This window comes from Ambystoma mexicanum, chromosome 4p (genome assembly GCF_040938575.1).
Source record: "Ambystoma mexicanum isolate Mex_15411 chromosome 4p, UKY_AmexF1_1, whole genome shotgun sequence".
Classification (NCBI taxonomy): domain Eukaryota; kingdom Metazoa; phylum Chordata; class Amphibia; order Caudata; family Ambystomatidae; genus Ambystoma; species Ambystoma mexicanum.
Genome location: NC_090927.1, coordinates 1,243,499,912 through 1,243,560,859, shown reverse-complemented (window position 1 = coordinate 1,243,560,859; position 60,948 = coordinate 1,243,499,912). Strand labels below are relative to the sequence as shown.

At 48.1% G+C, this 60,948-nt stretch overlaps 1 protein-coding gene across 1 annotated transcript; it reads left to right on the top strand.

Annotated features, from left to right (window-relative positions):
• The first annotated feature begins 9,986 nt into the window (after positions 1-9,986).
• Positions 9,987-22,393, top strand: DLL1 (delta like canonical Notch ligand 1). The gene is made up of 11 exons (XM_069606904.1): positions 9,987-10,784; positions 11,919-12,230; positions 14,116-14,176; positions 14,767-15,024; positions 16,564-16,624; positions 17,330-17,460; positions 17,804-17,973; positions 18,761-18,977; positions 19,710-20,511; positions 20,648-20,765; positions 21,657-22,393. The coding sequence occupies exons 1-11, from the start codon at positions 10,731-10,733 to the stop codon at positions 21,660-21,662; spliced, it is 2,190 nt and encodes a 729-aa protein (XP_069463005.1). The 5' UTR covers positions 9,987-10,730; the 3' UTR covers positions 21,663-22,393.
• Positions 22,394-60,948: the final 38,555 nt, after the last annotated feature.

Genomic DNA, 60,948 nt, shown 5'->3' with positions numbered 1-60,948 from the left:
TCAAATCCCAGTAAAATAGCACAGCGGGTTTTGGGCCTACTGCAGTAAGTGGTTATGCGACCTGCAGTGGTATGTTTAAATATGAGTTAACACGGTGGAGAAACGAGACTGTGTAATGGTCAGGGCACAAGTGCAAATGCTAGTAAGATAACTCATGAAGTTCATGGCTCTGCAGCTGGGGTTGGTGTGAACCCTGCAGGTCACCTGTGTTCACCCTGTTAATCAGCCTGCTGCAGAGAAGAAGTAGTGTGTTACCTGCAGGTCACGTGTTTCCATTTGGTAAAACGGAACTGCAGATTATGGTCTTGCAGCAAAGATTTGAATGTGTAACGGGCATTCCAGGTGTAAAGCTGTTCAGCAGGTCAAGATGACGGCAGTTTAGAGACTGAAACCCAGTACAATAGATTGGTGGATTAGAGGGCCTGCTGCGTGGTTTGGTTGCGTAACCTCGAGGCTACACCTTTTTAGTAAGCTGGCTCAGCAGGTTAATGCACCTGCAAAACAGGAAAACGGATCTGTCTGTAAACTCCCACTGTAGGTGGGCAGGGTTGAGGTGGTGTTTCATCCACACACATCCAGGACATGCACACGCTGCCGAAACCACAGTGAGGCCTGCAGGCAGCAAGGAGGACTAATGCAACCCAAAGAGTTTCCGCATAGTGGACGAAGTCAGCCGTTCAGCATTATGAGGAAAGGAGTAGCATTGTGACGGGTGATTGTAACACCAGCTCTGGGAAGGCACACACACGACTGTCAGCATGCACTGATTTACAAAAGTCTTTTAAATGGGGAAATCCCATTGAAAACAGCTTTCTGTGCTTAATTTGTACGGAGGACTGGGCTTTGGTGCGCCCATTGAACATGCTTACATTCTATACGAGCCCATGTGGCAAAGCGCTGCAAGCCGACTAGCGTGTCAGTTGTCATATAAAAGGGGTGGGGCATCCATCCACCTGTCCGCGTCACGCGCCCTAAAACCGCCCCAGGGTGCTGGTAGAAATCCCGCGAGGCGCAAAGCAGGCAGGTTGGCTGTTCTCCGCAGGTTAGACGTGGGACTCGGGAAGCCATGCCACGTTATATCTGTCGTAACCTTTCAACAAAAGCGCTTTTAGTATTTTTTTTTAAAAGGGATGTGCTCTTAGATGTGAGAATTATCACAAAATACAAGGGAGCTACTTTCACCACACACAGGCTTGCACACTTTGAGGAGAGCCTCCGTAGCGGGTGCTCCTCCCCGCCCCCACTTTCTTTGTGGACTGAAAAGGCAGCAAGACCGTCCCTAGGGAGGGCGGTGTGGAGTGGAGGTATGTTCTGCAGCCGGGGGAACGTGCTCACGCTGCGTGTGAAAGCCGTCCCGGGCCGCTCACACTCCATCCGCCCTCCCTGGGGTCGATGGCAATCTGCTGGCTGGCGCGGAGGGGGCGCGGGGAGCGCAGCAGCTCGGCCGGCCCATTGTTAGGCCGGCTTTGTGTGCGGGGAGCAGGGGGTTTTGTTCTCCCCGTGGCCCGGAGGTATGTGTAATCCTGCGCATCACACTGCCTGCATGTGCCCCCAGGGGCCGACAGATGTTCCCTGGCAGACATCGGCACGCGACTGACCTCCACCCTCACAGGAATAATCAATGCACGCTCACACACACATACATATGTATGTATACACACACAGCCACACGCACGCCCACTCTCCCCATCTTCCTCACAAACACATATTCACACCCATGCAAACACAAACGAAAACTCATCGCCTCATTCAGAGGAACACATACTCGACCAGATTTACAAAGCATTTTTCAATGGAATTTCCCCTTTGAAAACAGCTTTGTAAGTCAGGTCCAGACTCTTAGAAAGACTTACTTTTGTTAGCCCCCACTTACACTTTCATAACCACATGTTCACGTAGTCAAACGCGCACACTTACAAAAACACACATTCAGACAGACGAACACCCCAAAACACAGCTAAATCTGTTGAAAACATACCTACACTCATACCTACATCTGTAAAGACAGGCATACAACCATACTGACACTGACACCAAAGCCATGGACAGCTGCACCCACTCTCACAGATACTTTCCGGGCAAGATCACAGCGCTGCGAGGCCACACCGTGTGGCAGATGCTTGCTGGCCACATCAACACAACACACACAGACCCCCTTCTCTCATGCAGGCCGAGTAACTGCACATGGTCTAGAGACTCTCACACACACACACACACACACACGCACGCACTCACCACACTCGTCCCCGCTGTGCACACAGGCCCACGTGTGATACATACTGCATACGGCTAGCCACGTAACACTAACAGTTCGGAGCAAGGCATTGGGGAACATGGCGCGAGCATGTATGTGTGTTTGCGTGAGTACCCTGGCTGGCTCGGGTTATCGGGGACACCTATCAGCGAGCAGAACACATGCACCCCAGTGCAGCGTGCTCGTGCGTCCCCGTGGGCCGCGGGCAGCTGTCCGCACTAATCTGATCGCAGACAAAGGAATGCCCTGCCGGTGCCAGCCAGGTAGCAGCGCCCATTCTCATGGAGATGAGGGCCGGCGCAGATGACCTGGCACTCTGCGTCTCTTCCCCCACCCCCCCCACTCGCCCTCTTTGTTTTATAGGCTGGGAGGGGGGCTGCTTATCCATCACCCGCCCCCAACCCCGAGCCAGCGGAGCCACGCGACTGGCCCTTTCTTATTTTAATGGGCGCATGCCACCGCACCCTGCCCCCAAACTCCGCGCTCACCGCCGGCACGTAATTGCGGGGTCCACGCCCACTGTGAGGATGGGGGGGGGGCGTGGAACCCCTAAACCCACCTGCATGGCCATAGGGGGCGTAGCAGCGATACCGGTGGCGGCAAACCAGTGTTGATCCATCATCCAACGGCACCCCTCTGCAAAACAACAGGTACAAGCAAAAGGAGAACGACGCTCAGCGCAACGTGTGATGGGGTTAAGGCGCCTAAGGTGCTAACGTTTGCCGCCTGCAGGACACGATGCCTTATCAGTTAGCGCAAACCCTGCTAGCAATATTATTAATGCATACTAGCATAAGTCACACACAGTTTCTCAAAGAGCACTTGCAGAACAGGCTCGCGTGCATCACAATGGCCCAAGTGAAAACAGGTGACCAGCACGGCGTGGTGGTTGGGCAAATTCCCCCACCACAAATATTCCAGAGCAGAAACATACATTTAGGGCCCTAGTCATGGAAAAGTGTGCAATTATCCTGCAATTGCCGCGTGCCGAGAACAGCACTGCGCGCAGAATAAAAAATGCACGCACCGTGTACTCGTGGAATTGTTTGCGCAAAGTAACCATATATGCAAGTCATGCCTGAAACGCCCCCACGCAAAGCAAAAACAGCCAGAACAGGCACCTTTCCGTGCTCCCCCGGGTGCGAAAAGATTCACCCTTCAGACAGTGCATGCTGTCCCCCGCAAGCAGGCCTGCATCTCGGGGACCCAGCGCGGTGTCCCCTGTAACTGCTACCGGCACCCCGCCAACATTCATACAATACTTCGTAACTCGGGTAAAACTCTGAACATCTGCATGCAACCCTGATGTAAACTGTTCCTACACCCTTCTACACTGCGTACATGCAACCCTAAATTAGATCGGAACCCTGGCTGAATAAATTCAACATGAAAACCCACCTCTGCTCTGCGATTCCCATGTGCAAGTGTATTTACGCCTGCCTTCGGGTGGTGAGAGATCAAGGGATTTGCATGGGCATCTCACAGGCGAGAGGTTGCACTGTCGCATCCACAAATACACTTTGTCGTGCTCATCTGTGAGAGTGCTATGGACTGCCTACGGCCCATCCCTCTTAATGCCCACTTTTTCCCTTGTTCTTCCTCATTTTCAGAGTTTCGCCCCCTACTCTGCCCTCTGCGCAGGCCATGCCTACATTCTGCGTGGTGTCTCCCGCAAAGCACTCGACCGCTTGCAGAGTCGTGCCGAGCCTTCGCGAAGCCCCCGCATAGTAAGAAAAAGTACAGCAGAGTCGATTCCATGAATCGACAAATGAGAATTGGTACGCGGTTTGACACACAAAGTCCCTATTTTCTGCACAGATCATTCTATGAATTGGGCCCTAACTCATCATATGTCATGTCAGTGATGTAAGAAACTAGACAGTAATGTTTGCGGCTGGCTGTGGGCACATGGACGCCATCCAATACACGTTATCTTTGGATTTTTGCACCTACCTCAACACTACACCACCATGGGCAAAGTCAAGACTGCGTCACATGCTCGTGTGTGTTGGTGGGCTCACCTCTGGATATACGTCACGCATGGGCTGAGAGAACAATTCCTTGCTCATGTTATTTATTGACTGGGCTCTGCAAAGAACTGTGGACACACCAACTGTTCCGGGCAATGGTTTAAGAGATAGTAGTTTATCAATGAGTGGAGATGCGCACCAGTCCCTGCTGCTGCCAGGGCTTTCAGGGGAGAGTGTTGGGTCTAGTTTACCCTGATACTGTCAGGTATTCTGGTGAGAACCACAGGCCCTGCTACCAACATGCCCCTCAAAAAAGAGCCTCGGGCTCTGCAACCACAGGGGTAGTCTGGGAAGCCGGCATCCACCTGACGTTCCAGGGGACAGCCTTATGCTCTGCAACCACAGGGGCAGTCTGGGAAGTTTGCATCCTTGGGCTCTGCAACCACAGGGGCAGTCTGGGAAGTTTGCATCCTTGGGCTCTGCAACCACAGGGGCATTCTGGGAAGCCTGCATCTGCCTGACTTTCCAGCGTACAGCCTTATGCTCTGCAACCACAGGGGCATTCTGGGAAGTTTGCATCCTTGGGCTCTGCAACCACAGGGGCATTCTGGGAAGTTTGCATCCTTGGGCTCTGCAACCACAGGGGCAGTCTGGGAAGTTTGCATCCTTGGGCTCTGCAACCACAGGGGCAGTCTGGGGGGTTTGCATTCTTGGGCTCTGCAACCACAGGGGCAGTCTGGGAAGTTTGCATCCTTGGGCTCTGCAACCACAGGGGCAGTCTGGGGAGTTTGCATTCTTGGGCTCTGCAACCACAGGGGCATTCTGGGAAGTTTGCATCCTTGGGCTCTGCAACCACAGGGGCAGTCTGAGAAGTTTGCTTCTGCCTGACCTTCTAGGGAACAGCATTAGGCCCTGTAACCACCTGGCTATTCAACAGTGAGGTCGGGCCCTGCTATTAACCGGTGCATGCACTCTGGTCTCCCAATATGATCTAGAAGCTTTTTAGCCATTTACAATTTATAACAATACCAAATGACATATATGATATGAATATGATATGATATGGCATGTATAACGCGCCTATACTCAAGTGTTTCAATGCGCAATGAGGCAAGGGGGGACAGAGGGAAGACAGAGACAACGATCTTACTGGGCCAGGTGACTTTGAGATTGCGCAAGTGCAAGGGAGGGGCAGTGCAGTACATAGGATAACACTAAAATAAATAAAACAATAAATAAAAAGTATGGGCAGCTGGTGGCAAGTGCAAGGGTGAGTGCAGACATCGGGTGTCAAGTCATGGTAGGGGGCTGTAGGGATACAGAAGCAGCCCCCGAGTTCAAGGGTTTCCAGGGGGGCAGAGCAGGTGTTCAACTGGTGAGGAAGGGGCCTGGGTCCGAGATCGGAGGGTAGACAGGAAACCAGTGCAGATTCAGCCAGGAGATCAGCAAGGGAGAGAAAGCAGAAGCAAAGAGGAAGGTTTTGAGGTGCTTTTGGAACAGGAGATGGTTCCCCTCAAGTTTCAGGGAGGTAGGGAGGCTGTTCCAGGGGGAGACCCCAGCCAAAGAAAGAGATCTATCACCAACTCATTGCTTAGAGAAGGGGCTATGGGCCTGGCTACCAGCAGGGCCTTCACAGGAGCGATTTCGACTACTACTTCCTTCACCAGTCCATTGCCTCGTCTGTTGCCCCTCTCACATACAAGCTTCCTACACACACACAGGTCACTATCCTCCTACACACACAGTGCACTGTCCTCCGCAGCCCCCCCCTCACCCCATAGTTGCAGCCGTTTTGCACCAGTCTAGCTTCAAGGTTGCAGGTGACAAACAAGGTGAGGTAACAGAAAAGGCACGGATCCGACTTGGTCACCTGAAAAGGTGCTGCGTCACAGGGTTCTCCTGGGCCCAGCGTGCCACCACGGCCCAGCGCGTCCCTATCCCAGCGACGAGCAGGGGCAGAGGGAGCAAAGAAACGCCATTTGGTGAAGAGCAGATGGCCGGCCAGGGGGGCTGATGGCGTCTAAAGGCGTGTCCCCGCCCCCTCCCCTCCAGCCCCCGCTCCCCGAGGGCTGCCCTTGTCTCCGCAATCAATGAACATTAAAGTGCAGAGAAAGGATGAATGGCCGTGGCCCGAGTCCCCCCTTTGTTCCTCCCAGCTACTGGTGGGCAGGAGTTAAACTCCGGCAGCCTCCCCGAGCAGCACTTAAGTTAAACAGTCTCCCCGTCAGGCCGGGCCTGTGAAAGGGGAGAAAGGGGGCAGGCGAGGGGGCCAGCGCGGAGAGGGGGGCAGCCCAGAAGAAGGGCGCTTTCTGCTTGATTTCACCGGCACAGAATCGCGTGGCATAAATTAAGCGGGGGAAGAATGCGTGCGCCGGGCAGCACTCTGATGGATTTCAGCGTGCTTTTCAGCTACGCTTTGCGGCAGTAATCGGGAAATCTGTGCCATGTCAACTTAACAAATGCCTGCAAATGCAGGGGGGTTTGCTAAAGATTTGTGGCACGTTTTTATGTAGGTTTCAGCCCCAGCGCGTGGAAGTTTTCTCTTTGTTATTGTTCTTCTTTCCGAGGCGATAGGGGACAGTCGAACCAACCTGCCAGCTATGTAGATTTCTTTTCAGTCAGCCCTGTCCACCTTGTGCAGTTCACTCGCAGGTTTCGTCAGATCTTCCTCCCGCCCCCCTTCGCTACCAGCAACTGCGAATTGAGTTTTGTTCGATCCCCATGCAAAACCACAAATCCCAAAATGCAGCACGCAACCAGCAACAGGTGGGGGGAGAGTGCGACTGCTGCCCGCAGGTATTGCCACCGCACTCATGTGCGTGTCATTAAGCACGGGCGGCGTGGGTGGGGTGATAAATTGGCTTATGTCTCTTTTGAGTAACCCGGGCCTCCTTTCCTTTCTACTGCTTGCCCCCCTGCAGCCCCCCCCCCCTCCCGAGATAAAGGGGTGCTTGCGAGCAGCAGAACGCTAAGGTAGTTGTGGACTTTGGAAGGCGGGGGTGCTAAAGCTACAGATCCCAGGGAAAAAAAGCAATGCGTTTTCAGGGGAGCAACAACTAAACGCTGTAATCACGCGCACGTGCTCTGACACTTACAAATGAAAATCTGCCTATATTTAATTCTCGTACAGATTTTAGCAGGGGGGGGGGTGCTCGGGAAATCTGCTTGCCTTGTATATCTTCCCTATTGGCAGGACAGTCCATTGTTTTGCTTGTAATGTGGAGCAGCGGAACCGCCACCGCGTTGTTTGCCAGAATTTAAATCTAATGTACGCGGGATTTTCTTATAATTATCATTATCAGCACGATTGCCCTGTAAGCGTTCCGGAGTCCCCGCTGCCCCTCCCCTCCCCCACACGCCCATTATTGTCAGGTAATTTGCCACCAGGACATCTGCCATGCCAGTGCACGCTCCCGCTGCCATAAAGTGCCGGCAATAAGGAAGCGCCGCGCGGCATAGCTACAGTGAGGGCTATTGTTGTGGCCAAGTGCCCCCTCCCAGTCACACGCGAGCGTAATCTGCCTCCGATTAAAAAGGGACGTGTGGGCAGGCAAATTGCACCTTGCATGCCAATGCCGGGCAAGAGGAGGGCAGAGGAAAAGGGGGCCGAAAGGAGCAGCCTGCAAGGTGCAGCCCGCCTGGGCCCCAGGCGTCGGGTGGGGGCAGCATCCCTACACGAAAAGTCCACTTTCTGCATAAAGACGTGCTATGTGTGGCCGGACATTTCCTGAAAAAAACGACACTTCCCCGAAAATGAAAACAACGGCTTCAAAACAAAAGTTGCAGTGTGTGTGTTAGTGTGTGTGAGAGGGGAGGGGTGCGGGGCGGGGGCCCGCATTGTGCCCGGGAGCAGGTGCTGCCCGCCCGCCTGGCCCGGCATTACCATACAGCTGAGGCGCACAAAGGGCTCAACTGACGGGCCCGCGCCTCCCGCACCACAACAAGCGGCCTAATGACAGCCACGCGAGCGGCGCACCCCCGGCGCACTCTGCGGCCGCCGGCAGGCAGGCAGGCAGGCCGGCCGGCCGGAGGGAGGAAGGGGCGGCGCCCGCCGGCCGGCCGGAGAGAGGGAGGGAGGGGGCGGCGCCGGCGCGCCCGCGCCCCCAGCGCTGCGCGCCCGCGCACCCGCGGCCCTCAGCCGCCGGACGCCCCGGCGCATACCGCTAGTCGCGGGCCGGGAGCGGGGTTCAAAGGCCTTTATTACGACAAAACAGCCCCCGATTGATATTCTGTACCTTCTGATTTTCATTTCCCGTTTCTTTTATTTCCTCACACACTTCTGTTCTTAATAGTTGTGACCCACTATTCCCCCCCCCCCCAGACATAATCCGTGGCGCCCGTGCAATTAAATTGGGGGTAACGCCCCACAGCCCACATGGAGAATGTTGGTTAGTAGGAGAGGGAATTCCTTCTAGGCGCTACATGGGTTTAATTTTGGGTGATGTTTTGGGTGCGGTAAAAAATGATAGCATACAAAATAATTATGCTGCCAGAAAATGATATTCACCCCACAAATGCAGCCATTGACGCGTGGGCCACAACCACCATAGGCTTTCAACTTTCAAGTGTCCGTGTCATGGCCAATTGTTGTGGGTGTGCGGGTCTGTGCTCCACTTTCCATTTTTTTTAACGATTTTTCATTTTTTTTATGTGGGGAGGAGGCGGTTTCCCAACCCTACCCACTTTCGCGTTCATTTACTCCAGTTCCAGTATCCACCATTTTGATCAAGCTGGGTGTGTTTCCTTTCGCCCACTTCTTCGCGTTTTCAAGAGGTGTGTGATGGTCTTCCCCGAGTACCCCGAAGGCGCCCAGGCACGCCCTCCATGCCTACTTTTTTTTTCAGAAGTGGGCTGGGGGGTGTCTTTACCTTATTAAACTGTGCATAGCTCAATGTCTTTGCCCCTCCCTCCCCCAAAGACCCCCCAAACATCAAATAGACGTCCACCCGGATGCAGGTGCATTGGGACACGAGCCACTTTAGCAACGTGCGAATTATGGACTGTTTGTGTTTGCTTCAATAGTGGGATGACTTGTTGCAAGCCCTCAAACAGGGAATATGATCGCAGAGGGAAAATGCGATTCCTCCTTTGAGGGTCCCATGCCCCTGGTGGGCTTTTCCTTGGCTGGAATCTCCCAACCTAGCTGAACAGACCGCTTAGTTTCCGCGTACTGCTTCCGCGGGGTGTGGGAGCGCTACTTGCGCGGGTGAAGCCTCGCCCGATCTTTGGTGGGGGAAAGGTGGACGTTCATATTGTGTGGAGTAAGTTGGCATCCTTCCGAGCGCTCCACCTTGCACTGCTGCCTCCCGCCCCCTCCGAACTGGGGATATCCTCGCAGTGTGGCGTCATCGACGCTGAGTTACTTTTCTTGGGTACAGTAATGCTTTCACTCAAAAAGCCCTCAATGAAAGTGTAATTATAGAGCTCAGAAAGCAGATTTGTTGATTTCCTAGAGTGAGGGGGTGGGGTTGCTTTTTTGGGAGGGGGTGGTGGTTTTGGGGGTGGAGAAGCGTGCGTGCAGGGGGCTGGTGGAAAGGAGGTGGGCCCTGGCTCGGGTGTGGGGAGGCAGGCACGCCAATGAGCCCATTCTGCGGTCGGGTGAGGAAGGGGAGGGCTGCCATTTTACAGCTCACTGCCCATTTGGCCATCCATTGAGAGGAGGGCTCGGGAAAGTGGCTCCTTTGTGACAGCCCTCGGGCCGGAGAGAGGGGAGAGGGGAGGGCGGCGGGCGCTGCTTTGCATGTCATTAGGCGCTGGGGCGGAAGGCGGGATATAAGGGCGGCGGGCGCCAGCCGAGGGCAGACAGTCACCGCGGCACAGAGCAGCGAGAGCACGCACCCCTCCCATCATCATCACCACCACCCACCCACCCCCTTCCAGCAGACACCGCTGCACTGCGATCGGCTCACGCACGCACACCGCAATCCCAGGACCCGCAGAGGCCGCTCGCACCGCCCCCTGCTGCTGACACCATCCACTTCAGCACACGGAGAGCCCCCGCATCCTGGAACTACCCTGTGGACTGCCAGCTAGCTTTCAGCCTCGGACTGCTCGTGGTGGGAAGCCCGCACTGACCTGTCTTGAATTTGGATTTTTTGTTTGTTTTATCTGAAACATTTTCTGGATTTTTTTTTTGTTTGCTTCTGGATCCCTTCGGAGGAGAAGCCAAGGGGCTTAAATACATTTTCATCAGAGCAGTAGGACGTGGATTGGCCTCGCGAGCTTTCGCCCTCTACCTCACACAGCCTCCTCCTTTCTGCCGCTCGGCGGAGCTGTCACTCCCCGAGAGGGCGGACCTGCGGGCTGGGGAACAGGCTCCCGAGAGAGCGAGAGAGAGAGAGAGAGAGAGAGAGAGCTGAGAGAGACAGCAGGACACGAACTCTTGCACCGCCCGGCCCGGGGCGCTCAGTCTCCACTTGGACTTTTTCGCACCCCTTCGCTTTTTGGCCCTTTTTTGTGTCTTCTATACCTTGGGGCCCTGTCTGTGGACGCGGAGTCGCTGCGGGATGGATCGCCGGTGCCTGCTGGCTTGTGCCACCCTGCTGGCCGCGCTGTGCCAGGTAAGGAGCTGGAATGGTGGCCTGGCCCCTGCTGGTGCTGCGTGCTTGGGTGCAGGCTTTCACGTGCAGTGTGATGCCTCTTATGCGTGCTGCGGTTTTTTACTTGCTGCATGGCAGTCTAGTCTTTCCTGGCGGATGGTGCTCGCTAGTTTTATTTCCCAAGCTGCCTGTACTGCAACTGTGCTGTGTTGAGCAGCTGGGGGGCCAAGGCCGAGTGGTGCCTTTGCGGGTTCAGTGCCGCTGACCGCTTTAAACAGTTGTGTGCACTGGGGGCGTCTTTGCTCTTTTTTGCGTGTGTCTGTTTTCCTCAGCAGCGAAGAGGGGTTCAGTCTCCGCCGCTTCCTTTCTCAGCCTGCCTGCAAGGCGTTCTCTCTCTGCACCCCAGCTCATACCGGGGGAGTCCCCTCCCCGGTGTACGGATATGTTTGCCGTTTCTTGCGCGCTATGCGTTTACTGCAGTTGGCTGCATTTGTTTTCTTGAAACTGGGGCGACAGTTGCCGTTTCCATAGTCACGCTTGCAGGTTGCCTTGGCTGGAGTGCTTTCCGTGTACCTGTGTGCAGTGGAGTGTCCCCTGCACACGGATAAAGCCATGGCTTGCGGTGGGTGTCCGCTCCCTGTGTGCAAGAATGCCAACCTGTGTCGTGTGCACGCATGTGTTCTTTCTGCACCCGTGCACTGCACGCTGGCCCAGTGCGTGGGGTGGGCTATACTGTCTTCTCGCATGTATTTATCGCAGGTCCCTCCGTGCACATGTGCATGTCGCTGAATGTTCTGTGTACTCCTGTTGTGAATGACGCCGTGTGCTCTGCTCACACGCATGTCTACAGTTGTCTTTCAGTACGGCCATGCGTACATCGGTGTGAGCTATGTATGTCTGTGCGTTGCAGCGTGCGCTGTGTTCAGGTGCGTACTGCGGTGTGCTGCGCATTTACATCCGCGGATGGAAGTAGGCTCTACAAACGAGTGCATTGCGGCGCATTTACATGTGAGCGCCTCCGAGCTTTTCTGCTGCGAAGTCCTGCTATCGCAGCGGGCCTTATTTTGCATGCGTGACTTGTGTTCGCCTCTGTGAAGCTGGTGGATGAAATGCGGAGCCGCCTGGCGCTAACCCCCCTATGCTTGTCCCCGGCAGGTGTCGTGCTCCGGCGTCTTTGAGCTGAAGCTGCAGGAGTTCGTGAACAAGAAGGGCCCGCTGGGGAACGCGAACTGCTGCCGCCCTGGAGCGGCCGGCGCTGGGCAGCAGGGGGCGCTGCTGCAGTGCCAGTGCCGAACCTTCTTCCGCGTCTGCCTAAAGCACTACCAGGCCAACGTGTCCCCCGAGCCGCCGTGCACCTACGGCAGCGGCGTCACCCCCGTGCTGGGCCGAGGCTCCTTCGTCGTGCCCGAGGGTGGCGACCCGGCATTCAGCAACCCCATTCGCATCGCCTTCGGCTTCACCTGGCCCGTGAGTGCTCCCCTCCTACTTTAGCACACCACACATCGCAATTGTTACAGAGGGGGAAGCTTCATCCAACCCGTGGCATGTAGAGTGCATTTTAGGCGCAAAAAACAGGAACACATCGTTGCTTTCAAAATTGCACACATGCTTAAAGATGGGGAGGTGGGGGATGTCTGAGCCCATGGGGATAACAGCCACGCTTTAACATACTTGCCAACCTGACCCATCCCAATCGGTAGGAGTCAGATCCTGTTTTTTCCTTTACATTCTGGAGTTGTAGTCCGAGTTCAAATCCCAGAATGCAAAGAAGAAAAAACCAGGCCTGGATAAGCACCCACAGATGGCAATGGGACGTGTTGCCAAGTGTGCTTTAACAATGCGTGCTGTTCTAGCGCGCACGTGCATTCCTCTAAACACAGTTATACCTCTCACAGCACCCCACTAACACAAAACACCGGCATCAGCGAAGCCCTGGTCCACCTGTGTATGATTCACCCGTACGTTTATGTGATGGATTTCTAAAGTTTTGTTTAAAACAAAAAACAGCACCCCGCTATTCCTGTTGGTGTGTAGGGGGGATTGGCAGCACGCTCTCTGAACAGGAGATCTGAAGGTCTCTTGGGTTATGGCTGGGTTACATGTTCTAATCCCGGTTTCCCTGTTCAGATCGCCTCCTCTGCCAGTGTGCCCAGAGACTGTCTGGTCTGCCCATAGACAGTGTGCCCAGAGACGATGTGCCCGTAGACATTGTGCCCATAGCCAGCGGACTCCCAGAAACGAGCGAGGCGCAGCTGTCGCCAGCCGCGTATGCACACATATAAAAGTCAGACCGCCCGACATCCCCCCCGCCCCCCCGAAGAGTTGCAGTATATCAGACGCAGAGGGCGGCCCGAGTCCCCCGCTGTGCACTGCCCCGATCATAGCCGACTGGAAGGGCATGTTGCCGGTGCTGGCCGGTGTTTAGCAAGCGTTTGGCCCGGCTGCAATCACAGTCCCACTTGCACTCAGCGGGGGACCGCAAAAACACACACACGCGGCCTAGCTTCCTGATCCATTACAAGCCCGACCCACCGGGTCCCAAATGACCCCTGTATCGGCAGGCCCTCAACTTCCTGCCAAAAGTTACCGCTTCCCCTATGGAAGTATTTGGGCAAGTGTGAGGTTACTGTGATGGGGGGGGGGGGGGGTGGCGGTGGTGAAGCGACCAGCCCCGCTCCCCTCTGAGCCCGAGATCCATATCAGAGGAGCCCAGGCAGGCGGCAGGAATGCATGCTAATGCCCGCTCTGATGGGGGCGATGATCGCCTCCCCGCCAGGGGAAATGGCATGGCCGCTGCTCTGATGTGCCCTGATCGGTACTCAGCAGCTGGGTGCAACATCTTGAGCCGTGTGGCTGCGGGGAGCCCGGGTGTTGACAGGGGGCGGGGGAACAGACCAGTTCCCTTTCTCTTTTGATTATGGACACCCCCCGCCCCCCCACTTCCCTAAGCAGCAAGTGTCATTCCTGGTGGTGTGGGAAATCTTCTCGCCTCATGCCTCCCCTCCTGTGTCTCCGGAGCTGGTCGTGTAATTGTCAGCTCAGCGTGAAATTCCCAAAAGGCTTCGTTTTACAGCCGTCCCCGAGTGTGTGAAACGGGGGGGAATTAAGCGTGAAGATTAATGACAACTGCCGGTCACTCCCCGCCCTCTCGCCCGGCTTCCTTTTCTCTCCTCACACCGCCACCCGAATGAGCTGGCTGGGGGGAAGTGCCAGCCAGGAAACACACACACACACAGAAAGCAGGTCCCCGCTGAAAGATATACACTCAGTTGCTACGCACACACCTTTATTTTTGTAACCCCGGCTCTAATGTGCTTTCCTAACCCCCTCTCTTTGTGTTTTTCTCCTGCAGGGCACTTTCTCATTGATCATCGAAGCACTGCACACGGATTCTCCCGAGGACCTCGCCACAGGTAAGGCCCACGAGCCAGGCCCTGCTCCCCCCCCAGACCATTCCGGTCTGAGCTTCCCTCTCAAGGGCGCCATGCGCCATTCTCAGCCACCAAAGCCCAATTCTGCCAACCATCTCGTCCTAAGGGAGCTTCTGAATTGGAGTGAATGCCCCCCACCCCCTTCCTTAGTCTGGCAGTTTGGGGTTGCGGGTCACCCTGAATTCTTTATGGTGGCGCCATAGTTAGGCGGCTGTCCTGACGTTTGCAGGCCTAAAACATGGCTTTCAGAACTAAAATACCCAACCTGTAATGCCCAAGGCAAGTGTTTGGGAGCTAAAAAGAAGCCATCTCCTCCTTATACATGATGCACTTTAATGCGCCTGCAGCACACCCTGCCTGTTTAAATGGGGTTTGTAGATGGGGCCAAACAATGTCCCATTTTTTTCAACGAGGGGATGTCTGATGCCCCCGTGTGTTTCAGAGCGCTGGTTGTAGCCATCTTCCCTAAATGTACTATATGTAGCCACCCCCCATATTAGCTTTGAAGAACTGTTGGTGCGTGTGGTGTGAGCATTGGGCTAACCATCCCTCTCCCCTCTCTCCACCTGCAGATAACCCCGACCGGCTCATCAGCCGCCTGGCCATCCAGAGGCACCTGGCCGTGGGCGAGGACTGGTCCCAGGACCTGCACAGCAGCGGCCGCACCGACCTCAAGTACTCCTACCGCTTCATGTGCGATGAACACTACTACGGCGAGGGCTGCTCCGTCTTCTGCCGCCCACGAGACGACACCTTCGGACACTTCACCTGTGGGGAGCGAGGCGAGAAGCAGTGCAACCAGGGCTGGAAGGGCCAGTACTGCACAGAGGGTAAGTATCCCATGGCAGGGGGCTACACCATGCACAGACCACAATCCCTGCAAGATCACCACCACACAGTGCTGATCCATGAGAGCCTGACACACACCCTCAGCAGGGCCCTCTAGGAACACCTCCCTTTTTCATCCACAGCGCGTCTACATGCCCCATAGCATTCAACTAGCAGGAATCCTCCCTTTTACTACCTGTAAGTGGCAGGTTGGCACCGCACCCATTCTTGTCTTATCTCTACAGCTAAGACTTCAAGGTGCATCTCCCTTGGCAAGGTGTGGGCAGAGGCGTAGCCAGGATTGTCTAACAAGTGGGGCCTGAAGCTAATGTAGTTGGGCCCACCGCGGTGACATTAACATCTGCACTGCTGAGTGGGCATTTACAGATTTTGGGTGGGCCTTGCCCCGTGTTGCCCCCTTGAGTGACTTTCCAGTTGGCTCCTTGGGTAGATAAACTTCTGTCCACTTAACCCTTCCACGGTCTCATGGCGAGGTCCCGGTTGGGATCCAGAGTGAAAGCCCTATGCTTCACTTAAGTTCATGCACTCTTTCCGGCACTCTTTCTGGTATGCATTGCTGTAAAATGCCTTTAAGTATCTGAATGGGGACATTGCAGCAGATGACAAGGCGCCCTGTCCCAGCGCTCGCGCAGCACCGCCCACTCCCGCCTTTTCTTTTGCTTCATTTGTTTGCATAAAACCCAAGAGATTCACAGGCCATCGCTTCTTTTTTGCGCCTTTGCATTCGTTCCAGTAGAGCCTCCAAGCCAGTGCTCGTTTAAAAAAAGAAGGAAAACACACACACACACACACACACACACACACACACTTGATGGTTTCCCAGCAGAGTAATGAGCAGCACAGATTCCACCTAGTTCCCTTTGAATGGGCCTCCACCCTCCTCCCTCCCCCCGCTCCCCCTCTTTTTTTCTCGTCTCCCCCTTTCTTTTTTTTTCTGGGAACTGCAGGCTGTTTATTGATGCGAAAGAAAGTTTGCAGAGAAATCACGCGCGTGGCATAGATTAGACGGGGGCGCCGATAGGCTGCCGGGGGAGAAGGCCTGGCCCCTGCTTGTATGGGAGGCTGGGGGTGGGGGGGGGGTCATTGTTGCAGAGGGGCAGCTGCTGGGAGAGAATACACAAAGGAGCAGCTGCCCTGCACTGGCACCCTGCACACCAGCTGTCCACTCTTATCTGCACACACTCTGGGCCAGCAGGCAGGGGGGTGGCGGGCTAGGCCCCAGGAAGGTGGCGGGGGCGAAAAGGGACTTCTGACCCTCCATGAGAAGAAAAGAGGGGTGTGCGGTTGTCGGGGGGGCCTTTTGTCTGCGTGCAACTGTATTAAGCAGACTGTTCGCCCCTGGTGATAACCAAAGGGTCCGGTTACTAGGCGAGCTGGGCTCAATGCCCCACCCGGCCTCGGGGATTACTTCAGCTGGTGTTAACACGGCGCCCCCACCCCCCAGACGCGCGACGCGCTCTGCGCCACCATGGCTTACTTCACGGCCCGTCTCACCTTCGCCTGCCTTTCTTCCCTTGTAGCGATCTGCTTGCCCGGCTGCGACGAGCAACACGGATTCTGCGACCGGCCCGGCGAGTGCAAGTAAGTGCCGCCCTTTCTTTTGCTGTTCTCTTCTCTCGTTTGAAAAAAATACTGGTGCACCTGCTTTTAAAAAAAAATACATCTGCTTCCTTGGAAATGCACTGTCGGTAGCTAGCCCGCACGCCACCACGTTACACGAAAGTGGGTGTTTACGTTTGAATTATGTATAACCTGATAAAGTGCACTGGGCGTGCATGGTAGATCACACCACCAGGTGGCGTTTTGCACATGACGACACACGCACTTACATGAATACAGTGCATATATACGTTGTATACACAAGTGTACATATGTAGTGTGTATACATACCCCATTTTCCTGCACTATACTGTATACGCGCCATTCGGTAACCGGAGGAATCCTGTTGCTAGCAGAACCAATGGGAGGGCCTGGCCCCCACCCCAAATACACCTGTCATCAGCGCGGGCCCTAATGAGTTTGGGCTCCGTACCGCGAGCCTCGGCGACTGTAAATGATAGCAAACAAAACAAGTGGCCGGGACAATGGCTCCGTGCCAGGCTGCCGGTGCCACTCGGGGCCTCTCCACACACACAGGCGAGGCTGTGGGCTCTTTGGGAAACCCGACACCCAGGCCCCGGGCTTGGGTTTGTTTTCAGCGTTTTAAGCTGGGGATTTTTTTTTTTTTACTGCTGTTTTGTAGTCAACATCTAACCGTTTGTTTTTCCTCTACCTGCTTGCTTTCAGATGCAGAGTGGGCTGGCAAGGGCGCTATTGCGACGAGTGCATTCGATACCCAGGCTGCCTGCACGGGACCTGCCAGCAGCCGTGGCAGTGCAACTGCCAGGAAGGATGGGGGGGACTTTTCTGTAACCAGGGTGAGCCCCTCTCCTCGCTGCAAATACCACTCTCCGATTTTGTGTCTAGAAAGCTCTGAATGTTGCCAGATAGTGACGGAATGACATCAGCGCAGTGCGCAGGGCTTATATGAGTGACGTGGCTATATCACTCACAGAGGGAGAGAGACAGCAGGATTGGTCCAGGGTAACTCACTTTGGGATTGGTTGGAAGCTCAGATTAAAAGTACGTTGTGCACATTAGTTAGTTCCTAAACCCACTCTCCTCCGTGTATAGCGCATAGGGCTATGTGTGGGCAGGGCATTTGCTTTTTTTGTGTGCCGTCTTAAAATCAGTTTCTTACGCGATTGTTCAACTTTTCAGATCTCAATTACTGCACCCATCACAAGCCATGCAAGAACGCGGCCACCTGCACCAACACCGGCCAGGGGAGCTACACCTGTTCCTGCCGCCCCGGCTACACGGGTTCCAACTGTGAGGTCGAACTAAATGAATGCGACGCCAACCCCTGCAAGAACGGAGGGAGCTGCACGGTAAGCTGTGGCGCAACAACCGGCCGACAGAGCACGAAGGTGCCGGTTAACCGTAGGGGAATAGGCTGTCTCGGGGCTTAGCATACCCACAGTGGCAACACAAGTCACTAGAACCTTCTAGAACGATCTCTCCACCCCAAGTATTCACTGTGTCTGTGGTGACCCACGTTCTACATTTTGTTATGTGGTCCAGGTATATCTCGAGTAGAGGCCTGTATTTGAACTAACCCCCAAGTAGAACTTCCCTACTTTGCCTAGCATGCTCTGGATCATGCGGTACATATGAGCAACAAAGCATGGACGCTGCACTGTTACTAGCTGCAAACAAGGAGGGTGTACGTAAAAAGCATTAAAACTAACCCGAGGCCCTGAATGTTTCACTGAAAGGGAACAACCTTCTCCCCGGCACGGATTGCTATCAGTCCACATGCCCACCCAGAGGCTTGCATTCTCACAGGGTTTAGTGTTGAAGCAGTGGGGGTCTTGAAGATGCATAGACTCAACATTGAAATGAATGTGGGCTCAGCGGTATCCACGTCTACCACACAGGCCGCATTGAATCCAGCTATAGACCCCACAGCTTCCACCCTGTACAATAGAGGCACAAGATATGTACAAAATATGAAAAGCACAGAATGGCAGGCCTGCATTTCAATTTCAATTGCAGAGTGACGCAACCTGTCTTGCACGCGCCTCACTTTTACGCCATTGTAGAAAATGTCGACGGTTATACTTGTTCATGTCAGACGTGGTTTTAATTTGGCTTTCATTAATTTCCTTTAAACAGGACCTTGAGAATAGCTACTCGTGCTCCTGCCCTCCGGGATTCTATGGGAAAAACTGTGAGTTGAGCGCCATGACCTGCGCCGATGGGCCCTGTTTCAACGGAGGCCGGTGTTCGGACAATCCAGATGGTGGCTACAGCTGCCGCTGCCCGGTGTCCTATTCGGGCTTCAACTGTGAGAAGAAAATCGATTACTGCAGCTCCAATCCCTGCTCCAATGGTAAGGACGCCAACTTCATTATCACTTGGGAACCTGTTCTCTTCTAAAATAGATTGGCATTGGTTGAAGTGGGTGCCTGGTTCCATATGTACCCTTGCAGACCTATATGATATGATAGGTTATTTATAACGCACTTAATACCCAGAAGTTTCTAAACGTGGACCCTGGGATCGAACCTGTGGTGCTCTGTGTCGTCTTGCATCCAAGAGGTTTAATTGCGGTGTGTGGAAAGTCCTGTTTTTATTTCCCAACCTCACCTGCAGCTTGGGTAAAGCCCACGTCACCACATTGCTGTCTTTTATTCCCAGAAACCATTATTGCCCATTGTACAGATGGGCTAACCTTCCCTTTTATAGCCCCAGATTTTCTCGTTATAACAGCAATTTCTTTGGGCATATTTCTCCGAAGAGGTCACCCCTAATTTTTCCATATATAAAATTATTGGACAGAAAGATGCACAGAATGTGAATGTTCCTCATCGAAGTTAGAGAGTTTGGTTTGAATAAACCAGTTTGACTGGCTGGCTTTGACATTGCAAGATCTCAAATCATATTTCGATGATTGTTTGTAACCTTTCTTCAGCTTACGTAGAACTCATGCTTTTAAATGCAGGATTTCAGTCTTGGTTATTGTTTCCGAAGTTTGGTGATGGGCCTTGATTTCGAATGTCCTGCTTATGTGAATTGAAGGCATTGGTGATTTATCACTCATCTTCTCCCACTTGTGTTGCAGGTGCCCACTGTGTTGATCTGGGGAATTCCTATATCTGCCAGTGCCAGGATGGCTTCAGCGGAAGACACTGTGATGACAACCTTGATGAATGCGCTTCCTACCCTTGTGCCAATGGTGGCACATGCCAGGATGGGGTTAATGACTATTCCTGCACCTGTCCCCCGGGCTACAATGGGAAGAACTGCAGCACGCCCGTCAGCAGGTGCGAGCACAGCCCTTGTCACAATGGCGCAACTTGCCACGAGAGAAACAACCGCTATGTCTGTGAATGCGCCAGGGGCTATGGGGGAATGAACTGCCAGTTTCTACTCCCCGAGCAGCCCCAAGAGCCGGCTGTCGTCGTTGACTTCACTGAAAAGTACGTTGAGGGCGAGAGTGGGCAGTTTCCTTGGATTGCGGTGTGCGCTGGGATCATCCTGGTCCTGATGCTGCTATTCGGGGTCGCCACAGTGGTTGTGTGCCTTCGTCTAAAGATGCAGAGGCGCCGCCAGCGGGACTCAGACTCATACCGGGGTGAGTCAGAGACCATGAACAACTTGGCCAACTGCAGTCGAGAAAAGGACATATCGGTCAGCGTCATTGGGGCAACCCAAATCAAAAACACGAACAAGAAAGCAGACTTGTACAGTGAGAGCACGCCGGACAAAAATGGCTACAAAGCCAGATATCCATCTGTGGACTACAATCTCGTGCATGAGCTCAAGCACGAGGACTCTGTGAAGGAGGAGCATGGCAAGCGCGACTCGAAGTGCGTGGCCAGAGACTCTGAGGCTGAAGACAAGCATTCAGTGCAACTAAAAAGGTAGATTCTATTTTCACATCGATGACCGAAAGATTTGAAAGATACTCAACACGTCTTGTATGCCGTAATGCACTATATCTACCATTCATTCCTTGAGTTTTCTAACTCTGTGTCTTTCTTTTCTTATTATCATCAGTAGTGAGACATCGGAACGAAGGCGGCCGGAATCCTTATATTCCACTTCAAAAGAGACAAAGTACCAGTCGGTGTATGTCATATCGGAGGCGAAAGATGAGTGCATCATAGCAACAGAGGTAAGGGCCTCATAGACATTTTTTTGGGACTGCTTTTCTGGCAATGCCATAAAACACCACCAGCCACTAAAGCGCTTTCTTCCAATGCAGTCCACTTTGCCAGTCACAGAGTAGAAAAGGGATTGCACATATGGCCCTTTCCTGACCCTCAAATCCTCCCAATTTTCCTCGTGGTAAACTCTAGCTAAATTCTCATCACGAGAAGTGTAAATAAATAAAAAAAATATATAAAAGTAATAGCTCTCCAAGGAGAGAGATTGGTGTGCCATATTACCAGGCTTTATACCACACACTGCCATGTGCCTGGTTTCCAATAGCTCCAGCAGTTTATAGGGTGAGCCATGACCATTCCACCGTGTCTCAAATGTGCCCCTTTTATCAAACACAAATAAGGACCTATAACAAAACATATTCGATGCAATTTCTGGCCTAAGTTAAATAATCCATCCCATAAGATGAAATACACCTTGTTAGTCAGAGATAGACTCACCCCCCCCACCCCCGCCCTCAACTTGGAAACTTTATTTTCTTGAGGTCCTGCTGATGAGGGAGATATTTAAAATGATGCTGCAGAACCTCAGGAGTCTACCATAGTGTTGCCACCACCCCCAAATGACTTCAGGTCTGTTTGAGAGGATATGTGGAATGCAGTGCAGTGGATGGGGTGTACAACACATGGCAGACTGCAGTGATTTTTCTGTGCATCCACTCAGCTTGGCCACCAAATGTGGGGGAAGGGAGGACATCCTTCTGTGTGTAAATGTTGGTGGGAGTCTGTGGGGAAAAGAATTCTGGTTCTTCTTTTGAACAGGCGTTTGCCTTTAAGAGATGTGCTTGTATTTCGCCATGTGGCGTTTCATCTAATGCGCTCTTTCTTTTTGGCTTCTGCAGGTGTAACGTTGAGGTGACACAACACACATTCCTGTCTTCTATATATTAATATATATATTGAAAGGTGAAATGCCCCACTGAATGCTGCTGAGAGAGGAGAGGGAGTACCTTCACTGACTGCTGCTGAGTAACTAAATTCAGACCGAGCTGGTTCTCTACTGAAGTTAGCAAAGTGACTGCAAACCCCCGGCGGACACCCCAAGCTAGGTTCGGTGTTCACGGACAAAAACTGTTGCACTGCCTTTTATGACATTTCCATTGCACTATGGACGGTTGCTCTATATATCTATGTATGTTCAATTATGTAGGTATATATGTATGTAATGAATGGACTTTATAAGTACTACACAGGAAGTGTACACTGCCTGAAGTGTATCCTCTGGATTCTTACCAGCCACTCTTTTCTTGAACTAGAGACTCAGACACTGCCTTCATTGTCTTTTTTGATACAGAGAAAAAAGTGTTTTGCTAGGTCAAAAAGTGTGCGTTATATTTTCAATTTGTACAAAATATGTTCTGGAGACTTGTAAAGATTGAGTATTTTGTGATGTTTCTTTTTATAATTTAAATCTTGTTAAATATGTACAAAGGCACTTCGGGTCTATGTGACTATATTTTTTTGTATATAAATGTATTTATGAAATATTGTGCAAATGCTATTTGAGGTTTTTTACCATTTTGTTAATGAAGGAATTCATTTTTAAAATATTTTTCCAAAATAAATATTATTAATGATACACTTGCTGCCATCTTTTCCTCGAGGCGAGGTTGCTCGATGCTAGTTGATTGTCGTACAGTGATGGCCAATGAGTTGGCACAAATACGGGATCCTCAAGTCTTGCTCTTGCAATTTCCAGCCACTCATGGCAGAGCAATACAGAGATCCCAATTTTTTTGGGCCAATTTACATCTAATAAATTCCACCAAATAACTTGATGAGATTTTTTTTTTGTTTGCAGGTCAATTGGCGAAATGTAAGTTTGAAATCTTGCTAGTGGCCTTTTAAATTGAGGATATTCCCTCATATAGACCACCAGGGCCATTAGACCCCGCTCTGGGCCAAGCAGACATTGTTTCTATCAACATTGGCTGCTTTTCGATGGACGCAACTGTGTAGTCTTGAACAACTTCATAAGAAGCAGAAACTTGTTGGCAGGGCCTGATTCAACAAAACTCGCTACACCTTTGAGAATCCCATAATTGGGGCCTTTTCCCCACTTTGGTATGCTGGGTTGTCAATGGCTATAAACAAGGGGGCCTGGCAAACCTTATACAAGCTCCTTATATGGACAACTTCTAGAATATTACTGTCACTGTTGAATTGCACCAAATCAACTGCCAGTAAAATTGAAGGCCATTGCAAAATATGGAGAAAATAGGGGCATCAACAGTTACTAAACTGGTGTTTGTGATCCTGTTTACCTAAAATGGCCGACCTGGAACCACAAGGGTTTACTCTAAACTCTGGCCAAAACTGAGAGCATACATTAACAGTAGGTAAGGATAGCTATAATTAAGTAAAGAGAGGCACTATGAATGGGCTGGTAACCATCAGTGCGTTGTCTCTTCAAAACTTTCAAAGGTCAGCCAGACAGAAGCAAGACTTGCTCGAAAGCGCACATACAGTTCAGTCTCAGGGCCATTATCCATATCAAAGTTGAATGGCCACTTTGGGCAAGACTGCTAGGTGTGTTCAAAAAGTGAACAATCCCAAGGTCCCCCGCAACACCCCAAAGAATCTGTATGACACGGTATGTAGCTTATTGTGTCACGGCTGGATCTAATCACCTAAAGCAACACATTACATTTTACAAATACAACACAAACTGCAGTTTGCATTGTCCTCTTGAAGGTTTTGCTGGGGCACACGGCACCCATTCACCTCTTAGAATCCCACGAAGCGGCAGTACAGGTACACATGCGAGATCCTGAGGGATTTAATATCCCAACAAAGACAGTCGCCTTGCCCTTGCAAATCCTATACAAGGTCTGCAATGAGGCACTAGTTCACCATCACTTGTCAATGGGTTTTTGGCCAAAAATGACATGCAGTACGCAATAATATTCATGTGTCTGCTTATGTAGCACTTAATGTCAGATTCCTCTTGCTTCAAAGTGCTGTAATGGCAGATATTATTATTTTCCCACATTACGCTACTTGATGTATCCGGACGGGTGAAAGGCTGAGACTGCCCGGCTGTGGAATGGAGTTTGTGAAGATCCCCACACAAGTCTAACAGATGCATCGGTGTGGTCTGTCAAGGAGTCTAGAAGACATCCCCCTGGCACTGATCATAGGGTGAATCCGGCAAGGAGAAAACCCGAAGATCCCATTGGTGGGTGCAGCACGGAGGGAGCATTAATAAATGCACCAAACAAGGTGTCCAGTGGACACTTTTTCGGGTCCTTTTCAATACATACAGCAAACAAAAAGTGTAGTGGACACCTCTGCAGGTCCTTTGCAGTAGGTACCCCAGCCACACAAGCAGTCTAGGGGAAGCCACTGCACGTTATTAGAATATGTGTACCACGCATGTAGTCTAGCAAACACTATATGGGCACCGCCAATAGGTGATAAGGAGAAACTTGTTGACATGCGTATCACCGAAAAAGGGGCCTGCACATCTCCACCAATACATTCACAACACAACACACATAATAGACATCTCCACAGGCCTGTACCAGTAGGAGCACTACCCACACAAGCAGACTAGCGGACCCCACTGCAGATAATGATCAATAGATGCACCACACAAAGAGTCCAGCAGACACTTCTATACATACCTGCACCACCCAAGGAGTGTAGCAGACCTCTCACCAATAGGTGGACCACACAACAGGTCTAGTGGACACTTGCAATTGGTAGAATTCTCATCGACAATAAAAGGCAGGTTTCTATAGTTTCCTGAATCATAATTGCTGACGTATCTGATCCATTCAGGAGATGCTGCTATAGCCCTGGTTTTAACTTTGCATTCTGGAACTTGCAGTCAGGAGTTTCCCCAGTATATAAACCCAGGACAGGTTCCAGAATGCAAACTTAAAACCAGCACTGGATTAGCACCTCGGAATGGGACATGTTGTGTGAGTCATGAACCCCCATTTTGTCCACCAATGTATTTATGCATTATATATTTGTGCGATTGCATCTGGGGGAGGAGGGTGACAATGTGTAATACAGTATGAGGCAGGTTGATGGTACAGCTACAGGAAGCATACGGGAATAGTTTGCATGCTACATGCATAGACTACACTGTCAGCCGCAAGACAGCTAAGTGCTTCCAAATTGAGTGTGCCTCTAATGTGATCGATCAGGGACACTGAGCTGCCCCAGACAGTCTAACTATGCATCGCAGACCTGTTTATTATAGTTGGTAATGGTGGTTACAGTGGGTGCAACGTGTATTTTTAACACTAGTACTGTGCGGCCGCTTGCTCGCAGAAGACAACGCAAACACGACCTGAATCCAGCTGCAGGCTCTTTTGTGTAGCTCTGCCTCGCGCCATGTGATCAGCGCGTTTACCTGTTACTAGGTCACATGGCAGGACAACGGCTCCGCTCGCGCTCTCTGACCTTGCCGTGCCGGCCCGCTCCTGTTGCCAAGGGAAACGTCCACAGAAATGCTACCTTTCAGACAACAGCCGCTGGAGGGAACGCACCTGACGGATGTTACATGCTTGCCATTGCACAACTCTGTCAAGGGGCGGGAGACTAAACGCGGAAAGGGAACGTGTTCTCATGTTCGACCGTTGACTCTCTTCCCTGTCATTAATAGCAAACAGGAAATACAACGCACAAATGCAGCCCAATCCCAAGGACGCCATGCTAGCTGTGCCAAGTTCCACGTACATTATCCAAACAGGATTCCGTTGAATGCATGCAGGAAAATGCCTTAAACTGTGTATTAAACTATTAAAAGTTATTGCCAAGATCGGTATAGTACATGAGTCCACAGGGTGAGTGCAGGCACAAACCCCCAAGCCGTTTTACAGTACCCTAACATGTACTGACTAGATACATTATCCCATATAGCACCAAGAGACCCAGCTGCATTACATGGATACCACAATGCAAATGGGTGTCCGCGTTCTGCGTCCCTCACTTTTGAATTGTGGGTAGCTAGGAAAATGATACACCGTTTGGAAAGGCCAGCAGCTGTCTTAGCATTGATGCCCCGAGTGGAGTGTGGGCCTCCCAGGGTTGCGGCTGTCTGCGTGAGCGTTGCTTCCTGTCAGTATGTCTTCAGTGACGTCATGACTAAAGATTTGTGAGGAGACCAGCTCCAAGAAAGAGTAACTGTACAATGTTTATTTTGGTAACATTTTGCTGAAAGGTAATTAACAGTGTATTTAAGGAAGTACACCAAACTGACTAAATCACCCAAAACCTTTATTCGGAAGACCCCAGCGAGTGACACGTTTCTGGCAGTAGTAGCTACGAGAGTGAAATAGCATTATCATTTGGTATTCTTACCTCCTTTTGACGTTTTCATTTATATTGGCTTAAAATGTTGTTCTATGCAGGGCCAACTATTAGCAGAAATAGTGGGTACGACACAGAATATGCACCAGACTTGGGTGACGGGAAAATACTTCTCCAATATGACACTCACTGATGTCACACACACATGTTCATTGTCTTTGTAGATGATGGTGCACTTGCAGACCAACTCCAACTCAAACGTGTTATAAGGCTTTAATTTTGACGTTCAAGCCCGTGAAAAACAAAAGATTTCCTTGAAGAGATTGTGCAGGCGCGCTTAGAGACGTTGAATTCATATCTGTCTTTCGTTCATCCTTAATGTGCCAACACATGGCTACAATCTACAGTTGTGCACCTTTTCATTGAGACTATCTGTTTTTCTGTGTGGGTACAACCTCTTATATTGGCATAATGGGTCAGTACATAGGAATACGATTTTGCATTCCGCAGCCTAAGCGGAAGGACGCATCCTTCGATAAAGACTTTTTTTGGGCAAAACCTTCACAAATCGTTTGTCCCCTTGCCTTCCAGCATACCTCTCTCCTAGTATGGCTGTTGAACAGGTCATGTGGCATGGGTGGAACGAGGTCTGCCCAACCGCAAAAAGTCATTGTGGATCATAACTAGTTGGCCGGTATACGGTAAAAGTGCCAGTAATAACGTTTACCGGCACTTTTACCAGACCGACCAGCTGCAAGTCTGCAGGTAGGGATGGAGGATTTAGTCCCAGCTAAGGGCTGGAGGTAAATCCGTCACCATACCAGCACAAAACTGCTGGTATTACTGGCATGGTAATAACGGTGTCAACAAATCCCTCCATGGAGTCCTAAAGGACTCCATGGTATGGGGATTTACTGCCCTTACTGGCACTTGTAATCTGCCAGTAATTCCGGCAGGTCAAGTGGCGGTAACAGCAATTCCGTTTGCTGGTATCCTGGCGACAAACTCGTAATGAGGCCCTTTGACACAGCAAACCTGGAAGGATGCTCCCTTTTATAAAGGTTCTATGTTGGGCAAACTCCTTAAAAGCATTTGTCCACTTTCCACCCACCCAATCCTCCGGCACCACACCAGTTAATTGTCCCTGTGAGTGAGGTCTCTTCACGCCAATGAAAGGCAAACATGGCAGCCTTGTCCGGGCGTCTGACAAAGGCAAAGGGTGATGCCTGCTTGCCGTGCCATCTGCTCCCCGCCCTGGTCCTGAATACTTTCTGACGAGGAAAGGGGTGATGAGCTACTACAGTAATTTTGTGCCCAGATGTCCCATAGTAAAATCTGCTCCTAAGTGCCCAAATGTAAATCATACCCTACTGTTATTTTCTGTCCTGGTGTCTCAATGGAAATTCATGTCCTACTGCCGGGGCCTCCAACCTTTTGTTGGCAATAAGCAACATTTTACTGTCAGATGGAATGGTGAGCAACTTCTATACTGTGGTGTACTATATTGGCACATGCAACATATTTAGTGGGTGCTCACATTATTGCAACACAAATCATCGCTATACTAAGCTTAATACTGCTAATAGAACACATTAGTGATCAGCAATTAATAGCAATCCCAACCAGGTACAACTCTAGTCCAGGCAATGGCCTTTAAGATTTTACAGTAAGTTAGTATTTAATAGAATATTTAGTAAATGTAGTGTCACACAGGGCTTTGTCAGGCACATGTGAATAGGAAATTGTTCAAAATCCTTTTAACTGTGTAACTGTTTATTGAGAGGCCACCCTCAACATGGGGGAGTTCATTCCCTCTCCAATGAAGGTGTCACGCAACAAACTGTTTAATGTAAATTCTTTGTTCAGCCCTATTTCAGCTTCATCTCATGCCCCTTGGATCCCTCCCCCTGTCCCACCAATGAGCAAAGAACCAGGCCGGGGTACAGGAAATATATTTATATTTATTTGAGTAATAGGTAACACATGTCACAGTAAACTACACACGCCACCATCTTTGTGGCTCACAATTAAAGTTTTTTTACATAAATAAATCGCACAAGTTGGTTGGGACTAACACATTTCACAATACTTAACTTTTTCCAGATTTCAATTCAAGAAATAATCAGCACTGGTCAATGAACAAAATCAATTACCATATGCAGTGCTGTGCAATTTTGATTTTTCTGCATGCTTAAAAAGGCTAGCAGTTTGGTTTACAGATTTGTACAAATTCAAATGGCAATTATTATGTCACCCACACTTTTGTTTTAAAATAAAGATAGGGTGATTTAGCAGTTGGTTTTTCAGACCTCCACCTACTTTGGTTTGTGTTGGGGAAGTCGGACAGAATAATTGGAATTATTTAGAAATTTTGGATTTCAGACCCCTCTCCACTTATAGGCCTTTGTTAGGGGGCGTTGGCAGTTTAGGGATTTTCATTTAGGCGCAAGGAGACCTCTCTTCCTTACAGAAGTCAGAGTCAACAGGACACATTTTTTTTTCTTTTCTTTATTTTATTGGTTTATACAAACCTTTAAAATGCATCCAGTTTGTCAGAACCCAATAGCCAATACAAAGCAAGACAAGACAAAGCAAAACATAGGCATGAGATAAAGTTCCGTCCTTTTGACAGGGATCAAGCCTTTGGTACCAAAGGAGCCTTATCGGGGAGTGCCCAATGTACTTCATCTGAAGGTTACGCAATGTTAAGCACTACCCTGAAGTCCCTGTACTGCGGCATCAGATAACTCAAGGTTCCTTTCAATCTCATGCAGAACAAGGTCAACACCCTTGTCAGTTTTGTATTGGAGCCCATAAACATCAAGTGCCACCATTCTTCAGCACTTCTCAGTGAGGACAAATTGGATTACCCAATTAAATTACAGGCTATAGCTTTCAGCGCACACTGGGAATGAGCTTTTTAAATTTTGAATGTTAACTCAAAATTACCTAGAATGTTTTGCTAAATGGGAATTAATTACATTAATATTCATTCAAATAGGCTAAGGATCTACACAGTTTTGCGCCCCCGCCCACTATAAAGAGAAAGGATTTAAGGCAAGCAGATTCTCCCACCTTTTGGTTTCAAATAGCTAAATTCTACTTACATTGAAAACCCCTGTTTAAATTTCAGGAAAGCCAGCTGCATTTCAGGATCCTGTTTGGGGACAGGGCAGGGGGCTGGTCATACCAATCTCTCAAGGATGGTCCCCAGCACTTCACTATAGGGCCCAGTCAGCTTTTAGGCCTCCCAGCAATAGACAACTCCACCCAGATGCATTTTCAGCAAATCTCCTTTGGTGTTTCCTTACGGCTGTGAGTTGGTACTTTTTAGTAGCTCTTCCCTTCTCTCATAGTGCACCCATTTTATATACCAGGGAGGACATCATCAAGATTTCAATATTGGGCACCCATTTGAAATCCCCCTTTTATTTCATCTCAACTTTTTGGCAAAAAGTAACAACAGCCATTTTCACACTATGTTGCAAAGGCGTGTGGCAATTTTCTGCCATTTATACAAAAAAACATAATAGTTCTGAACATGTAATTTACTCTCCAAATACCTAATTTTACCCTCCACCAGTGCGTTAACTCTTAAATTCAGTATATGTTCAGATCAGCCAGGAACACATTTTAGCTTGCCATTACATTTCCCTAAGTCGCAGGTGCATGAATTTTATTTCAACATCATTGCATGGAATTTATCTTTAAAATGACACATAAATGAATGCAGTATGACTTGTGGTTGCTGAGAACATTGCATACGTTATAATAGTCCTTTTAAACCTATGGGAAATCTTCCTGTCTATGCACATTGGAGCTCTCCTGTCTGCAGGCCATTTGCCATTCTTTGCCAGCATGTGACCAGAACTTCCTGGGCTGTGTTGTTACTAGCCACTTTGTTTTTTGAAGTTTGTAGGTTCCAGATCGTAAATACTTGGGATACATCAGCTACACAGAGATCTCCCACTGCAGATAATGAGCTAGGCCGGGCCTGGGATGTCATGAAACCCTTCTGACATCTGGCATTCTGCCCTGTTATCTGAAGTGGACCACCATTTTGATCTGAAAACCTTTTATTTTCTTGTATTTTTTTAGAGTTCAGCTTTCCTTGATTGCAGCCCCTGTCCACATTCCAGTCACAGACTGGCTTGGCCAATTACCCTCCACAGACTGAGCCTTCAGAGACAACAGACCTGGGGAAATTTTGTTTTCGACACCCTTCAGAGCAGGCCACAAGTTATTGCAGTTGTAAATAGCTGGGATGCAAGAGCCAGGCTTGCAGTGGGGGAAGCCATGTGCAGATTTTGCCCAGAGACACACTGATTGTCTTTGGCAGAAATGAACTCACATATTGCATTTCCTAACATCCGCCTTGATTCTTTGAAATACTGTGTATGTTACGGATCATGTTCATTTTGCTTTTGCATCAAAGGATTTGTTCTTTCTTTTCTAGAAATATTGTTTTTTAAATATGACAGCTGAAAGTACAGGGCTGTTTCTCTCAGTCATTAAAACATATTTAATAATCTGCTGTTCATTGTTATGCTGAAAAACTGTGTGTGAGTTGTCATATTGCACCACCATTTGATGGGTGGCAGTTTTAGTGAAAATGCTGCATTTATTTCTCAGCCAGAAATGTGATGTGCCTTTCCAATCTGCACTCAGATTAAATTTTTTCTTCAGCTTTCTCTCAGTTTCAACTGCAGAAAGACACCCACATAATCTGCGTAAACTTGTCCATTTTCAGCGTGATGGTTTTTGAAGGCTGGAATGTCATTTTTCCAGTGGGCCCTTCAGTTCTGTTGGTTTGGGGCCTTTGATTAAACCCTGCATGCTGCTCAGTTCTACCGTGATTCTTTCATTGGGAAGAGCAGGGTTGAGTGGGGTTTCATCCGAAGTCGCTTTTTAAAAATCTTTTGTCTTTCTGTTGGAGCCCATCTGGCTCAATGTCCTTCCTCAGGGAGTGGGCACTCCGGCCTTCACTTCTTTCTTTGGGTTGGGGGTGGTCACTTGAACCCCTTTCTTCCTTTGACCCAGGATTCCTGGGGTCCTCCCAGGACTCCCCTCTTGCCTTCCGGCTGGAAGTGAAGGAAGTTAATTATCTAGCAATAGACAGAAAAGAAAGGTTCAGTACTTTTTACACAACATATTTCCCCGGAAGATGGACATTGCATTCCATTAGAGAGAGATAACATTACATTAGAATAAATATAACATTTCAAAACATCCATTTGAGAGAAAAAAAACAGTGCATACTTTTTCATTTATATTTCCAAAGAATATTTGATTAAACTAATTACCTGTCCCCATCCAGGGTGTTCACTCTTCGGACCGATCCTCTGCTCGACTTTCACTTGCCTCCTCAATCAGTCATAAAGCTTGTCGGGAGGACAGCTTTTCAACGGATTGATGTGGACCCATGTTTCCTCTGTTTGGTCCCGTTTTCGGATGCGGATCGTGTAAGCAACAGGTGATATTTTATCTGCAATTTCAAAGGCACCACGCCAAGACGGAAAACATTTCTGTTTTTTGGTCTGATTCCTTTGAAAATTATACAGGTAAACCTGATCACCAACTTCATACTCCTTCTTGGTGGTCTTTAGATCATAATAGGTTCTTCATTCCTTTAGCCGAGTTTTCTTAAATAGCGCAGCAAAAGTGGAGGTGCTTCCTAAATTTTCAATGTACTCATGAGTGGTGGACACATTTATCCCTGTCTGCTCATGAGTTCTGTAGAGCAGATGCTGAGATAACACAGTTTTTTTTGTCTGGTCATGAGCTCAAATGGAGACATGTTTGTTGCAGAAGATGTTGTAGACCTAATAGCCATCAGGACAATCGATAATTGGATGTCTCAACTGGGTCCAGAGTCTGCCACAAACTTCTTTAAGACACCCACAATTGTCTTGTGTCTCTCTAACCCCCAGAATGAGGCCAGGTGGTAGGCAATGTGGAGTTTTCTTTTTACCCCTAGAATCTCCCACGTCCTCCCCATCACCTCATTTGTAAAATGACTTCCTCGATCCGATTCAATCCTTTGCGGGAGGCTCTCTTTACCAACAAACCATCTTGGATCTGGAGCATCTTGAAAAACTTCATCAACACTGGAGATCCTCTTTAACGGTATAATCCGACTCTGTTAGAGGAAAACTCACAAGGTCTTCAATGTGTTGATAGAAGTGTCCACTGATATGATCCTCTTTCTGTGCAGTGATCAAATCTGCATTGAGGGTATCTTTACTCCACTGGGCAGTGGGGAGTTCACTGTTCCCACAAGTTTGTGACCTGGTGACAGCAGCAACTTGGTTTTCCCCCAACAGGTGTCCCATATTTATGAAATCCCCCTGCAGAGCTCTGGTTTTAGCCAGCTGGTCAGCCAGGCCATTCCCAGTCTTATCTGGTCCCTCTATTTGGGAATGACCCCTTATTTTCTTCTAATAGATGGTCATCTCATTGGAGGTCACCAGATCATCAATTGTCTAGATCAGTTCGGAATGTTTTAAGGGTTTATTGTTGGCACAAAGCATGCTTCGATTCTTCCAATTAATCAGGTGCTCCACAAACCCATTCCTGACACAATCTTATTCTGTGTTTATAACCAGTTCATTGAGTTTGTGGTGCAATGCTATGAGGATGTCTTGATGAACAGCAATCATCTCTGCAACCTGTCTTCTTCGGGGTCCTATTTTGTAACCAGAAGAGGGTTCCGGGGTATCATTCACCCAGGCATTCCCAATGCCAGCCACTAGTTATTTTTCCTTATTCTTATCAACATGGTAGGAGCATTCATCCACATAAACTGTGGGTATTCCCTGACACGTGTCTTCTTCGTAGACCTTGTGTGAGACCTTGTGTGAGGAAGTTAAGTACGCCCCCATGTTCTTGTTGGTAATAAGACTTTCATCCTTGAGACAGTTTTCTTGAACACAATCATGCAAGTCCACCCACATTTGCGCTAGTGGCCTCTTCTTGTTTTGGCCCTATCTGACCTCCACAGGAAAGCCTTGCATGTAGAGAATCCAGGAAGTAATTCTGGAATCACTGACGTTCCCCACCCAGATTCTATCATTTTGGAGACATTGCAAGGGCTGGTGAGAAGTCTCAACAATGTTGTGCTTCCCCTGGATGAATGGGAAGTCATTTTTCATTGCTCATACCTTTGCCAGGAGTGCCTTCTCACAGTCATTGAATTTTACCTCCACAGAAGACAAAGTCTTGCTCACGTACAAGATGACTTTGTAGACCATGTTATGCTTTTGATGCCCAGCGTAAACAACAGGTCCCACCCTTTCAACCGAATTATCCATATCCACCTCCACAATGCTTCCCTTTTTTAGGTGGAGGCCCCTTCGGCAACCAACCATGGGGACCCCCACAATGGGGACCGCCCCCCAGAGGAGGCAGACCAGGCAACAAGCAACACAGGAGGCAGCCGAAATACTGACATCACAGGACGTGATCTCCACGACTCCTATTTTCAATCTAGCAAATATTGAACTCACTAAAGAACAGAAATGTCTTCTGAATAAACGGCTCACATTCATACCGGCCAGGCAAACAGACTGGTACGACCTGGAAATGAAAATCAGAACATTCCTACGTAAAGTTAGACTTTGCACTTTCTTCAAACAACATGAACTTGACACACAGGAAGAAGTGGAAGACTACACCCGAAATCCGTCTTTACACCCATGGACAACCAAATACCATTAGAATTGATAACATTCGCGAAATGCATCCTCCAGGATCTGGAAAAATTGAAGACCAAAAAAACAAAACTCAAACACAATCTAACCTGGAAGGAGAGACAAGCCCTCACAGACCTTATACCGGAAACCTACCGACCGCAACACCCTACTGCACCACACCAGTAATCATCTGAGTCACACAAGAGCCAACTTACCATACGGTCAGTTTCTATGCATCAGGAGAAACTGTACTTCCAAAGAAAACTTCAAAAAACACTCCCAAGACCTTTCCAACAGGCTCAAGACCAGAGGATACCCAGCATCTACACTCAATCAAGCAGCCAAAAGAGCCCTTCACACCAACAGAGACACACTATTGGAACAAGACAACACAACACGACAAGCCGCAGGAGATGAAGACCGACTGACATGTGTGATTACACATGGACTACACACATCCCAAATGAAGAAAAGCATAAGGAAACATTGGCACATAGCCAAATAAAATCTACCAGAAGACCCAACCCCTCGTTTTGCTTACAAACGAGGTAAGAACCTGAAGGAGTCCCTGGTCCACTCTCCGTTCCAACCAGATCTAAGGCATCAGTCTCAAAGAGTCCTACGACCACTACAAGGTCATTACCCCTGTGGCAACTGCACCTCATGCAGGTTTACGGAAAATTGAAATCGTTCCAAATAGGTCAACGGGAATGGCATCTCCGAGACCACACAAACTGTAAAAGCGAATGTGTGGTATATTGTATTCAGTGCCCGTGTGGCATGAAGTATGTGGGCCAGACCATGAGAGCAGTCAACCTATGCATCTCAGAACACCGTTCAAGGATAAGGTGCAAGAATACAACCGCCCCATTGGTGACACACTTCATCGCAGCCAAACATACCCCCAATGATCTTTTCTGGTGGGTACTGGAGAAAGTGAAGGGAGGCCCTAACCCCTTGAAAAGCCTTCTACATCGAGAGTCTAGGTGGATTGATCGGCTGGACGCTTATCACCACGGTCTGAATGAGTCTTTTCAACCGAGCATATTCTGATCGCACATGCTCGAAGAAGTATATGAATATCCGCCACTTACCAGAGAGACAGACACAAAAAATCAATGCCCCACAGTCTGTCCACCTCGAAATCCACACAGTTCAGGACTGCCATGAATACTCCTGGCCATCAGGGGGGCGGGTAACTCATCCCCACCCCCACAGGGGCAGACTCTACACCCCGCACCTTCCATATCACCAACGGCACACACGAACCCCAGTGGATCTTGCAAAAAATCTTTTGCCATGAACACTACTGGCCACCAGGGGTGCCGGGTGATCCATCCACACAGGGGCAGACCCAACACCCCGCTCTTTTTTTAAAAATGTCACCAGAAGTGCACACGAGACCCAGCGGACCTCGCAATTCCTTGCCATCCGTCATTTTAGATGACGTGTCTACCCGATGCATTTCTGCAGACACACAGCCCGCAACAGTTAATTCTGCGCAGACACACACCGATGCAACATTCTCTGGTGCAGCCTCCAACGTCCTCACCGGCAGGAGAACTGCACACTGTGACACGCTCACTCCAGCGACACGCCCACTCCAGTGACACACCCAGGCGCCCTCCACTCTCCGTGTAGCACACAGCAGCCAATCAGAAGGCACGCTACGTTACGAGCCCCTGGCCCATGACACGGCACCAATGAAATTCCATCCCGTTCCCAATGGTCGCCATAACTACCCTTTAGGCATCTGAGTACACAGAACTCCTGCACGCAGAACGGCGCTCCGACAGCCGCAGACAGGAGACGCCGACACAGCAACAAAGAGCAGAGACCTAGGTGCCTCTCTCTCTCCCCCCTTCTGGTAAAATAAGGCAACATTGATCAAGTCCCTGTTCCCGTGCACATTAGACACGGGACCCATACGAGAAGACACGACAACTCTCTCTCTCAATTTCACCCAGAGATACACATCAGTAACACGCTTTCTCTTCGAAAACAGATACCTTCTGTATGCATAGAAGAAAGCGCACCAGTGGAATGGCCGCCCCCGAGCAACGGTTCTGAAACCAATATAGCCCCGGGAAGTCGGCATTTTGGGCACCACGGATATCCAGATTGATACCAAGACACCAGGACCAAGGTAATCTGTTATCAAAGCCCGGCACTCTACCAACACCCCTTTCACCTTAGGGTTACTGGCTAGAGTTGACCCTTTTTCTTTCCTTTCTCCATTTCTTGTCTCCTCACCCACACCCTTACAGGCCCCGAGGACTACACGTGGAAGTTCCGTGCTGCCTGCCCACAGAAACCACCTGCCATAGGTCCCATGCGAGTGCCCGACCCTCCCTGGATTCCCCAAGATTCTTGGGATCATGATACCGACAACGCCACAAGCCTAGCCGGTACAGAGAGCGTCTTAATTTATTTACCTAAGCTGCACTATCAGCTATTTAAACCTGAGGTAACCCCACATTTCTCTACTCCCTCACACAGGGTCTACCAATTGGACGCACTGAAGAAGGTGCCTAGTACCGGGCAAGTACTTTTAAGCACCGAAACGTGCACCCACTCAACAGCACACAGATGAAGACTGAGGACAGACTATGTACCCTCTTTTCCAGCCCCTAGTGTGTTAAATGAGTGTTTGAAAAGCACGTTGGCTAAATATAGAGATATCCCATAAAGTCCAAAACTTCAGACCCTAAAAAGTCAACCCTGAGCACTGAAGTTGTGAGAACTATTGAGAACACTTTGCTCAGCATACCAACCCTCGAGGCAACTGAACCTCAAGATTCATGTGATATTTCACACAGATCCAATAATTGTTCTGTTTGATTATATGTCACACAAAAAAGGCTACAAGAAGTAGTTAAGCCAGATTCAGGCTTTTTTCCTTTCACTGTACACCAATTGTTTAGCACTAAGGAGCTGGAGTGCAACATGTTTATACTTCGTTTTACTTTTGTTTCTTTTTTTTTTTTTTTTTTGTGTATAATCAAAATTAGATTTTTACAAAAGTCGAACAACAGAAACTTTCTTTCTTACTTAGTCATCGACTACAAAGAGTAATCAACCATCTCCTATGTCAAAGGAAATGTTCAAACCGCAACGACATGAAGATCAAACAGTTTCAGTTTCTTGTCTTAGCCGAATTTTCTCCAAAGCAATGTCTATTAATGTAGATGCGGTTATTAACCAGCTTGTTTTAGCACCCGTAATCAAACGGTTCCACCATGTATTGTAGTCCATAACATAGAAGATGATTTAACTATGTGTCCAATGAAGGCTTCTCTTTTGTGATCAATAGACGGACACGCCATCAAAAGATGTTTAATGGTTTCTGTTGTTTTAGGATCATTGCAGAGTCTGCAAGATTTTTCTTTCGATACGGACCACATTGCCAAGACTTCTTGTGTCGGCAGAACATTTATGCGGGCTTTAAGTAGAGTTCTCATAAGACGTTTGTTTGGGTATTTCAGACAATACTCCATTGGTTGTTTTAATTTATTGCAGATTGGCAGCAGATGGGCTAGTAACATATTCGCAATTGCGCAGTCATTTGTCCTTATCCAATCTACCCATTCCATTTTTGATTTTATTCGCATTGGATTCTGAATTAGCTCCTCTTCTGAGCAGGCTATTTCTTGTAGCGTATGCTTTTGTTTCTCTGCCCAATCGATGAGGGATTTGTTAGTTCCCTTTGATATTTCTTCAGAAATCACTTTATATATTTCCAAACTGTCTTTGTTCCGCAGTTTTCTAGAAAGCTGGATCGTAGACAGGGCAACAGCCGCCTCCAAAGAGAGCAGCCCGAGTTCACGTCTTATCGGCGCCATTGCTGTTGATTTGGGCAGACCTAAAGTTGTTCTCCAAATAAAGCCTTCTAGCTTAACCCATAGGGTCGCTGTAATGGAGAGGTTCGCGTCCATGCCGTATGTCAAGGCTGGGACTATTTTGGACCTGTAGAATTGAATTGCAGGGAGAAGACTGAATTTACCATACTTTCTGTCCACAGCACGTAATTGCGCTGTTAGGTTTTTAGTTTTGGTCCACAGAGTTTTTTGCATACTGAGGGATTTTTTTGAGCTGTCAATGGTTATTCCCAAATATTTAACTGAGGATACGACTTCAATTTGTGTTTGATTCAAAACCCACTTTGCCGAATCTTTTTTCTTGCGTCCTTGCTTTTGGAGGATCAGAATTTTCGTTTTATAGTTATTTATCTCCAGGTTGTTTTTTTCCATATATTTTTGCAAGTTATCCAGTTGACGTTGGAGGCCCACCTTCAGCTGATCTAAAATAATAAGATCGTCTGGGTACAGAAGTCTCGCAATCGTTGTAGTTCCTATTTTTGGAGGAAACGATCTGATAGAATTTTGTGTGGTTTGAAAGTCTCCAAGAAAAGAGATAAAAAGGGCTGGAGCCAAGGGACAGCCTTGTTTGACTCCTCGGTTTGAAGTTATTGGATTGGAGAGTAGGCCACTGTTGTTTAGCCTGACCAATATTTCAGTATCCGTATGCAAAGCCATGATGGGATCGAGAATCTGGCTAGGGCAGTTCCACTTATTCAGCCTGGCCCACAGTTTGTCTCTGTCTACTCTGTCGAAAGCTTGGGACAGGTCGACGAATGCAAGGTAGATTTTCGGTGAACCACGTAGGACTTTTTCTTTTAGGATGTTAAGGATCATTAAGTTAACTGCAGGACTGGCATTTTTTTGAAAACCTGTTTGCAGTATATCCATGGCCGGAGATGTTGTTGTCCAGTTCCGAAAATGTTTCAACAAACAAGTAGCGAAGACTTTTCCAATAACGTCCAATAAGGCAATTGGTCGGTAGTTGGAAGGATCTTCCCTCATAACCTTTTTAAATATCGGAACGATAATTGCTCGCGTCCAGGAGCTGGGGATTATCCTTTGTTCCGTACAGTGCTTGAAAATCAGGCTCAGGACTGCTGACCATTCTTCTGGATGTTGCTTCAGATCGCTGTTTGCCAGCCCGTCCGGTCCCGGGGCCCGTGAAGGTTTCAATTTCGTGATAATTGCCTTTATGTCATCTATGTCGGATAGGTCCACCCAGTTGGCTTTAGATTTAAATGGCCGGTGTACCCTCTCAATATCAGAAGGAGGGTAGTCAAATAGTTTGTAGAAATGTTTGAACCAGCTTTCTTCCGACACAGCGTTTATCATTAGCGAGTTCGAATGATGGTTCATGTCGTTAATCAGTTTCCAAAATTCCCTTGATCTTTTGTTGGCAATAGTTGTCATCATACATTCTGCATCGGCTTGACAGAGTAAAGCTCTGTTACTTCTAAGCCACTGTCTATAAGATCTGAGCTCCGTTTGGTATGCTTCCCATATGTTAATAGAGTTCATCATCGATGCCTCTTTTTTTAGTTTCCTTAAATTGCGTCGTCTAAGCACTAAGGCCCTGTTATAAGTGTGGTTTAAATTTTCAGGTCTGTTGCTCACTTTTTTCCCAGGTTTTTTAAATTGCAAAAGTAAGGGAATGTAGCTGCTCTTAGATGTTTCTTCGTTTGCTTCGGTATCTCTAGTGAGCGATTCATATTCCTTGCTCAGATATTTGACGTCCTTTGCCGTCATACGCAAGCGAGAGCGTTGGACGTTTGATTCAAGTTTTGTGGTGAAAAATTGCTGGACTCCTCTCTTCGTTCTACATATAAGATGTAGCAGGTTATGATCGCTTTTTTCCATTCTGATTACTTCAAAGGTAGTAATACTTGCATCAATACTTTCTGCAACAAAAATATAGTCCAGAGTTGATGACGATTGTTCCCGCTCCCATGTAGGAATTATGGAATGGTTTGTCGAGTTCGCCGCATTGCGTAGGTTTTTGGAGTTCATTAGATCAAGCCACTTCGAACCTCTTTTAGCTGCGGGCGTTGACTCAGATTCTTTTTGACAATTACAGTTCAGGTCACCACAGATGAGGATGTTAGAGGTTTTGTGTTCTATCATAATTTCGTCGATGATCTTTGTGGCTTCATCACAAAATTTATCAGTGGACATTCTTTGAGGGTTCCAGTATGTATTGACAATTGCCCAAATCTCAGCATCATTTCCGTGGGTTATTCTTACAAGCACTCCCAAAAAGGCATAGGTGGCTGCAATTATCTTAAGAAGTTGAAGATTGGACCCAGACCGGATGGCAGTTAGGAGACCCGCAGACGGTCTGCCAAAGGGGCCCTGTAGCGCCGGCGAGATCGCAATCGTGTAACCGTCAAGTGCCGGTTTATTCAAGAGCCACGTTTCCTGGAGGCAAATGATGTCATGGGTTCCCAGATTGTAGCTGACAATCTTGGTAAGATGCGTATGACCTCTCGTATTCCAGGATGCTATAGATATTCTGTCATTTATTTGATCTTGGTTTGTGCAGTCGGGTCGCCGATGGAAATGAGAGGCTTCCCTTATTTGCTGCTATTTCTTATGTCCCGGGGTAAAGGCGTTACGAAGCCAGGACCACGTATCCTTTGTGGCTGTGCAGTGCCGATGTGAAGCGGACTGGACGGCATCTTGTTTAGCTCGTGGAATTACTTTTGTTTCACCTTTGTATATATGTGTCACTGTAAACTGTTCAATACACACTTGTATTATATTATACAATTTGGTTCCTTTCACTGCATACATTTTATTTTTTTTATTAGAACTATTCGCATATGGTCTTTCTTCCTTTCAACGAATATAGAGCCTTGTCTAAAAAAGTGGCCTTTGAATGAAATATAGGTAAAGATATAGACCACCACCACATGCAGAGTCATGTGAAGAGTTCCTCAGTAGTCCCCTTGTCTGATAACTAGTGTTGATTCAGTTCATGACAAGAAAGGAACAAGTTTATGCCCCCATTTAAAACAGGAGGGCTACACACATTTGGCTAAACGGGAGAGGGGACAATTTTTTCCTGTTGACATGCTTTTGATGCACACTGCTGTTAGGAAAGTATCTGAGAACCCCGTCTGCAAGAAGAACTCCTTGTTCATTATGGGGTAAGCCAAACAAGGAGCGTGGGAAAGGCTTCTTTTCAGTTGATCAACTGCCTCGGCTCGTTCCAACTGCACTCCCACTTGACATGGCCTTTAATAAATGGACCAAGGGTCGAGTGAACTCTGCATAGTCTTCAATTAACTCTCGACTATAATTAGTGAGTCCAAGGAGACTTCTTAATTCTCACAGGGAAGTAGGGTTTTCTAATTTCAATAATGATTCCACCTTCTTCGCCTAGGGATTAAGACACTCAAAGGTGATCTTGTGCTCTAAGAAGTTTACTTGTGTCTTACATCACGGTGACTTCTGATGTCAAGCTAGAAATTATATTGTGCCTCCTATTGCTATGAATATATGAATATTGGCCTACGCCAAGCTGCTAACAAGCTGCTTATAAACTACATGTGAATAAACTCGCATTGCAAGGTCCTGACCTTAGAAACCATGTAAACTGTCATTTTGGGTCAAGCCGCCATTTTAGGTTTTCTTGCTCTATAAAGTCACCATGTGAGCTAAAATGGTAGCCTGTTATTCAGAACAGAACTCGATTGTCATGACCTCTGTACAGCTAATGTATAACTTGCCTGCAGGCCACTTGTTAGGGTCATGAGCTGAGACCTTGTCCTTCTGCTGACCTGTGTGCAATGGATTACCTGTATCACCGAAACTGATCTATAATTGAATGAGAACACCTGCTTAACTATATTGTATAAATTAAGTCCCGCATTGTAATGTTAGGCCTAGAGCATACATTATTACCATTTCTTCTTGTTAATGTATAAACCTAAGATGAACTAGATTTGACCTGGCAAGGGACCTTAGAGCAGTAACATATGTATGGAATGGTTAACCTGAAGAAAGGCTGGACAACAGGCTGGAGAAATGTATAAAAGCCTGACTGTTTCAATGAATATTTGCACTCACTGAGCACACCGAACCACGCCGGGGTTCGCTGTGTTGTACTGAGGGTCGATAGCTATCTGAATTTTGTTCTGTTCTTTTGTAACTGGATTCAGTATAAAATAAAGTACTTTGTATGTTCCTTTGTAACCTGTGTTTGGTGTGTTTCCTTTTTGGTTACCCTGCCTCATATTATTTCCTTGTTTTCACACTGAATGGACAGTTTTTTTTCCAGGTTTCTACAACTGGGTTAGAACATAGGATATTTCTTCTATGAGTTCCTCCACAGTTGAGCTGTTGATCAGAACATCAACCACATTGGACACATTTCCCCCTTTGCCCAAGTTGGTCATTGCCTTATGTAGGACGATGAACTAATTGCCAGAGTTGATGTATCCTAAGGGTTCGGGTCCATGTATTCTGCTGCCCCCAAAAGTAAAGGCAAGTTTGTACTGCTCTTCCCTCCCCGCGGGTACTGTCAAGTATCCGTTGGTCAGATCAATGGCAGCCATCTCAGGATCTGTGGGTGAATTAATAGATGTGCGTCCACATATGTATGAGTCCACTGAAAAGATATCTTGGAATTCCATCAACACCTGCTCAGCTTTTGTCTTTGCTCCTCAGTCTCACAGGCATTAGCAAGATTGATCCTTTCCTCGACCATCTGCTTGAAGCCTGGAAAGACGTTGGGCTTGGCAATTTCAGCGGTAACCTCTAGTTGGGTGGCTAGACCTCTTTTGATGGTGTTGACCTTGCCAATAGCTTCCAGGGATTCGAGGTTGTGGTCCTTGAATCTGAACACTACCCCCTCCCTCCTGATGTCACAGGTCACCTCTTCCACACTCTAGGGGCAGGAACAGTACTCCATGAAATTCCCATCATGTCTAGTAAAAATATCTTCTGAAGAGATACCGTCGCTGATGTCGAACCAGTTGTTTGGGATTGGTCCCATGATTTCAGTACCTAAATCAATAGAATGATGTTGGGCATCAACCACAATTTCAATAAAGTTGTCTGCACCCAAAGTGATACTAGGAGAGTTGCTGTTATCCACCAATATTCGAATGGTGTTGTGTTTTACGTCTACTAGAGGTGTCGGATTTAAAAAACAAACTTTTGTAGGAGATGGGAATTCAAATTTATATAGGTGTCCTGATGTTTGAGGTTCTGTCCTTGCTTAATTTTGAGGGGAACAGTGATTTGTCGTAACCTGTCCTGCGTTGGTAACCTCTTCTCGCACTTGAACATAAACCACATAAGGCAGCAACTGCGCTGTCCGGAATGCTTTTTTGGTGTTGTTAAAGCCCGTGAGGTTACCCTGCAGTTGTGACCAGGCTGTATCATTATCCCCTTAAGTGCTAAGGATAAGATTGCTTGTCCTAGGTGGATGGGATTCCCCATTATGATATTTTTTCTTAGCAGTTAAGTGGTTAATTAAGTCAACATTGATTGCTCATAGAATCAGCCTTTTCTCTCCTCCAGGGTGTAAAGAAAGTGTGAATTATTTACCAGCCTGGTGATAATTTTCGCAATATTGAACTCTGACATTGTGTGACCTTGGGCAATTTTCTGTGTCGGAGATCGGACATTTGTAAAGAACATTTTGCAACTAACAATGGGCAGTTTTGGGGAATCCTCTTTTTCCTCCAATTCTTTGCTGTCCCATTTTACCTGGAGGTACTTCTTAGAACCTGTTTGGGGGAAGGACAACTCAGTTTCTATTCTATCTGGCTCACATTTTGGGGTTTGATAGTTTATTTTCTGGGTCAGTCGCCATATTTGCCCTGTCCCACATTTTTCTTTGGGAGGGATCACTCCATTTTTGAAAGAGAAGGTCTGCTTACCTGAATTCTCTGGGCACTCTTCTCTTTCAAAGGTTATGATCTTGATCTACACGGGCTGAGAGGTTTCTAGGGGTTCTGTCTGGGTGAGAAAGAAAGCTTCCTCTAGGGCTTGGCATCTCCCCTGCACCTGAGCCCCCTCCTGTTACGAAGTTCGTTGGTCGTGTAGAGTATGAACAACCCCTCTGTCCCCAAGAAACACCCTGACGGTTTAGTAATATCGTCAGTGTGAATATTAAGGCCACAGGTGGAAGTCCGGAAAACCAGGACGCGGGAACAGCCGGAAGAACCCCTTGAGCGCTGTAAGGAAAGGTACAGTGGTTAAGTAAAGAAACAGGGCCTGACTACCTTTATGTGCATAACCCCAAAATCCCTGAATACCTGTGAGGTCTTGGGTCAAGGCGTGTGTCTCCTAGCTGTAGCTGGAACAAGCTGTAGGGTAGAACAGGTAACCACCTATTTGTAGGACTGAGGCCCTAGCCAGTGAAGGGTTAAGCAAGTGGAGTCCGTGGAGCAAGCGTGGGTCGGTAACAGGCAAATCCAAAAGTACATGAAGGGCTAGGCAAGAGGAATCCGTGGAGCAAGCGTGGGTCGGTAGCAGGCAATTCCAAAAGTACTTGAAGGGCTAGGCAAGAGGAATCCGTGGAGCAAGCGTGGGTCGATAACAGGCAAATCCAAAAGTACTTGAAGGGCTAGGCAAGAGGAATCCGTGGAGCGAGCCGAGGTCAGAATCAGAGCAGGTCCTTGAACGAACAGAGAACGTCACGTGATCCAAAACAAGACAGCTGTGAAGCAACGCCCTCGGTTCACAGACTCCTTTTATCCTCGGAAGGGTCGTACGTAGAGTCACGTGTGATGCGAACCGAAAGTGTTGCCATGCTGCTAGGCAACAGAAGTCACGTGATCCGTGAAGCGCCGGGAAGCGCCGGTCTCCGCAAGGGATGTGAGTTCCTGAAATGACGGAGCCTCCAGTTGATCTGCCACCGCCGTGAGGGGCGATAAACACCCGTTACCCCAAACCTGTCATGCCGTGCCCTGCTGTGTGCGACGTGAGTGGGGAGCATAATGCATGAGTGTCGGGGAGTGCTGGAATGGGTAGACAAGGAGGGGCGAGCGGAATGGTGTGTCCGCGGTCTAGGTAGCGGTGTGACAGAATCCCCCCTCAAAGGCCCACGACCCCGTGGGCTCGCAGGATTGTCCCTATGAAAACGAGAAACCAGAAGCGGAGCCTGGACATCCCGGGAGAGAACCCAAGAGCGATCCTCGGGACCATAGCCCAGCCAGTCCACCAGGTATTGAAGCCGACCCCGATGGAAACGGGACCCAAGGATGGCACTGACCTCATAAACATCCTGAGAAGCCACCGAGACAGGAGCGGGCGGGACCAGGACACGGGTAGGAGCAAGGTAGGGTTTCAGGAGAGAAGTATGGAAGACCGGGTGAATCCTCCAGGAAAGGGGAACCGAAAGCTTGAGAGCCACGGGATTCAAGACCCTGGCGATCCTATAAGGGCCCACAAAACGAGGCAACAACTTCGACAACCAGGGATCCGCAAATGCCTGGTTGAAAGCCACACCCGGTCACCCACCCGATACTCCGGGGCTGCAGCCCGTTTACGGTCAGCCTTCTTCTTCATGACTGTTTGGGCCTCACGGAGATGGACCAAGGTCTGGGCATGGACACCGGCCAGATCACGAACACAGGCATTAGCAGCGGGAGTAGCAGAGGGAAAATCAGGAAGTGGAAGGGCACGCGGATGCTGCCCGTATAGAGCATAAAAGGGCGAGAAACCAGTGGTCGAATGACGGGAGTTATTATATGCAAATTCAGCAATATACAGTAGTTTGGCCCAAGAGTCCTGGTACTGGAGGGACAAACACCGCAAATACTGCTCCAGAGCCTGATTTACCCGCTCGGTCTGCCCGTCGCTTTCGGGGTGATAAGCCGAAGAGAAGCGAGCATCGATCCCCAGAAGTCTGGTGAGAGCGCGCCAGAAACAGGACGTGAATTGTGACCCACGGTCTGATATGATGACCTGTGGCAAACCAAAGAGACAGAAGACAGATCTGAAGAATAAGCGAGCCAGGGCTGGAGCAGATGGTATACCAGTACAGGGGATAAAGCGGGCCATTTTGGTGTACGAATCGACAATAACCCATATGGTATCGTAGCCCTGCTTGCGGGGTAGGTCAGTGATGAGATCCATCGAGACGGTGTGCCATGGTCTGGGAGGTACGGGTAGCGGCAAGAGTAGCCCTAAAGGCCGTCCTTTGCGGGTTTTACATTGGGCACATATGGAACAAGTGTTAACATAATGTTCGACATCTTTTCTCATGGAAGGGCACCAGCGTTGCAATAGGTCCAGAGTACGCTGTTGCCCGGGATGGCCGTTTACCGCAGCATCGTGTGACCATGTTAACGCCTGGTTGCGTACGTCACACGTAGGAAGGAACAATTTATCGTGGATAAAAGGTAACCCCTCGTGAAGGGCAATGTCCCATTCGTTGAGTGCCTGAGGGTTCTGGGAAACCCAACGCCTGATGTCAGTAAGCATGGTGGGGGATGGAGTACAAGTACAGATGACATGGCCCTTTCCTAGCAGTGTGTCGGGGTACACGGACAAGGACTCCCCTCCGGGAGAACGGGATAAGGCATCAGCTTTGCCATGAATGCGTCCTGGTCTGTGCTTGACCACAAAATCGAAAGCGGCAAAAAACAAATGCCAACGCACCTGTCTGCTGTTTGCACATTTTAGAGAGGCCAGGTCCTGTAGGTTTTTGTGGTCTGTGTATACCACTGTCTGATGTTTTGCTCCCATGAGATGATGACGCCACGTTTGTAAAGCATCCTTGATGGCCAATAACTCTTTTTCGGTTACCGTATAGTGTGATTCAGCCACCGAGAACTTACGTGAGTGATAGGCCACTGGATGAAGACAACCCGTGGTCAGGCATGGTTGAGACAACACTGCGCCTAGAGCAAACGAGGAGGCATCTGCCTCCAGAACGTAGGGGAGATCGGGATCAGGATGCTGCAAAACAGGGGCGGACACGAACCTGGCCTTGAGTTCCTCAAAAGCCTTCTGGTGAGTGGAGGTCCAAGTGAACGGGACCAGGGGGCTGGTCAGAGCGGTCAGTGGAGAAACAATAGAAGAGAAGCCGACGATGAATCGCCGGTAAAAATTTGCGAAGCCGAGAAAAGACTGGAGTTGTTTCAGTGTAACGGGAGTCGGCCATTCAGTGACGGCATGGACCTTAGATAAATTCATGGACAGGCCTCCAGGGGATATGTGAAAGCCCAGAAACTCCACTTCCTTAGAATGAAATAGACACTTCTCAGGTTTGGCAAACAAGGCATTAGCCTTAAGGCGAGAGAGCACTTCCCTAACATGCCCGACGTGTTCCTCCGGGGAGGATGAATAGATCAGTATATCGTCCAGATAAACCACCACGAACGTATCCAGGATGTCCGAGAATACGTCATTGACAAAACGTTGGAACGTGGCAGGAGCATTACAAAGCCCGAAGGGCATTACAGTGTATTCGAATAAACCCTGTCGGGAGCAAAACGCTGTCTTCCACTCATCCCCAAGCCGCATGCGAACTAGATTGTACGCCCCTCTGAGGTCCAGCTTGGTAAAAACGGATGCTTTAGTCAACCTGTCCAGTAGCGTGGATATGAGCGGAAGAGGGTACCTGTTCTTTATAGTGATGGCATTTAGCCGTCTGTAGTCCACACATGGACGGAGATCGCCCTCTTTTTTCGGCACAAAGAAGATCGGACTAGCAGCTGGAGAACAAGAAGGACGTATATGACCCAATTCCAGAGCTTTCTGTATGTAATCCTTAAGGGCTTGCTCCTCTGACCGTGACAACGAATAAATCCTACCCCTGGGAATAGGAGCATCCGGAACCAGGTCGATCGGACAATCGTACGGTCTATGAGGGGGAAGGCCCTCAGCAGTGGCTTTATCGAACACCATGTGAAAATCGTGATAGGCCGCAGGTATGTTGGCTGTGACAGCCCCCACAGTGTGTGAAGGCACAGGGTCCGAAACCGTGTCGTTGAGATGGGTGGCGGTCATGGCACCAAGAATCGAGGCAGGAGTGGACAGTGAATCTGTGTCGATGAGACAGTAATGTTGACACAGATCCGACTCGAACGTGACCTGTCCGTTGCCCCAATTGATCAATGGATTATGTTGCCGTAACCATGGTATTCCCAGTATGATGCCGAACAGTGGTGTGTTAATCAGATCAAATACCAGGGTTTCTCTATGGTTGTTTTGAATCACCACTTCCATAGGAGCGGTTTGGAACCTGATCGGACAGGAAGATAGCGAAGTACCGTCCACAGCATGTACTGGTTCTGGATGTTCCTTCCTAACCAGGGGCAGGTTGAGATGATGGGCCAGGGAGATATCGATGAAACAACCAGTGGCCCCGGAATCGATCACAATATGGACTATGTGTTTGATCTCCCCAGTGGGTTTTAGCAGGGCATGGACCTCTATCGGTCTGACAGGGCCAAAGGCAGGTTCGGAGGGGGTCAGAGATAGGCTCGCCGGTGCCCCCTGTATCATGGGCGAGCCCTCGGAAAACCCGATGCTTTGTTCTTGGGGCGTCTGGGGCATTCCCTTACAAAGTGTCCGTTCAACCCGCAATAAAAGCAGGCATTGTCATTTCTCCGGCGTTCTCGTTCGGATAGGGTTATCGGACTACGGACACCTCCTATTTGCATGGGTTCAACAGGGGCGGTGGATATGGGATGTCCAGAGTGGGCAGAAAAAGACGTTTCGGCCCTTCTCTCGGATCTCCTTGCGTCTACTTGTAACGCAAGATCCACCAAATCCGAGAATACCGAGGGAAGGGCAGGAACCGCTGAGAGAGCATCTTTCATGGAGTTGCACAGGCCACGGTAGAATACGATTGCTTTTTTCTCCTCTGGCCAGGATGTCTCAGCAGCGAGTTGGTTATACTTAGTAATGTACTCTATCAAAGTTTGTTTGCCTTGTGTTAGATCTAGGAGTTCGAGGTCTCTGGAGTGGGCTTTATACCGTGTATCAAAGACTTTGGCCATTTCTGATACAAGAAGATCGAAGTCGTAGAGGGCGGGATGGTCGTTCTCTAGCATCGGATTGGCCCAGGTGGCCGCTACCCCAGACAAATGGGATAGAAGAAATGCGGCCTTTGTAACAGAATCGGGGAACGCTAAGGGTCTACACAAAAAGTGTAGCTTACATTGATTAATGAAAGTACGATACCTCCGAGGGTCCCCCTGGTAACGTTCGGGGGCAGCAAGGGGAACAGGCGTAGGAAGCAGTATGGGAGTGGGTGCAGGAGCCATAACCGGGGCTGGTTGGTCTGAGGGGACTGTGTCACCGAATTCAGCATCCGAGGGTAAAGGAAAACGTGTGCTTTGGAGGGCATCCAGACGGTGGTGTATTGCTGCCGTGGCGGTAGTCATGTCGGTCCTAAGGGCCGCCACGGCTTGTAACAAGGCGGTCACTGGATCCCCGGCGGCGGGATTCATACTCTGGACGACCAAAAAAGGGCTTCACAGTCTGTTACGAAGTTCGTTGGTCGTGTAGAGTATGAACAACCCCTCTGTCCCCAAGAAACACCCTGACGGTTTAGTAATATCGTCAGTGTGAATATTAAGGCCACAGGTGGAAGTCCGGAAAACCAGGACGCGGGAACAGCCGGAAGAACCCCTTGAGCGCTGTAAGGAAAGGTACAGTGGTTAAGTAAAGAAACAGGGCCTGACTACCTTTATGTGCATAACCCCAAAATCCCTGAATACCTGTGAGGTCTTGGGTCAAGGCGTGTGTCTCCTAGCTGTAGCTGGAACAAGCTGTAGGGTAGAACAGGTAACCACCTATTTGTAGGACTGAGGCCCTAGCCAGTGAAGGGTTAAGCAAGTGGAGTCCGTGGAGCAAGCGTGGGTCGGTAACAGGCAAATCCAAAAGTACATGAAGGGCTAGGCAAGAGGAATCCGTGGAGCAAGCGTGGGTCGGTAGCAGGCAATTCCAAAAGTACTTGAAGGGCTAGGCAAGAGGAATCCGTGGAGCAAGCGTGGGTCGATAACAGGCAAATCCAAAAGTACTTGAAGGGCTAGGCAAGAGGAATCCGTGGAGCGAGCCGAGGTCAGAATCAGAGCAGGTCCTTGAACGAACAGAGAACGTCACGTGATCCAAAACAAGACAGCTGTGAAGCAACGCCCTCGGTTCACAGACTCCTTTTATCCTCGGAAGGGTCGTACGTAGAGTCACGTGTGATGCGAACCGAAAGTGTTGCCATGCTGCTAGGCAACAGAAGTCACGTGATCCGTGAAGCGCCGGGAAGCGCCGGTCTCCGCAAGGGATGTGAGTTCCTGAAATGACGGAGCCTCCAGTTGATCTGCCACCGCCGTGAGGGGCGATAAACACCCGTTACCCCAAACCTGTCATGCCGTGCCCTGCTGTGTGCGACGTGAGTGGGGAGCATAATGCATGAGTGTCGGGGAGTGCTGGAATGGGTAGACAAGGAGGGGCGAGCGGAATGGTGTGTCCGCGGTCTAGGTAGCGGTGTGACACCTCCTCAGGAACCTGAGGTTTGTCGGATGTTTCCTCTCATCATTCCCCTCCTCCCGGGGCATCAGCCCTGAGTGTTGGGGAAATCTCGGAATGTGGGTTAGATTGAGGCTTGCACTGAGCCCTCAGCATGTGCCGCAGGTCGTCAGCCAGTTGCTTGACCTGTCTCTCCAGCTGTGAGACCCTTTTTGGGTTGTATGAGGTCTCAAGTCACACCTCTGCTGCTCTCAAAAAGGGTAAGTGTCCCTTCTCCCGGAGTGGCTCGGGTACTGAACATTTCCCCCATAATGGTCCATCCTGAATCTCCCTTCTTCCTGGTTCAGGGATCTATTGTCCTGGAACCAGGGAGAGAGGGGAGGATTATTTGGGAAGTTCTGGCTTGGGGGATATCTGGGGGAAAGGTCAGAGGAGTGCTACTTCTCTCCTGAGGGAAGTTTGGAAGGATGTTTCCCAGGGCAGTACTTACCTAATTGGTCCCCTTCTCCCCTGGGCCAGGGGAGTGTATTCATACCCCAGGATTGGCTTGGTACACTTGTACCTAGGGCTTACATAGGCTGCCTAATTACCCTTTGATTGGGCTGTGTCTGAGGGTCTCCTCTGCCTTTCATTCTGCTTGTTGGCAGAAGGAGTATTTTAAGCCCCATCCCCCCGTCTCCAGATCCATAGGAGGGGCCATTTTCTCCTGTGACACATTCGCCGCAGGGGTGTTAGATAGTTTGGGAGTTTTCAGGGGGTTACTCACAGCGGGCTTCTGTCTTGCCCCTGGGCTATGCCTGCTGCTCCTTGCTGTTTATCTCCACCTCGTCAACGCTCTACGGTCCTCAAGCCATTGCTTCCATTCTTGGCCTTTTCCTCCTCTACCTCCTCCTCCTCTTTCCTCCTGTCCATCACTGTGGCCTTTCTTTGTGATTCCCTCTTCTACGCCTCTCATTCCTACCTCCCCTCACTCTCGCGTCGTCCCGTACGCATTTCCTCAGCTGTTTTACTTCCTTACATCTACCTCCCCCTATTGCTAGAACCTCTGGCCTCACTCTTTCTGCCTGAACGTTACTTCAGATTCTCTCTTTTACGTTCCTCTGCACAACCTGGCTATCCTTTTCTCGGCCCTCACTGTTCACCCCCTTACCTGCCCATGCCTCTTGGTTTGACTCTTCATGGCCCTTCGCTGTGCACCGCACCGACCTGCCTGCAACAACGGACTGACTTTCACTCAGCATATGCTGTCTATTCCATCTTACCTTTGGCACCATATGGATGAACTTGTGCTATGCTACCTTTTCTGATGCAGCCTACGTCACAGGGTGAGGACTTCCTTTACTGCACACTTTCTGCTAACTGTTCACCTTCTGATTATTTCATTTCCCCTCACTGTTAAATGTGCCTCCTCCATCACCCCCTCCCTCCCCAAAAGCCCTCTTACATGCTAAGCACTTGCACATTCCTAATGCATTCCTTACTCGTCTGTTGCCTGATGCAGCCCCCATTCCTTGAGGAGCGGATATTCCAGGTTACATCCATCCTCACTTGCCTTCTCAACTGCATGGCTGGTTCCTTATTGCAGTTTACTGATTTGTCCCTGCACTTTTACTGTAATTGGACTGTATCTCGCACCTCGGGAGGATAGCTCAGGAGGCAATGTGCTCGCCTTGGAAGCAAGACAACACGGAGCACCACAGGTTCAATCCCTGGGTATGTGCTTAGAAACCTCTGGGTATTAAGCGCGGTACAAATAACCAATCATCATCATCATCACCTCTCCCCTTACTTTTTGTTCAGCGTTTGCTCGTTCCAAATCGTCTCATGGCCTAGTAAGAAAGCTATTGTCTTGTCTCCTTGCCTCCCCCTCTGCACTCCCTCTCCTCCCCCACTCTTCTCTGCTCTCATTCTCTAGCACTTGAAAATTGCAAATGTTTCAAGACCTTTTAAGAACTTTTCATTGTTATTTTCTTTTCCCTCCCCCTTCTTGATATGCCTTGAAACACATTGCAGTACAGTGTGCATTACAAATGACCAATAAAATAACAAAAATAAAAAATTGTAATTTTGCTCCCAATTATCCCAAAGTAATGAAATGCCCCTCTGCTCTCAGGTTTCCCAATGTAGTGTGTGCCTCCTATAATTTTACTCCCCGGTGTCCCAATGTAAAATATTCTCTTACGTGCCTCAATGTAATTCATGTCCTACTGTCATTTTGCTCACAGATGTCTCAATGTAATTCATGTCCTACTGTGATTTCCTAATTCGTGCAATTGACTCATAGATATCATACCTTAATTTTTCCGACTGCTAGTTGCTTCTACTGGCCCCTCCATAACTTTCTTATATAATGTGACTCCAGATGTCCATCCTGTGAGCTGCCCACTGGAACTAGCTCCACATGAAGCCTACTAGGTACCCACTGCTGCCTGCTCCAGTATAGATCGTCCTTTCCCAGTATTTCCCCAATCTGTTGACAGACCAGTCAATGCGTACTGCCCTTTGCCATAGATACCAGCCAACCCCAGAGTGCCTCACCACATTTCATCATAATTACCCAGACAAAATGGGTACCGCTACCTAACAAGATGGCGCCCAATGAGGACTCTGATCGAGACGCTGCCTAAGGCGCACCCCTTCTGAGACGTTCCCACAACAACGGATGGATGCTCCAAGTTGCACACTGGGCTCTCCAATAACCTCTCCCTACACTAACATTCTCAATTTCTATGTTCAACACACTTTATGTATATCAACTAAGCCACTCCCACATGGCATTTGAATACCTCTCCCAAAAGGCATCAAGTAGCAGAAAGCCACACCTTTCGACCAACTCACATATTATAGTCCCGCCCAATGTATCCTTGCACTGAGGGCAGACAAGGCTCCCCTATGGACCAGCGCTGGCTGATGGGCCGGCTCTCGCCGGATCCGAGAACCGCATCAGATGTGTAGCTGGATCTCGGGATCCGGCCAGCCTCCGCCGATAAAGCTCGGCTGAAAGAAGAAAAAAACAACAACAAAAAAAGTGCTTGCCGCGCTATGGGAGGGAGCGGAGCTGCAAACAGCACGTTGGTGCCATGAGCGCTCTTCTGGCTCCGCCCCCTACCTATGTCACAGGCAGCATGAGTGCTCAGCCAAGGCAGACCCTCAGGGAACCTGGGGGCTCGCCTCGGTGACCTAATCTGCTCTGTGCGAGCACCCTGTGCAGTGTGCTTGCACAGAACAGATTACATCACTCAGGCGAGCCCCCCCCCCCTTCGCCAAGAGTCAAAGACCCTGTGATTGATCAGAAAGCAGAATCCATTTGGAAAACGCAATGATCACCCAGCCCCCAACTTCGCGGCTGCGTGATAATTGCCTTTCCCAAATGAATTCTGGTATTTGTAGTTTGGGTTGTCAAAAGACAGTTGACACAGACGGTGCATGCTGTGATGGCTTGAAAAGTACACAAACCATAGTAAGGTACGTGTATTATGGGTTGTGTACTTAGAAATTGCGCCTTTTTAAAACTATTATTTTGAACATTTCCATTCATCGGCTTACAACTGGCAGCCCCACCCCCTATGAACTCCGCCTCTCATCCAAACTCCACCCCCACACTGGCCCATGGGACCCCCCTCCACATTTTTCCGATTTCCACCACTGCTGTTGTCACAAATGCCTCAATGCTCTCGACAGAAAAGACCTAGAAACAGGCCTGCACATTTTACGCCCCAATGCAGGAGTGAAGCTATCTAAGGTTTTTCCATCTCCTCCACTAGACCAACCCACCCACCCCACTCTTTCAGATCCACGCGATTAATGATTGGCAGCAGAGTGCCGCATAAAATGCAGTACCATAACATGGCATTAGATATACTCATTCTATACAGGAATGTGTTGCACTGTGGCAGTGTTGCCGGAACTCATTTTGCAGTCATTGCGAACATGAAAGAGGCTATCAGTCATCCCTGCGGTGGAAGCCATTAGTGTGGGGTTACACCGATGTTGCTAACAGATGCCGTACAGGGCAGAGGAGCTTCCCACCACCTCTCAACCCCACCTCCAGCCCGCCCCCCGCCCCTTCCCAACCAGCATCAGCGAACGTTTGGATGCTTTGTTTGCATCCATCGATCATCAGGCCCAATGATTTATTCCCGAATTACCTCTGTCACAACAAACAACACGTTGTCTTTTCCATCCTTTGCTCAACGGAGAAGCCGATTTGATAGCATTCCCTAGGTGCAAAATACGACTATGTGGTGCGCCCTTACTTGCAGTGTAATGATCTGCCATAGGCATGGTGGAACATTTAGGCGTGAGGCAAGCCGCCATGTTGTTACATTCCTATCCTTATTACTGGGTTCCACCTTCCACAGTAGGAGGCATAACTTAGTGTGCCACCATGGATTGGCACACAATGGGTACCTTTTAACAGGCTCGGGTGTGAATTAAACTTTGTCCAGAAGCAGCCATATACACTCTCAAGGTGGGTCGGGGGAAGAAAGATGTCAAATGGTGTGGGGCCCATAAAAACATGTTTTTCTTTTTTAACATCTAAAATAGTCACTAAGTCTAGTCAGATGGCGGTTGCCTGGCCCTTCGCTGCTTTTCATGAACATATCTGCAGTGTTGTTTTTAAGATCTTCCTTGTCCAGCAAATATTGCCATTTTAGGAAGAAGAAAGGCGCTCCATATGACACAGTTATTTTTACATTTCCAAATAAACAGGTTTGTTGGACTTTTCTGAAATGTAGAACATTATTCATACGTATGAATACATCAGTGTTAGAGAGGGAGTACCTTGGTGTCTTCGTACATGTCCCTGGTGGGGTTATATGAAGCGAATTGAAACCTAAACGCATTTATGTGTTGACCTCCTGCACAGGGTATATGCAATGTTAAGCATGTGTACTTAATGCTAACTCGATTCCCTCTGAAGAATTTCTGGCCCAGCTCATGCAGGTTGCAAACGTCTCAGTGGGTGTAGCTTGGGTGTCTTTTTGTAATGAGCTGGCCGAAGTTTTATTTGGTTTATAATGTGATGTATATTTGTGGAATATGTTATTGATGATAAATACTTTCTGTTAAAGGTTTTATGCAAACTAACGTACAGTGAGTATATATGAAAAAGAACATAAAAATAGTATGCTGCAAAAAAACCAAAAATGAAACATTGAAGTGAACTAAACACTAAAATCCACAGGCAGTTAATGACTGTTTAAATGTGTGTGCTGTTTTGGAAGTGGGAACATGGAGCTACAGTTTTGGGAGAAAATCAACGAAAAGCATACCACATGGCTCCTAGCATGTACCGAACCAGCATATTAGCTGGAGATGGTAGGTGGTAAGCTTGTTCCACTTCAGCTTAACAATGCAACAAGCTAACCAGCTGCCATCTCCAGCTAATACGCCAATCCTGGCTCAGAGTCCACATCTGATATGATCATCATTACGTGCTATGACTCCAAACACACGTTGGATGATTCCAAATTGACCAAAAGGTCTGTATGTCTAGTGACCTACCAGCATGGCTACGTTTCTTTAATGCTCTGTGTTTGGCACCTGATCTTAATTGTAGAGGATTTTCTTTAATTTGTACAGGTCGAGAACAAATATGAGGTAGCTTGTTGTGAAGAGTGAAGTAGCATGGCATTCAACTTTTGGAAATATCCACTGTTGGAGTGCCAGTGCTTCAGTGCATCCAATGTGCATGCAGGCCCTGGCAGGTGGAACAAGCTTTCCAAGCAAGGGTCTGGGGCACACACTGAGATGTTGGTATCAGCGCTGAAGAGCTCCTGTATTGAATTCGAATCAATGTATTAGATCATGGGAATAAAAAGAGGACTATTTGAAACAAAATCAGCCATATTAACATGAAGCTAAATACTTCAAATACTTTGCTCGAAACTGTTACTTTAAGAGTACAATGTGCAGGAGTGTTGCTAGGTCTGGAAAAGATCCTCACTAATGTCGGGACTGCTGGGACTCGGGGCTAGCTAGCCTTTTGGTTGTAGCCCCTGAGCTTCTATTCGGGGCTACAACCAAAAGACCCAGAGCTATAGCCCCCTCGCCCCCCCCCCTGCCCCAGCAATGCCTCTGACAATGCGTATTCAGAGTTCAGAGGCCATTTACAGAATTACTCATGAACAAAGAGAACTTCATTTGGCTCAAATATTCCTTTACTAAAACTTGCTCCTTTTTATCAAATCTGCTCAAATAAAGTGCTTAATTTACTAATGGTGATTGCCACTGCCATAGGCATGACGAAAATATAATTCTGAAAACTGCACAACAGTGTATCTTGTTTTGAATTATTTTTTTCATTCGTATGTATGGTTACAATTTTAACCTTTATACATTAGAAAGGGACAGAAACTATTTTTAATAATACCATTGTTAGGTACATGCTAAGAATTGTTGAGACACAGGCAAATAACACAATTTGTCATATTTAAACATAAAACATTTTACTAAAATATTGGTCAATTCCTTAATTCTATAAAGTGCAATGTGCAAAAATGACAGGTTAGATTGATAATCATTTATACAAGAACATCCTCATTTTGTCTCACAAACCTTGTGGGGCCCTAAATATCAGTGGACATATACCTTCTTTTTCAAGCGGAATTTGCACAGGAGTCTGAAAATATCTTTTAAAAATGTAGTTAGTGCTAAAGATAGCACCCATTGTCTTACCGTCATTATTCTCGACCATAAGGCGTTAAAGAATAGACCGCACTAGGAGAGTGAACAAGTCTCACAAAAACGCAATTGTCGTTTTCCCACTAACGTGGTACAATCTGTTATTAAGTGATGCAATGTTTCTTTGCAATTAAGTCCACAACCTTAACATGGAAAAACCTCTTGCAGCATTTTTAATCTAGGAGCTAGTACTTCCAACGTGAGCAACACGTTGACGTGAAATCTTGAAAGCCACAATGGCAACTCTGATGATGGACATTTTTTAACTTAGGCAATGGGTGTTTGTAAACCTGGAAGAGCCTCACTATATGTCCTATACAGTTTTAGATTTATTCGTTTTTCATGGTTATTTATGTTATCTAATTCCTTTAATTTCTTTATCATCAATGTTGGTTTTTCTCGACATTCATATTTGAGTCAGTAGTAGCAAATCACATTTCTCTGTAAATTCCAATCCGGAGAAATCCCCTCCTCCTTCGTGGACTCTATTTAATATATGAAAAAGAGTAATGGGTTCTCCTGTTAGGATCTTACCGCAAAGACTCACTCTGTTTCTTAAGACTGTGAATCCCCAGGAATACAGACCGAATTTGAGTCTGATCATCGACATCGGAACAGAGGAAGGTCAATTCAGTACGGTCCGCGTTTAGAACCCTTTGGGTATTAAGCGTGTTATAAATACGCAACTAAGACCTATTCCTGTAACAGCGCCTCGATGCCCCCAGGCTGTTTGAGCTAAATAATGCAAATGCACAGTCCTCCATAAGGAACCTTCCTGCACATTAAGCCAGTTCAAGTCAATGTTATGTAATAACTCCAAGCCATAGCTTATGCTTGGGTTGACCTTTAATTTCACACATTCGGTTAAGGTAAGTAGTGTAAAAGAGCAGTATTTTACTAAAATTATTTTAATTCGAGAATGAAACAATCTACATTTCGACTTTATCTTTAATTACAGTTTATTTTGATTAGTGATTGTAAATCCAAGATATATCAGATGATCCACTTCCTCGATCCTTCTATTATTAATTGACCATATGAATTTACCCTTGTTGGGGTTCCCCGTGAGGAGATTATTTTGAATTTTTAAAAATTAATTTCCAATCTGTTATTATCTGCATGGTCCCCAAAATAATTCAAGCTTCTTTAAGACCAATAGGGGTCTTATCTAACAGAATGATATTTTTTTTCATGTTTTATTTTCATTTTACTTATAACAACAAAACATGAAATAACAAAGAAATTCGTAGCAAAAACTATATACATAATTACAAACACATAAATACCCCCTCTCCCCCCCTTACAGATGCCAGGTACACATCATATAATATGAAATTGTCAGATTCAATACAATGTCAGAAATTTGCCCCAGATTTTCATAAACAACCCATTCTTGCCTTGTTTCCTATATATACATTTTTCCACATCTGCCAGATCAAGCATTTCTTTCAACCAGTCTTCTTTTTTTAAAAGAAATGTTGGATTTCCAATTCCAAAGGATGATTTTTTTTCCCATCATGGCTCCCCTAAATAACCACTTCTTTTGGCTTTGAGTGAGTATATCTAAGGTAGCATCATTTCCCAATATTAATGTCTCAAAATCAAGACCTATTGGTTCATCCAAGACCTTTTCCATCACCACACCAATCTCATTCCAAAATTCACGCACCTTCCTACAATCCCACATCATATGTTCCAGTGTACCAGTTTCACAAATACAAGCCCAACACTCAGAGTCATCTTTCAAACCTCGCTTCCATAATCTTTCAGGTGTCCAATAAACCCTGTTTAATATCTTTATTTGTCTCGTTCTCTCAGTCAAACCCAGGGAACAAAATTTGACATTTGCACACATCCTTGTCCATGTCTCCACTGTAATTTCAGAGCCAATTCTTTGACTCCACTCGTCTCTGAGCTGAACATTGTCTTTATATTCACTCACTATTTGTTTGTAGACCCGGCTAGCAAGCCACCTTCACCTACCAACGACTTTCTTGTAAGAAAATCCAAATTCAAACTCACCTGGAAATCAATCTCACCAACTGCAATCTTCAATTTCCTGTAATACGAAAACCTGAAATTTTCAATGTGAAATTGTTGTTGCAACTCTCTAGCACTTATCCATTTCCCCTCCTTAAATAAATCATCAATCCAACTCACACCACCTAAAAACCAGTCTGGCCAGAATAGCGTCTTATTTTCCAATCTAATAGAAGGATTCAACCATAATGACGCACCAGGATCTCTACATGCATTCACACCCAGCAAACCATTGAATGATATTGGTTACATACGATAGCCACCCAATTTGAGTGGTGACAATTTTGGAGGTAATAAGCCAGGTTTTGACAGTGACACCTGCATGTCGGCCATATCCAGGTTAAAGAGACAGGGAGCAAGAACACACACCTGTCTCAGGCCTACATGTGCCTTAATTGATTTAAACAAAGTGTCAGAAGAATCCAGTCTAACCTGCAATGTATTGTCCGTGTGTAACATTCCAAGCATATTTATTTGTCATGTTCAATGCACACAATTTACTCCACAGCTCCCTCGTGATCACCTTATCGAAAGCCGCTGTCATGTCCAAATAATATGGCGGAAACATTTGATGAGGCTTTTTGTTGGCAGAGACCATATATAAGACCATTTAACATTATCCCAATTTACCTCAGAACCCCCATTTGCACCATAGATAGCTGTCCTGATTTCGCCACCCAATCTGACAGGTCCTTTAGCACAAATGATGCTTACAAGACGTATCTATCAAGCTAACTGGATGATAATTTAATGGCGAAAATCGGTCACCTTTTTATATATTGTAAATCTATGGCTTTGCTTCAGGTTGGAGGTATTTTACATGTGTTTATTATCTGAGTGTAGAGTAGCCAAAGTATATTGGACCACACAATGGGTCCGACTTGTAAACTGTATTAGGCAGCCCATCTGGACCACAAGCAGGTGAATGTTTCAGTTTTGAGATTGCATTTTGGAGATTTTCCAAATGAAACTTCAAATCCCATTTATACATAATATTATTGGCATTACTGTAGTTGGCAACTCCACCTGCATAATCAACTTTCTGAAAATGAGTTACCCATATGCTTTCTGGTATAGAGTTTGCCTGAATTACGTAGTGGGTCTCTTATTCCTCCTTAAGGAGAGTCCATATACCCCTAGTATCTTTCCTGGTGACTAGTTTTATCATTTGTTGACTGCCCTGGATTCTCCTGGCTGTCTTATGTTTCAGCTAGTTTTCATATTGAATTTTGATCTGATTTATCTTAGCTATGTTCTCTGATCACTGAGTCACTCTATCCCTGTGAAGGGTCCTTATTGCTTGCCTCATCACACGCATTTTACTTTTGATGTTACTATCAAATGTATGTGGGTGTGCAACAGTAAACAGTCCCACACACAGCACAGTCGATTTGTTTCCATCGACATGAGATACACTCCCATATGGTTTTGTTGAACCTCTCTGGCAAGGTTATCAGGAGTCTGTCAAAAGTGCTCCACGTCTCCCAATGAGTACGCAGATTTAGAGGCCTAGCAGTTGTAAAAGAAATCTTCACTCTATTCCTAGATTTGTTTATGAGCAAATTCCTAGAATTCAGATCCTGGCTCCTACGCTCACCAAAAATGTGTTCAAGCTTCAGGAGTATGTGATATTTGATATGTCATTTATAACGTGCCTATACACAAGTGCTTCAAGGCGTGGCAAGACTAGGTGGGGAAGACAGATCGATGACAAGACAAACGATCTTACTAGGCCTTGTGTCATTCAGATCGTGTAAGTGCGAGAGCACGAGGTGCATGGGGAAGGGAGACGGAGAAGTGCCAGCGAGATGGAAAGGGGAAGTGCAGCCGAGGCAGCAATGCTCTGAGTAAGTGCAGCCAGGGCAGTGCAGCTCTGGGTAAGTGCAGGGGGACAGGGGACTGTAGAGTTTTATTGTTAAAGCCCCTAAGTGCGTGGTAAGCCCAGAGGCAGTTGTGATGAGACTGATCAGGAGGAGCCTGTACCAAGTGAGACTCTGAGGGTAGCCAAGCAACCAGTTGGTGCTGCAAACAGGTAGGTCAGCGGGGGAGAGAGAGAGAAAAAGAGGAGCAGAAAAGGAAGGTATTGAGCTTCTTCTGGAACTTCAGGTCACCCGGCAGGGAGGCACCTGCAGAGGAGATAGATCTACCCCCCACTTTCT

Bases quoted from the DNA above. Each gene is read 5' to 3' on its own strand.
- DLL1 (XM_069606904.1), top strand. From the start codon at position 10,731: ATGGATCGCCGGTGCCTGCTGGCTTGTGCCACCCTGCTGGCCGCGCTG. The intron at 14,177-14,766 runs GTAAGGCCCACG...CTCCACCTGCAG, and splicing joins TCCCGAGGACCTCGCCACAG to ATAACCCCGACCGGCTCATC. The intron at 20,512-20,647 runs GTAGATTCTATT...TATTATCATCAG, and splicing joins CATTCAGTGCAACTAAAAAG to TAGTGAGACATCGGAACGAA.